Source organism: Nicotiana tabacum, chromosome 21 (assembly GCF_000715075.1).
Source record: "Nicotiana tabacum cultivar K326 chromosome 21, ASM71507v2, whole genome shotgun sequence".
Classification (NCBI taxonomy): domain Eukaryota; kingdom Viridiplantae; phylum Streptophyta; class Magnoliopsida; order Solanales; family Solanaceae; genus Nicotiana; species Nicotiana tabacum.
This window is the reverse complement of record NC_134100.1, coordinates 17,561,859-17,633,947: the sequence shown is the minus strand read 5'-3', so window position 1 is coordinate 17,633,947 and position 72,089 is coordinate 17,561,859. Positions and strand designations below refer to the sequence as shown.

The 72,089-nt window shown below is 37.7% G+C and overlaps 1 protein-coding gene across 1 annotated transcript in view; it reads left to right on the top strand.

The window, feature by feature from the left end:
- Positions 1–1,553, top strand: part of LOC107799065 (pectin acetylesterase 7-like) — a 4,190-nt gene extending 2,637 nt beyond the window's left edge. The window contains exons 10-13 of the mRNA XM_016622136.2: positions 44–121; positions 385–466; positions 560–699; positions 1,313–1,553. Of these exons, the coding sequence (XP_016477622.1) occupies positions 44–121; positions 385–466; positions 560–699; positions 1,313–1,426 (414 nt within the window). The 3' untranslated portion in view covers positions 1,427–1,553. The remainder of the gene's footprint in view (positions 1–43; positions 122–384; positions 467–559; positions 700–1,312) is intronic.
- The last annotated feature ends 70,536 nt before the right edge of the window (positions 1,554–72,089 follow it).

Below are 72,089 nucleotides of genomic sequence, written 5' to 3'. Positions count from 1 at the left end.
GTCTTTTTGCATGTAAAGTAATGTTCCAATTCACTACACGCAGTGCTTCTTCCCGGAGAACATGCAACACAAAATCAAGACACCACTTTATATTGCAATGTCGGCATTTGATAAATTCCAGGTACTTTGATATTTATCAATTGTTATCCTTCTATTTACTATGGTCCGTGACAAAATCAAGAATTCACTTAGGGTAATCAAAATTTAATATATAAACGTTTAAAAGTAATATTTAACCTATATACATCAGTGGCATAACTAGAATAGAAGCTATGAGTTCAATCAATCCCATAAAGTTTAAATTCTAGATCTGCCTCTGATATGCACTGTATTTTTTGGCAAAGTGGAAGCTTTACATTATTTTCTGCATATGCTATTTTGCAGATAAACACTACTATATACGATGGGATAAATATATGCATTGAAGGCGGAAATTGCACTGCAACTGAGAACAAACTCTTCAGAGGTTAGTACTTTTAGTGTAACTTTAATTACTTCTTTTAATTATTAATATTATTCGTTGGTGTATATTCTAATACTTCTGGATTTGATATTTCAGAGTTTAGGTTGGAATTCTTAAATGCTTTGCCCAAAGCAAATAATCCTAAATTAAGAGGAGCTTTCATTGACGCACGCAATCATCATACCCAAGTCCAAGGATGGTGGTCTCCTAAAAATGTCACCACCGTCAAAAATTTGGTACGTAGGATTATATATTTATTTATTTATTTATTTAAAAGGGGAGTCTTGTCGTCACTGGTAAAATTGTTGCTGCGTGAGCTGTTCGAGCTTTGGAAAAAGCCTCTTGCAGATATGCACGGGTAAGATTGCGTATAATACACCCATGTGGTCCGGCCCTTCCCCGGACCTGCACATAGCGAGAGCTTCATGTGATTAGGAGATCACGGGTTCGAGCTGTGGAAATAGCCTTGTGCAGAAATGGGAGAAGGGTAAGGCTGCGTACAATAGGCCCTTGTAGTCTAGCCCTTCCCCGGACCCGCGCATAGCGAGAACTTCATGTGATTAGGAGGTCACGGGTTCGAGTTGTTGAAACAACCTCTTGCAGAAATGGGAGTAGGGTGAGACTGCATATAATAGACCCTTGTGGTCCAGTCCTTCCCCGACCCCGCGCATAGCGAGAGCTTAGATGTCCACTAGGCTGCCCTTTTTATTTATTTATTTATTTATGTTTGGAATTGTATACTTATTAACTTATGGCTATTGCTTAGAACAAGAAATTTAAGGAAAAAAGAAATTAAAGGAAATATAGTAGTTTTATTATGATATTAAATGAAGTGTTTTATATATGCAGAATCTAATGAAGGCATTTGCTGATTGGTACTATGATCGGAACTACACCTATGTGATAGATGAGCGTGACTTGCCAATTTCTGCTATGAATGATATTAAACCTTGCGATACCTAGAAGTGACGATGTGCGGTGTTTAATTAAAATCTATTTATGTCAATGCATGTATTTTAGTGACAACAGCTTCCTGATGTATGCGTTGATTGTTGGTAATATAAATCAATAAAGTTCAATTGTGGTTTAATTCAGTAAAGTCCAAAAAGATGAATGTGAATTTGTTTAGTTCTTTGTTGTCTCGGACTCTCCAGTCCCCTCTTGCTCGGTCGCGATTTTTTACCATCCAAGCAGTGGCGGAAGTAGAATTTTCACTAAGGGGCTCAAAAATACAAAAAGTAAACACACAAAAAATATAAAAAGATTCAATAACTAATATATATATACATAAAATAAAATAAAAACTTTTTAGCGAAGGGACTCGACTAAACCCCCTTCCTCTCACCTAGATCCGCCCTTGCATCTGTTGAATATATTGATAAGAGTTAGAAATATATGTTGCTAGTTATTAATTGATATTGATAAAGATACAAGATCTTTATCCAAGATCTTATTGTATTTAAGGTAGAGTAGAACTCAATATAACCTACAAAGAGTATAACATCTAGGCAGTCATCTGTTTGTGCGTATAATTATACGGTTAATGTACTCATTGTAATATACTGAATGCAAGCCTATTCTCTTCTCCAAAATAACTAATTTTCTACATGGTATCAGAGCTTTAGCTCTCCATTGCGCAACTCTACTCCATAGCTCAAAAATGACAAACTCCTCTTCATCAAGCCAAACACCAACCCCAACAACCACACTCTCAACTACCTCACTTCACCACCTCATTGCCTCATGCCCAATCAAGTTGAAGCCATTAAACTATTTGATTTGGAGCACCCAACTGTTGAAATTGATTCAAGCCATGAAACTGACTAGTTTCATCAAAGAAGGCAAAGCAGAGTCAAGCACTATTGTGACAGTAGGTAGAGGATCAACCACTTCTGAAATTGTAGAAGTGATGAATGCTTGGGAGGAAAAGGATGTCTTGCTGCGAAGTTGGATCTCAGGTACAATGACAGAAGAAAGTATGTACCTGATTGTTGGATGTTTCTCAGCGAAGGAAATGTGGGACAACATTGAGAAAACCTATCTTCAGGCAACAAAAGATAAGGAATTTCAACTCAAACAACAGTTGCAGAACATCAAATTTGGTTCCAGAACAACTGATGAATATTCGAAGGAGTTAAAGAACATCTGTGATGGTTTAGAAGCCATACACAAGCATGTGGACGAAGATAGCAAAGTGATTAACTTTGCTAGAGGATTAGGTCCTAAATATAAAACTTTTAGGACTGTGATGTTAGGAAAGCTCCTTATCCCACTTTGAATTAATTTGTAAATATTATGAGAGGATTTGATATGAGAGAAGATGAAGAGGATAATCAACATACAAACTACAACATGACTTTTCAAGTGTAAAGAGCAAATGGAAATAGAGGCCGCAGAGGTTTCTCACATAGAAGAGGAAATCCGAATTTTTCGTCCACGGGAAGAGGTTTTCGACCTGCTAGTCAAGGAAATTCTCAAGGCGCTCAGGCTGCTCAGAATCAAATACAACAGAAAATGAAGGAGACTGCGGCTTGTCAGATATGTGGAAGGAATAATCATACGGCTCTTAAGTGATTCTACAAGTGGGATTTCTCCTATCAGGCGGTAGAAGACCTTCCTCAAGCCTTGCCACAATGAACCTGCAAAATGAGAAATATCAGGATGATAACATGTATGTTGACTCGGGTGCAAGCACTCACATTACAAACTCCACAGGTAATCTGTCAAGATTCAAAACTTATAAAGAAAAGGACAGAATTGTAGTAGGAAATGGCTTAGAACTTGCTATAACACATGTTGGAAGTACAAAAATGTCTGGATTAAAAAAATAAAATACTTGTAGTACCTAAACTTATGAATAATCTTATCTTAATTAGTAAGGTAACAATGCCTACACAATTGAGTTTTCTGATTTTGATTTTGTTGTAAAGGACAAGAAAACAAGGATGCTGCTGGCCAAAGGATCTAAGAAGAATGAACTGTATGCATTAGAGGATAATAATTTGCAAGCTTTGACAACAATACAAAGTTGGAAGGATTCAGATAGTATATGGCACACAAGACTTGGACATCCAAACCTTAGATCAATAAAAGTTTTAAATAGTTATAAGTGCATTAATGTTAGTAGTTGGAATAACAATCCTACTATTTGTGTTAACTTTTAACTAGGAAAAAGCTATAAATTGTCATTTGATTCAAGAAATAAGATTGAGAAAGAACCTTTGTTGAAAATTCATTGTGACTTATAGGGTCCTACTCCCCTTGAATCATCCCAAAATATGAAGTATTATGTTATTTTGGTTGATGATAATACTAAGTATACCTGGATGATAGACTTTAAATACTCTTGCCTTATGTTTTGATTATCTAACAAACTTACTGTTAAGAACCAGATAGGGAACCTGACCTACTTGATTGCTGCAAGCTTTAACGGATTCCAGCTAAAGGTGAACTGTTATAGCTTCAGAAGCTAGGAACCCATACAAAAACCTGATACTCGTGTGGTTTCCTCATAGCAGTACAGAGTCAATTGGACACAACTGAAAATGAAGTGACTGATGGCACTGTTTCTGCCACACTGCACTGTCCACCCACTCATTCTCTAACCAAATAAAGTACTCACATCATTTCAAGTGATGTGATCAAGATGTACCCACAATGAGCTTTATACAAAACATCACTGGAAGGTTTCTGTTTCTCATTCAAGCATCTTGCAAAATAAGAAGAAATTATTCCTCACACGCTTGAAGAACAAAGTTGAACGCAACTACGAACCAGTTCCAAAAAGATAGCTTGTTGTTGTCCTAGTTGAGTTGTAACCTTGTTGTTGTACTTATTATATCTCCTAAACTACTTACCTAGAAGCGTTTGATTAGGAATTCTCTTGAAAATCCATAAACTCCTTGAGTTTATGTTGTGGCTAGATTTAATCATAAGGAAAAGTTTTTGTAATTGTAGAGTTACAAAGTGGCTTGTGGTGAGAGCATCACAAGTTAGAAAACGCCTATGTAACTAGGAAGTCACAAAATGGCTTGTGGTAAGAGTACCACAAGTTAGTTGAGTAAATCCTTTGCAATAGGAATTATTGTAAAGTGGCTTGTAATAGGTAGATTACAAGTTAGTGAAGTTAAAAGCCTACAGGTGTATGTCGTGGTTTTTTGATCCCCTTGTGTGGGATTTTTCCACGTAAAAATCCTCTGCCTCATTTACATACTATTTTATTAGCATTCTCAGCAGAATCTTGTAGAGGACTAGGTACTCTATAGTTTGGTGGACCCATACGAACTAACAATTGGTATCAGAGTGGGTTCCTCATATCAGGCTAATACCTAGGAAGGATCCTCATGGCGGCTCCACCAAATTTTGAAGAAGGTCATTCCATATACCTACCCCCCAAGTTTAATGGACAATGCTATTTGTGGTGGAAAGCTAGAATGCATGATTTCATAATGGCTGAGGATTGTGAGCTATGGGATATCATTTGCAATGGTCGTTAGGTTTCAATCAAGGTACTAGATGAATTTCCATTTTCAATTGCAAAAACCAGCAAAGAATACACTGAAGCAGATAAAAAAGTTGTGGAGAAGAATTTTTGTGCCAAGAAAATTCTAGTATGTGGAATGGAACCTGAGAGTACAATAGAATCTCTACCTGCGACACTGCAAAGGAAATATGAGAAGCTTTGCAAACAGCTCATGAGGGAACTACACAAGTAAAATAGTCTGAAGATAAACCTAATGCTGGTGATAGTTCCATGATGGCAGTTGAAGGCGAGGAGATTGGATATGACTCAACTTTTGCTTTGATGACTCAATCAAATGATGATGAAGACAATAGAAACAAAGAGGTAAACTTTAGGTATGTTCAGAGAAAGCTGAAATCCTATTCTCCAAAAAAACTCATATGTTTAGCTGATTTTTTAATCACTACCTTTTGTAGTCTTGCGGAGGATAGGGATTATTTGATCTTAGAATTAGAAGAATCTGAACATACTAGAGAAGACTTAGTGGTTGCAGTTACTGACCATAAGAAAATCATTGAAATCCTTAGAAAAGAAAAGAGTGTTCTATTGGCAGAAATTGCAGACCAAAGGGAAACAATAGTAAAACCATGGACTAAGTCAAAACCTGAAAAGTCTAAAAAGGGAAAGGAGATAGCAAGTGAGGAATACATTAGGCTTGAAGATGAGGTGAAAGCTATGAGATTTAGGATGTGTGCTGAAATTGAGAAAAACGAGCTTCTCCAAACCAATCTAGAAAAAGTAAGTGAATGATCTTGAAAAGTCTCTAAAGTGGACCTGTTCCTCATAAGCTACCACTGCCTTGCTTACTGATGATTGTGAAAAAAGGCAGGGAGCAGGGTTCCAAAGGGAGAAAACTCCTTACAACCCTCACTGTAAGTACGTCACTGTCTCTGATAACTCCGCTTGTACCCAATGTGGGAACACTGGGTGCTTCAAGGAAGGTGTCCAGGCCAAGAATCAATCAGTTCAGAAAGACAAAGTGGTTGCTAAAACCGTGACCACAAAAGAGGGACCAGGTTCCACTCACAAAAAATACACATTACCTGCATGGACTAAGAGAGCTCTTATTCATCCTCTTGCTTACTACAAGGGACCCAAACTTGTTTGGGTTCCTAAAACTAACTCCTAATATTTTGTGCAGGAAACAATGAAATGAAGCGGCCAACAATGGCTCATGGACAGTGGGTGTTCGAAACACATGACTGGGAACACCACAGACTTTCTTTCACTATAAGTCCTGTAATGAGGGAGTGTATCCTTTGGCAATGGTAAAAAGGGGTACATTCTTGGAGTTGGAAATTTGGAAAGTCTCTCACTCATTCTATTGAAAATGTGTACTATGTCAATGGGCTTAAGTACAGTGTCCTGAGTGTTTCTCAAATATGTGATAAAGGAAACAAGGTGGAATTCTTGTCCAAAATATGTATAGTCACTGACCTTGTGACCGGTGAAATAGTACTAGTGGCCAAAAGATACAAGAACATCTATGTTGCTGACTTCGAATCTTTACAGAGTGGTGATCTGAGTTGTTTGAAAGCTGTTGACGATGATACTGAACTATGGCATAGAAGACTACACCATGTAAGTTTTTCCCTTTTGAACAAACTAATTCAGAAGGACCTGGTTCATGGTTTGCCTTTGTCACAATTCAAGATGCAAAAAGTCTCTGATGCCCGTGCTAGAGGAAAACATGTGAAGTCCTCCTTTAAGTCTAAAAGAGATGTGAGCACCTCAAAGACGCTTGAGCTTCTGTATATGGATCTGCGTAGACCTATGAGGGTGCAAAGCAGAGGAGGACAAAGATACATTTTCGTAATCGTGGATGACTATTCCAGATTCACATGGACTCTATTTCTCAGGACAAAAGACGAAACTATTGAAGTGGTTGTAGCCTTTGTGAAGAAAATCCAGGTGAAGATGGAGTCTAGAGTTGTATGAATTAGATCAGATCATGGGACAGAATTTGACAATGTCAAATTTGATGAATTCTGTAATGAAAATGGCATCACTCACAACTTCTCAGCTCCCAGAACTCCCCAGCAAAATGGAGTAGTAGAAAGGAAGAACAGAACTCTAGAAGAAATGGCAAGAACAATGCTGATTGACAGTGCAATTGCTAAGAACTTCTATGCTAAAGCTGTCAACACTGCCTGCTACTTAGTGAACAGGTGCATGATCAGATCACTTCTGAACAAGACTCCGTATGAATTGTTGAATGGAAGGAAACCCAAGCTGACTTACCTAAGAATATTTGGATGCAAATGTTATGTTCTCAACAATGGAAATGATCATCTTGGTAAATTTGATGCCAAAAGTGACCAAGGAATATTTCTTGGTTACTCCTCTCAAAGCAAGGCTTATAAGATATATAACAACCGGACTCAATGTGTTAAGAAAAGTGTCCATATTATTTTTGTTGAATCCTATCCATCATTTGAGAAGAGTGCTGAGGAAGATTAAGATGGAGAACCCTTACTCATTCCTGGTGAGGTTATTAATATGACAAACAGAAAGGCAGATATGATGAGTCAAGTAAAGGAGCTAAATGAAGACAACGCTGCCTCATCATCAACAGAACCAAACACTTCAATTACAACCACTGAAGTTGAAGAAAGGGTGGTTGATACAGTTCAGGGAACTCCACTAGCACCTGAGAGAAGGATAGAGGAAAATCAGCCAAACATACCTTCCTCCTCTCAGAATGAACCTCAGTCGTCTAACTGGAGATACCAAAGCTCTCACCCTATAGATAAATCATCACCCCTCTAGATTCCGGAGTACAAACCAGGTCAAGAGTCAGAAATTCACTTGCCTTCTCAGCCTTTCTCTTCCAGATAGAACCCAAAAACATCAAGGAGGCTTTGAAAGATGCAGATTGGATTACAACCATGCAAGACGAGCTGCATTAGTTTGAGAGAAACAATGTGTGGCACCTGGTACCTAGACCCCCAGATCGAACCATTATAGAAACCAGGTGGGTATTCAGAAACAAGCTCGATGAACATGGGGTTACCACAAGGAACAAGGCCAAGCTAGTGGTCCAAGACTACAATCAAGAGGAAGAGATGACTATGATGAAACATTTGCTGTAGTGGCTCGCATGGAAGCTATCAGAATTCTAATCACTTTTGCATCTCATATAGAATTCACCTTGTTCCAAATGGATGTCAAGAGTAAATTTTTGAATGGACTCCTTAAGGAAGAAGTCTTTGTGAAGCAACCCCTAGGGTTTGAATGTCATGAGCACCCTGAATATGTGTTCAAACTGGACAAAGCTCTGTATGGGATAAAGCAGGCTCCTCGAGCTTGGTATGAAAGACTGTCAAAGTTCCTCTTAGAAAATGGTTTTAAAAAAGGGAAAATTGACAACACTCTTTTCTTATAGAAACGAGGAAAGAACCTACTCATTGTTCAGGTTTATGTTGATGATATCATTTTTGGAGCAACAACTGACTCTCTATCTGAAGAATTTGTAAAACTTATGGGAAGTGAATTCTTAAAAAGGTTTGACATGGAAACACCAAAGGTGATAGACACTCCCATTGCAACTGCCACTCGGCTGGACATGGATGAAACTGGATCTCCTGTGAATCAAACAATGTATAGAGGCATTATTGGGTCTCTCATCTATCTCACTGCCAGTCGACCTTATATTGTTTTCAGCGTGGGGCTATGCGCGAGGTTTCAATCAAATCCCAAGGAATCTCACTTGAAGGCTGCCAAAAGAATACTGAGATATCTCAAAGGAACATAGGACCTGGTGCTGTATTATCCATCAGTTGACAGTTTTAATCTGATTGGGTATGCTGATGCAGACTATGTAGGTTATCTTGTGGACATAAAAAGCACTTCTAGAATGGCTCACTTCTTAGGTTTATGTCTTATCTCTTGGGGAACAAGGAAGCAAAATTTAGTGGCTCTGTCAACAGCTGAAGTTGAATATGTAGCTGCAGCATCCTGCTGTGCTCAACTTCTATGGATTAAGCAGCAACTGGAGGATTTTGGGGTACTCACTGAGAGTGTTACCCTTATATGTGACAACACCATTGCACTCAACATGGCCAAGAATCCAGTTCAACATAAAAGGACAAAACATATTGATGTGAGGCATCATTTTCTGAGAGATAATGTGGAGAAAGAGTTGATATGTATGAAGTTCTGCAGCACAGAAGATCAAATTGCAGACATTTTCACCAAGGTACTAAGTAGGGAACAGTTTGAAAGAAACAGAGTAAAGCTGGGACTGTTGAAGCCAAATTAAGAACCTGTTTCCTCTTTGGCTGGCTCTTATCCTTAAGAAATAACTGGCTCAAAGTGTTTTCTGGCCATGTCTAACTCACTTCAATACCGTTGTAGGTAAACACGCATGATGAGCATAGAGGTGATAGATGCAATGCATGAATCATAAAATATGATTGATTCTTTTCAAAACAAAAAAAAAGAAGAAAAAAAAATTCATGAACCAGGTTCGCGTATTAAAGGTTAGTAGTTCTGTGCATCCTTTTAATACACGTCTTTGTTGATACCCAATTTTTTTCTATATATTTTCAATATGCAAAATAACTTCAAAATAGAATATATATGCATATATAAGCATGTCCAAATGTTTTATTATTTTTTCATAATGTTTAAAGGTTTAAATTGATTTGTTTTCTCCCTTTTTATCCATAAAATCCCAACAATTATTTCCAAAATTATTATTTTTGATAATTCATCTATTGGATTTTTATATTTGTGCCAAAATATGATTAAATTAATTTTTACATATTTTTATAATTTTATTTATTATTTTTAAAGCTAAATTGCACATAATTGCAATATTAGCCCTTTTAAGGTTTAATTAGGTTTTATATCCATAAAATTGGGTCTGGTATTTTTAAATTGTTATTTATGTGTTATAAATTATATTAGCCCTTTCAATTTAGTTTTCAGAAACTATTTACTATTTTTATAAATTAAAAAGGGGAAAATGGCTATTTAAATAACAGCCCCTTTTGTATTTCAATTCTAGCCCAAATTGGACCTTAGTTACGCTAGCCCAATTTTAATTTTAACCCTACCCTAACCCTTTTGAACCCTACCCAAACCCGGATCTCTACCTACCCTATTTAATTTAGGTCGTTGATCATTCAGATCAACGACCACCGTTCACCCTTACCTTTTTTAACCCAAACGACCACCCTAACCTAAATCATTCTCACCAACCCGCTTCCCTTGAATCCCCTTCCTCCCCAATTCTCTCCGCAACTTCACTCAAACCCTAGTTGCCGCCACCAAAATCCACCCTAGTTCCCTTTAACCCCTACCGAATCCATGGACTCCCATGGCTGTTTGAGATGTGTACTTGTCTCCTATGACCCCTGGTGGCCCGCTTGTGTGATTTCATGGATAGATCTCGAAGATATCTGGTCCAGTCCTTGCTCAACTCCTATCCACGGCCTCTTTCCGGCCATCCATGGCTATTCGAGTCAGACCCTTGACTTTTCCGGCTAGATCGGTAACTTTTTGAAGTCTTTCTCATCTTTCTGGGTTCTCTGAAACCCTAACTTCAAAGGCTTTCCGATTTTCTTTCAGATATGCCTTAGGTCTGTGTATGTTATGAACCTCTCAAGTGTTTTCCGTAAAGGTTTTCCGATTTTTTTTTTCAAAAAACGACTCTTCATCTTCAACGATTAGGGTTTCTCAACCTCTTTTAAAAGATCTCTTCTCCGATTTTCAGTGTTGTTTTATGATTTTACTATGTTTAAACGATTTGTTCATGTTTTTCTTCTACCTGATTCATCATGTTAAAACCCTAGGTATTTTTGGTTTTATCCAGGTTTTGAAGTTGTCTTTGTTTGTTTGTAAGTATACTTGTTTTGATTAAGTTATTTATGTTTGGATCCTCCTCTTTGTTGACTGATCCAGAGTTCTTATCATTTTAAACTCGACTATTGTTAAAACCCTAATTTCTTAATAGGTTTTCCTCACTCATTACTATGAGTTTAAAGGGTTCTTTACTTGTTTCTGACCTTCTTACCTGTTGGTTTAGTTTTTCACTCTAGTTCTATGTGACTACTTGACTTTGTTAACTACCAAGCTTCGAGTAGGTTCTTTTACTACTGAGTCCTAGCCTACTCCTGCTACTACTGTATGTTTGTGTTGCTTCTTTTGTCAATATGGTTGGCCTTGTATGTTTGATACTCTTGTTCATTCTTCTCTATTTATATGGCAAAGTGCATAATCATGTTTCTTTCTTGATTGATCTTGATTTCCTCAAGTTACGACCGATTGCAAAGGTTTTCTTATTAACCCCTAATTCTACCCGTTTGTTTGAGTTGATTGATTCCTTTCCTTTATTTGTTGTGATGTTGTACCCTGCTGAATCCTTTCCCAATTAAGTATATTTTGTACTTAAGACTCAATTATTTACTCTATACTTTTAATATCCCCTATATGGTCAGAAATCAATCTTTCACAAATTGGTTTTCTTTTCTTAATTATTCCTGTCAGTATCCATTTGAAGAGTAATTCCTTTATTAAAGGAAAGTATTTGTATTAATTGATTCTGATTATGATTATTTCCATGTTTGTGTTAAAACTTTACTTGTTACCTTATTTTCTACTCGTTTTCAAAACTATAAATACCCTACCCTTTCTTCTCTAAAGACACGAACAATTTAGTTCATAACACATACTTAAATACTCAAACTCTCTCTTCTTTTCTCTGCTACTTGTGCTACTGCTTATCTAGCCGGCTGAATGCCAAGGTTAGACTGTGAAATTCTACTCGCTTTACTTTTCTGCATTTTGCTTCTTTGACTAGTATGTCCTATTTTAATTTTAAAGTTCCAACAACAACATGCTTCCTTATTTGTTTCAGCTTCTTTCAATTTTGGTCTACTTCTGCTTGTGGTTCTATTAAGTTACATTACCAGCATGCTGTAATGTTTTCCCTTCCCCTTTAGATTAATGCACTCCCCTGTGTGTATTTAAGGCATACTTTGTCAATCACCTATTGTGTACTTTCTATCTTATGAATCCCAAACCCCTATCCCTTCCACGTGTTTATGTTCTTTTGGCTGGTTTGTGATTATGCAGTATCAGTTATTGTTGTGCATGTCCAAACCAGACCCCTGCTGGAGTCATGTGCTTACAGACAAGTGTCTGTGTTTCCCCTTCCCCTTTAGATTAATGCACCCCCCTGTGGGGCTATTGATTCTGTGTGTGATCCCATCTTAAGGGGGTTTGAGTTTTGTTTACTACTACCACTGCTTTTAATCATCTTTTGCTTAAAAAAAATGGATTTGATAGTCCAGTTTTTTACACAAACTCTTTTTCAAACTACGTTAAGAACTCTCACATATACTCTTAGAATACTAGGTTCTGCCCCTCTAGTGTGAGCCTTGCCTTGGGACCCTTGAGCTCTCTCTGAACTTGGACACATAAGAGTTAACTCTTCCACACTGCTTTTACTCTTAGTTATACAATATAGGTGTGAGGACTACCCGGGATCCCTTGAGGTCCTTAGGGAACTCTCAAACACCTAGACATGAGAAAGATTTTTTTGGAACAACATTGGCATTGAAGTGGTTTATTACATAACTCAAAGAGGAAGTCACAAGCAGGCTCCCTATGGTTGTAACTTCTTATTTTTGCATTTCTTATGTAATTCAATCATTTGGTCTGTAATAATTTGTAAACAACTCTGGGGATGGATAGTGAAAAGGGAAGGGGTGACTATGCATGTTGTAGCTATCAAAAGGGGTAGAAAACATTTTATTAGGTTTATATTCCTACTTGCGCAAAAGAAACCATGCTTAGGACTCATTTCATGCATTAAAAAAATCATGTTCCCTAGGACTTACGCTTACTGTTTTTAGCATATCCATTTCACTATTATATCACTTATAAAACCCTGTGTTAATTATGTTAATAACCGATATTTCTGTGATCATGTTCTTACTGCTATGCACACTTAGAGATCCTGTTTTAGGCTTAAACAACACTAACAAACATATCATTTCTGCATATCCTGGAAATCATGTTTAAACGCTGCAATATTCATGCATATAGAAATCCTTCTTAGATTCTGCATCATTCTGCATCTCTGTACATTAGATACCATGTCTTTAGGATTTCATTTATATTCGCTTAAGCACGCCTAGGCTAACTATGAATGCATAAAAAGGAATAAAACAATTTTACTCAGTTTTTACAATCAACTGGCAATAATTCTATGTACTAAACACCTAGAACAACATGTTTTAGGTAATAAAAATAATCTCCAAACCATCTTAATGATTTGGAACAACTACTGCCTTGTTTTGCGCCTTGGCAAGCCTTAGGTAATAACCTGATTAAAATGGGAACTGCCTTTGTTTAATTATCAACTGCTACAACCAGCAGGTAGGCCTGATTCAGACTTCTTTTTTGTGTTATATAATGAATCTGGTTCTAACTTAAACACTCTGCTTAGGATTTTAAATTCAGACCTTAACTGTGTATAAGTCGTGCTGTCTATGTGCATTATTTGCTGAGGTATAACTGAGCCTTCTATCTGCTTATATGTTTCCTCCTTAATTGCGGTCTTATATGTTTTTTATGTTGCTTTAGCATTTTTACCTTTAAACCTGAGGGTCCGCCTAGAACCTCCTTCTCATAGGAATAAGAGTGTTAAAATTCCTCCGGGACTGATAAGAAGGGACGGGTAGCAGCATAATAAGAGTCGAGACCAATCATCGCTCTAATTACTTTTACGGGGTGGGAAGGGTAGATATGGATATGATGATCGGTGTGCTAATACCACGTGTATCCCCTCTTCTGAGGAGTGTCATATCGGGTATTGCATTGATATGATCCATATTACAAACAAACCTAGGACACCCCTTTTATTTTTGTAAGTACACTTAGATTATAACTCTTTAAAAATCTAGCCTTTCAATAATTGTTTCCAAACACTTGTGCATTTAAACTTAAATCCCCTCTTATTTGAGCCTTACTTATTTATTTGCTAATTTCACAAATTCACAAAAATTGTCTGGCCGGGAACCGCACTAGTGGATCCTGAGGGGTGCCTAACATCTTCCCCTTAGGATAATTTCAAGCCCTTACCCTATCTCTGGTTATCAAACATAGTTGTAGTTGAACCTTATAGGTTCCTAACGCACCTTAAAAACCATTAGGTGGCGACTCTTCAAACACCCAATTCCCAAAAGGATTGAGTCATCACACCCCATGAATGTCGAAATCTGGACTCCTCTCCTCGAAAGGGAAAAAGGGGGTGTGACAGTATGGCGACTCTTCTAGGGATTTTTAGGCTTTTATCATTTCAGATTGTTCTTGTGAATTTGTACCTCCCTATGTGCAATTATTTGTTTAAATTTCTTTAAGCATTTAATTTCTTTTTCAAAAGCAAAACTGACGTATCTTTCTTGTTTCCTTCCTTTACTGCTGCTTTAAATTATAAAACTACTGTATTTATCGCTTTCTTAACGTGCAAATAACTGTAAACATGCTTTTAATTATTGCATAATCATGCTCAACATCATACTCCACTCGTGCCAAACAAATACTATAGCAACCCTTTAATGAGTGGTTGCGCTCTTCCTATATCATTACCCCCTAAATTCAAAAAGGCATATTTGCGGTAAAACTAGTCGATCAGTAGTGCAGTCGATAGTTTCGTGCCTTCCCCCTTGAGTTGTTTGCTCAAGAGTACCGGTCTAAAACCCCATAGAAACCTTACTCTGTTCAAATTGTGCATGCATCATGGTCAAACCTAGTCGGGTCAGTTATGTTGTCCACATAATGATCCTTTAAGATAGCCTTGTCCAAAGTCCACTGGGTTTCCCTAAACCCAAACGAACATCATCACGTTCTGTGCATTTATTTGGAGAACTAAAAATGCTTCATGCTAATTTTTGATATTAAATAGTTGAGTCTGGTGGGGGTAAGGGCCTAACCTTATTTGTCTTGCAGAAATATGAGGCACGAATTCCCCAAATTCGGCGTGGTCACCAATATCCACCCGATATTGCTAAGCTGGTGGAGAGATTTACACTCTAATGACCAAATGCTCATCCGAAAATATCTGGGAAATCTACCATCCCTCCTGGAGATCCAACCTAACAACATGATCATAGAAGCTTCCACATTATTTTGGGATTGTGAAAGGGTCGTGTTTCGCTTTGGGGATATTGAAATGACACCTTTACTAGAGGAGATAGGAGGACTGGCCGGTCTGGCATAGGAAACTCCAGGTTTGCCAATGCCTGAGAACAACAAAGGCAGGGGTTTCCTTAAAATGATGGGTTTGAAGAAGAATACAGAATTGACATACCTGAAGGAACCATACATCCCTTTTGACTACCCGTATGAAAGGTACGGTCACAACAAATCCTACCGTACCTACCCTAGCGCGTTCGCCATCAAATACTTGGGGCACATCCATCGTAGGGTGTTTGAATTCATGTTTTGCTTGTTGGGTCTGATCGTGTTTCCGATGAAGAAAGGGAAAACCCATACCAGGCTGGATATGGTAACTAAGACCTTAATGGAGGGTATTATGGGCAGACATTTAGCATACTGCCCATGATCGTTGCAGACATATACCGAGCCTTGGAAAAGTGTCAACGAGGAGAAAAACACTTCGAAGGCTGCAATTTACTACTTCAACTCTGGCTCATGGAACATCTCCAAAGAGGTGAATACCAACAAGAAATTTAGCGAAGGGACTGGGATGATCACATCGCTTTTCACCACCCAAAGCGAATGAATTACATCCCCGACATGTTCGCTCAGCCTGAGAATGCCAAAGGATGGGTTGAGCTATTTGATAATCTAACTGAAGAACATTTTCAATGGATGTTCGAATGGTTTCCGACCGAGGAGTTCATTGCCCGATCCAGATATACATCTTTCCTGATACTAATTGGTCTAAGGGGAACCTACCCTTACGTCCCCCTCCGAGTTATGAGGCAAGCTGGTAGGAAGCAAGTTATACCCAGGGTCGACAAGATGAGCCATTTTCGAGCTGACTTCCAAAATGATGGTAGTCCCTACTAGTGCAAAGACCAGCATATGTGGCACTGCAAGATCGTAATGGGAAAAGACATCATCGAGCTAGACAAATATCATGCTGGTTGTGGTCCTTTCTATTCGGGTTGGTTGGAAGACAATCATGATGGTCTGGGCTAGGCATGGTTTGTTCGAGGTCATAGAATTATAGATGAAAAGATCGAGGCGCAAGTCAAGTACAACCAGCTGCCCAAAAGGATCCCTGAATACGAGAGCGAACGTCATGAGATATAAGAGTCCAACCAGAAGTTGATTAAGGAATGGAAGGACATGACTGTCAGTGCTAACAAGAGGCTGGGATACTTGGAGCAAGGCATAGTAGAACTGGAAAGAAAATTTCTCAAAAGGGTTGAATATTGTAAAGAGGCTAAAGGGACCGAAGGTGGCCATCTAGCGAGAGCGTACCTGTTGCTAGGACTTCGCGAGTTGGGGAAGCTATTCGACGGAGCCACGGATGCTGGATCTGGGGAAGGTCCTTCTGGGACCAAGTAGATAGGAGTTTACCTTTTTTGGCTTTATTAATGTAATAAGGCCAATGAACATTAGTGACTTTTATTTCTTACTTATTTAGTGTCCATTTGGGATTCATCTGTTTTTTATCAATAAAATGAGGCATTTAGCATTCTAAGTTCTCCAAATCAATTTGTCGCTAGGCCTACCTCGGGCACAATGAGGTTCCCAAATTAGGACATGATTTACATTCCCGCACTATGTGTTTAAATATTGCAATACTTTTTATAATCCTTACTAACATGATTACCTTTTATTTTTATCTTTGTTTTTACTATTCCCTTCCCCAAAGGTTAGTTCGTGCACTCTAAAATCATCATCTTATTTCACAAGATCCAAGGGCTCTCCACCCACTCCTCCTCTTAGTCCTATCAAAGGCAAGAACACAGACAAAATGGAAGATTTAAACAACATCAGGAAGGAGAACGCAACTGAACGGGTTAAGGCCACCGATAGCCAGGGTATTCGGGTTCCAAACGAGAATGTGTCACAACTTGAACATAAGCTGTTGAAATTCCAGGAAAAGCTCGATCAGGTTCGAAATCTAGCAAGCCTGTCATTTTCCCTCAGCACCCCAGATATCAACTTGCCCAACGCTCAAAACCTTACACATCCTCAAAATATCCCTAAACAGCAGAATCATCCCGCTCCTCACCATCACGCTGCTCCACCAAAGAACCAATGTATCACCTTCCATACCCCAAACAACACTCCACTACTCATCCCAGAACCTCAGAACTCCACAAATGACCATTTCCACACACCAGACCACCATAATACTCATATCTACGTGGGATATAAATACACTTGGGAAGAATTCAATAGCTGGTCGCCACCATGGCACGGTCCTTTCTATCCACTAGAGCAGCCAATACTGCATCTGGAGCAGACTTTCCAACATGCCGATATTGTTTATGGGTCATATGAAGAAGAAACACCTGCAGCGGTAAAGAACTTGTTCCTAGAAGACAATGATATGGACTGTTGTGTTGTTCTCGAGGAGGAGGGGGAGGAAAGCCCTTCCATACAGGCTGTGAACAGAGGGGCATATTTTAAGAATTGGACCATCAGGACAACCAAAGCCCGAGGTGCCTCGGGATAGCAAGGCTAAAACAAGCATTATTCATTGTTTTTACTAAATAATTTTCTTTTCGCATTTTCAATTCCCACAATAAGATCTTCAATGTTCAAAATAGTTATTCAACTTATAAAAAGCATTTTGATTTTTCTTATGAATTAATATTTATTGCTATCGTTTTCTTTCCTTACTTTACCAATATAGCATTACTATTACTTATCTTGATGAACCAATGACTGTGACATGCGATAAGACAACACAAAAAACAGACATTGATTCATAGGAAGATGACATACCTGATGAAATTATCAAAGAAGTTGAGAACTTGGAGAACAGGACTAAGTCCAACCTGGACGAGATCGAAATTGTCAACCTGGGAGATGTAGAAAACATCAAGGAAACACGAATCATCGTTCACCTATCGCCATCAAAAAAGAAAGAATACATAGAATTTCTAAAAAAATATGAGGACATATTCGCTGGTCGTATGATGACATGACTGTTCTGAGTACGTCTATTGTGGCTCACAAACTACCAACCGATCCAATGTGTCCACTGGTAAAGCAAGAACTCAGAAAGTTCAAGACTGATATGAGTTTGAAAATCAAGGAAGAAGTCACCAAGCAGGTCAAAGCTAAGGTTCTCAGGGTAGTAGAATACCCGACATGGTTAGCCATATTGTGCTAGTGCCAAAGAAGGATGGAAAGGTTAGAGTCTGCGTCGACTACCGGGATCTCAATCGGTCCAGTCCAAAAGATGACTTCCCTTTGCTGAACATACACATCCTGATTGACAATTGCGCCAAGCATGAGTTGCAGTCATTTGTAGATTGTTTCGCAGGTTATCATCAGATATGGATGGTTGAAGAAGATGCTGAGAAAACAGCTTTCATTATGCCGTGGGGAGTGTACTATTACAAGATGATGCTATTCGGCCTGAAGAATGCAGGAGTCATTTACATGAGGGTCATGACTACCATTTTCCATGATATGATACACAAGGAGATAGAGGTATATATGGACGATGTCATTATCAAATCCAAGAAGGCCACTAACCATATGGGAGATTTGAGGAAGTTCTTCAATAGATTGGGAAGGTACAACCTGAAACTAAACCCCGCGAAGTGCGCATTTGGGGTTCCTGTTGGGAAATTTCTTGGGTTTATTGTGAGTCACCGGGGAATAGAACTGGACCCATCGAAAGTCAAAGCCATTCTGGAACTATCACCGCCAAAGAACAAGAAAGATGTGATGAGTTTCTTAGGAAGGCTTAACTACATCAGCCAATTCATAGCACAGTCTATAGTTATCTATGAGCCAATCTTTAAGATGTTGAAGAAGGACACCGATACCAAATGGACCGATGACTTCCAAAAGGCATTCAATAGAATCAAGGAATAGATGTCAACACCGCTAGTCTTAGTCCCGCCCGAGCCAGGTAGACCCTTATTACTCTACCTTGCGGTGTTAGATGGAGCTTTCGGCTTCGTTCTGGGGCAGCATGATGAAACAGAAAGGAAGGAGCAAGCCATTTATTATCTCAGTAAGAAGTTCACCCCGTACGATGCCCGGTACTCTCTATTGAAATGCACCTATTGTGCTTTGACTTGGGTATATTAGAAGCTGAGACATTACTTCTGCGCCTATACTACATATTTTATATCGAGAATGGATCCTTTGAAGTACATCTTTCAGAAGCCCATGCCCACCAGCAAGCTGGCCAAGTGGAAAATACTGTTGAATGAGTTCGACATTGTCTACATAACTCAAAAAGCGGTCAAGGGACAAGCACTGGCAGGCCACCTCGCTGAGAATCCCATGGATGGATAATACGAACCAGAAACCGGTCAGCATTATCTGGTGTCTGCCAAACTCAGGTTCCTGTGCACCAACAATATGGCCGAGTATGAAGCCTGCATCTTAGGACTCAAAATGGCCATTGACATGAACATTCAAGAGTTTCTAGTGATTGGAGATTCAGACCTACTTATACATCAAGTGCGAGAAGAATGGGAAACCAAGAACTCCAAGATACTCCCGTATCTACATCATGTACAGGAATTGAGAAAGAGGTTCACGAAGATAGAATTCCAGCGTGTTCCCAAAGTCTAGAATGAGTTCGCCGATGCGTTGTCTACCCTGTCATCTATGATACAACATCCAAACAAGAATTTCATTGATCATTCCAGTGAAGATCCATGATCAGCCATCTTACTATGCCCATGTTGAAGAAGAAGCAGACGGAAAGCCTTGGTTTCATGATATCAAGGAATATTTGGCAAAAGGAGAGTACCTAGAGCTTGCAAATCCTACTCAGAAATGCACACTTCGGAGATTGTCCAACAACTTCTTTCATATTGGAGGAATCTTGTATAGGAGGACTCCTGATTTGGGACTACTAAGATGTGTTGACACGAAGGAAGCATCCAAGCTACTAGAGGAAATTCATGTTGGGACCTGCGGTCCACATATGAACGGTTTTGTCTTAGCAAAAAAGATACTTCAGGTTGGTTACTTTTGGATGACTATGGAAACGGACTGCATCCAGCATGTCCGTAGATGCCACCGATGTTAGATACATGCAGACATGATAAAGGTACCTCCAAACGAGCTCAACGTAACAAGCTCCCCATGGTCGTTCGCCGCTAGGAGATGGATGTTATTGGACCAATCGAGCCCGCTGCTTCCAATGGGCACAGGTTTATCTTGGTAGCAATTGACTATTTCACCAAATAGGTTGAAGCAACATCTTACAGAACAGTAACCAAGAAGGTCGTGACAGACTTTGTCCGCGATTGCATTGTTTGTCGATTCGGAATTCCAGAGTCAATCATTACTGATAATGGCTCCAACCTCAACAACGACTTAATGAAAGCTATGTGTGAAACTTTCAAGATCAGACACAAGAATTCCACAGCCTACAAGCCTCAAATGAATGTAGCCATAGAAGCCGCCAACAAGAATATCAAGAAGATATTGAGGAAAATGGTAGAGAAGCATAAATAGTGGCACGAGAAGTTATCATTTGCTCTATTGGGGTATCGCACCACAGTCCGCACATCAACCGGGGCAACCCCCTATATGCTCATTTACGGTAAAGAGGTTGTCATTCCCGCTGAGGTAGAAATTCCTTCCCTAAGGATCATGTAGGAAGCTGAGCTCGACGATGCAGAATGGGTATAGAGTCGTTATGAGCAGCTAGCCCTTATAGACGGAAAGAGAATGAATGCAGTTTGCCATGGTTAACTATATCAGAATAGAATGTCCAGAGCCTTCAACAAGAAAGTCAAACCAAGACAGTTCATACCGGGGCAGCTGGTGTTAAAGAAAATTTTTCCGCATCAAGACAAAGCCAAAGGGAAGTTCTCTCCCAACTGGCAGGTTCCATACATGGTTTGCCGGATTCTGACAGGAGGAGCCCTCATATTTGCAGAAATGGACGGAGAAGTCTGGCCAAAGCCGATTAATTCAGATGCAGTCAAGCGTTACTATGTGTAATCTTTATGCTTCCCTTATATGATGTAAATTGAACTATGCCTGACCTGATTCCCGTTTAAGAGGGGATACATAGGTAGCCCTATGGGTTTGGTCATAATTTAATAAAAATTTCATTTCTCCCGCAATTGGAAACTCGGGCAGAATTTTGAGGAGGACCCTCAAAATTCCGAAGTAACTTCAGGCGATCGCCGCACGAGAAACCTCAGAAACATCAACCCATTAAACTGGGGCAGAATTTTGAGGAGGACCCTCAAAATTTCGTTAGCGGGAGAGGTCGCAATGTCTTAAACTATGTCACAGTCGTCGGTTCATCTAAAAATTATTTTAGTTATACACTTATGTCATATCTTTACAAAATCATGCATGTTTATTATTGAAACCGCTTCGTTTAGCAATGCTACCCCAATGATATAGATGATATAACCGGATCAAAGCCGAACAAGTCAAGCAAAGCCAGCGGGGATACGAACTAACCCTTCCCCTTACAAAACTCACGATTTTTCTTTGGATGTAGGTACTAGGATTGTGAAATCATTAAACATATTGTACTCCCAGAGAACAAACATTGTTCAAGAGTTTGACTCTCCGAACCATCGCACTTGCCAAACATTTGCTATCAGCACACACAAGTAATGCTCCGTAGTCACAATGCTCCCAGTAATCACAATGCCGCAATCTGCTATCAGCTAAGAAAACTCTACTATCATTCGTTATTTTATTTTCTTGCATAAGGCTATCATTCTGCCTTCCGAGACTAAAGGCTATCTCCATCTGCATTCGCATTGCATAAGGCTACCATTCTGCCTTCCAATTTGCATAAGGCTACCATTCTGCCTTCCAATTTGCATAAAGCTACTATTTTGCCTTCCGAGGTTAAGCTCTACCTCCAATTGCATTCATATTGCATAAGGCTACCATTCTGCCTTCCAATTTGCATAAGAATACCATTCTGCCTTTCGAGACTAAACGATGTCTCCATCTGTATTGGCATTGCATAAGGCTGCCATTTTGCCTTCCGAGACTAAATTCTGTCTCCATCTGTATTCTTGCATAAGGCTATCATTATGCCTTCCGAGGTTAAGCTCTACCTCTCTCTGCATTTGCATTTTTGCATAAGGCTATCATTCTACCTTCCGAGGCTAAGCATTGCCTCCAATTTTCTTCAAAATTAAGCACCACCTCAATCATTATTTATTTCGCTTTTCTTACGAGCTAAGTTTTGCCCTTCAATTCACAAGACTAAGCTTTGTCTTGTCTGCATCATGCTACTGCATCTTTCATGGGATGAAACATCACCAACTCATCCAAAAGCGTCATCGTTCGGAGGCACCATCTTCATAGCCCGAGAACACTATGTCATGGCCTGAGGATCTCTTTCAATCTTTTGCATATCATTATTCAAAGGAATCATGGTTCGGAGGCACCATACTCATAGCCAGAGAGAATCATTTCATGGCCTGCGAATCCCTTATCACACGTTTCATGGCCCAAGACATCATGGTCTAAAGGTGTCATCCTCATCGTCCAAAGACAACATTCATGGTCCGACGGGAATTGGCATCATGTTTAAATTTATGCACAACATGCACTTGTATTGTTTCTAATTGCCGGTAAACCAGCGAGCAACGGCCCTCCCGATAGGAGCGATCCTGCTCCAGTTCCCGTATCCATATCAAACCTAACCATTCCTGTAAGCCGCTCACTCACCTGGCCTTAAACATTGCGTCCATTCTTGAATATCTTCATCGGCAATACTCCGCAGGTGAATCCAAACTATATACGGCCTGATTCCCATATAACTAGGAATATATAGGCAACTTAAAAGCCAGGGTGCGGTCTAAACCTCTTCAACTCGTTTCGCTCGGTCAAAATTGGCCATCATATCTTTATCCGACAACTCTTTCATCCTTCCCGAGTAAAGAGGGGCAGCTGTTGATACCCAATTTTTCCCTATATATTTTCAATATGAAAAATAACTTCAAAATAGCATATATATGCATATATAAGCATGTCCAAGTGTTTTATTATTTTTCCACCAAAGTAGCCCTTACTATACAAGGGGGGCGGAGCGCTAAGAAAGAGAAAACGTTATCACTATACGAAATGAAGCAGTTTTTTAAAGGTTTAAATTGATTTATATTCTCCCTTTTTTATCCATAAAATCTCAATAATTGTTTTCAAAATTATTAAATAATTCATCTATTGTATTTTTATATTTATGCCAAAATATGATTAAAGTAATTTTACATATTTTTATAATTTCATTTATTATTTTTAAAGCTAAATTACACATAATTGCAATATTAGCCCTTTTAAGGTTTAATTAGGTTTTATATCCATAAAATTGGGTCTGGTATTTTTAAATTTTTTATATGTTATAAATCATTTAGCCCTTTCAATTTAGTTTTTAGAAACTATTTACTATTTTTATAAATTAAAAAGGGGAAAACTGGCAATTTAAATAACAATCCCTTTTGTATTTCAATTCTAGCCCAAAATGGACCTCAATTCCCCCAGTCCAATTTTAATTTTAACCCGACCCTAACCCTTTTGAACCCTACCCAAACCTCGATCCCTACCTACCTCATTTAATCTATGTCGTTGATCATTTAGATCAACGACCACTGTTCACCCTTACCTTTTTTAACCCAAACGACCACCCTAACCTAAATCATTCTCACCAACCCGCCGCCCTTGAATCCCCTTCCTCCCCAATTTTCTCTGCAACTTCACTCAAACCCTAGCCGCCGCCACCCAAATCCACCCTAATTCCCTTCAACCCCCACCCAATCCATGGTTCTTATCATTTTAAACTCGACTATTGTTAAAACCCTAATTTCTTAATAGGATTTCCTCACTCATTACTATGAGTTTAAAGGGTTCTTTACTTGTTTCTGACCTTCTTACCTGTTGGTTTAGTTTTTCACTCTAGTTCTATGTGACTACTTGACTTTGTTAACTACCATGCTTCGAGTAGGTTCTTTTACTACTGAGTCCTAGCCTACTCCTGCTACTACTGTATGTTTGTGTTGCTTCTTTTGTCAATATGGTTAGCCTTGCATGTTTGATACTCTTGTTCATTCTTCTCTATTTATATGACAAAGTGCAGAATCATGATTCTTTCTTGATTGATCTTGATTTCCTCAAGTTACGACTAATTGCAAAGGTTTTCTTATAAACCCCTAATTCTACCCGTTTGTTTGAGTTGATTGATTCCTTTCCTTTATTTGCTGTGATGTTGTACCCTTGCTGAATCCTTTACCCAATTAAGTATATTTTGTACTTAGACTCAATTATTTACTCTATACTTTTAATATCCCCTATATGGTCAGAAATCAATCTTTCCCAAATTGGTTTTCTTTCCTTAATTATTCCTGTCAGTATACATTTGAACAACAATTCCTTGATTAAAGGAAAGTACTTGTATTAATTGATTCTGATTGTGATTATTTCCTTGTTTGTGTTAAAACTTTACTTGTTACCTTATTTTCTACTCGTTTTCAAAACTATAAATACCCTACCCTCTCTTCTCTAAAAACACAAACAATTTAGTTGAAAACACACACTTAAACACTCAAACTCTCTCTTCTTTCTCTACTACTTATGCTACTGCTTGTTCAGCCGGCTGAGAGCCAAGGGTAGACTGTGGGATTCTACTCACTTTACTTTTCTGCATTTTGCTTCCTTTATTGGTATGTCCTAGTTTAATTTTAAAGCTCCAACAACAACATGCTTCCTTATTTGTTTCGGCTTCTTTCAATTTTGGTCTACTTCTGCTTGTGGTTCTGTAAATTTACATTACGGGCATGCTGTAACGTTTCCCCTTCCCCTTTAGATTAATGCACTCCCCTGCGTATTTAAGGCGTACTTTGTCAATCACTTATTGTGTACTTGCTATCTTATGAATCCCAAACCCCTATCCTTTTATGTTCTTTTGGTTGGTTTGTGATTATGCCAATATCAGCTATTGCTGTGTATGTCCAAACCAGACCCCTACTGGGGTCATGTGCTTACAGACAAGTGTCTATGTTTCCCCTTCCCCTTTAGATTAATGCACCCCTCTGTGGGGCTACTGATTCTGTGTGTCATCCCACCTTAAGGGGGTTTGAGTTTTGTTTACTACTACCACTGCTTTCAATCATCTTTTTCTTTCAAAAAAATGGATTTGACAGTCCAATTTTTTTACACAATCTCTTTTTCAAACTATGTCAAGTACTCTCACATATACTCTTAGAATACTAGGTTCTGCCCCTTTTGTGTGAGCCTTGCCTTGGGACCCTTGAGCTCCCTCTGAACTTGGACACATAAGAGCTGGCCATTCCACACTGCACTTACTCTTGGTTATGCAATCTGGGTGTGAGCACTACTCGGTATCCCTTGAGGTCCTTAAGGAACTCTGACACACCCAGACATGAGAAAGGTGTTTTTGGAACAACATTGGCATTGAAGTGGTTTATTACATAACTCAGAGAGGAAGTCAGAATCAGGCTCCCTATGGTTGTAACTTCTTATTTTTGCATTTTTTATGTAATTCAATCATTCGGTCTATAATAATTTGTAAACAACTCTAGGGATGGATAGTGGAAAGGGAAGAGGTGACTATGCATGCTCTAGCTATCAAAAGGGGTAGAAAACATGTTATTAGGTTTATATTCCTACTTGTGCAAAAGAAACCATGCTTAGGACTCATTTCACGCATTAAAGATCATGTTCCCTAGGACTTACGCTTACTATTTTCAGCATGTCCATTTCACTATCATATCACTTATAAACCCTGCGTTAATTGTGTTAATAACCGGTGTTTCTGTGATCATGTTCTTACTGCTATTCACACTTAGAGATTATGTTTTAGGCTTAACAACACTAACAAACATATAATTTCTGCATATCCTAGAAACCATGTTTAAACGCTGCAATATTCGTGCATATAAGAATCCTGCTTAGATTCTGCATCTCTGTACATTTGATACCATGTCTTTAAGATTTCATTTACATTCTCCTAAGCACGCCTAGGCTAACTATGAATGCATAAAAAGGAATAAAACAATTTTACTCAGTTTTTACAATCAACTAGCAATAATTCTATGTACTGAACGCCTTGAACAACATGTTTTAGGTAATAAAAATAATCTTCAAATCATCTTAATGATTCGGAACAACTACTGCCTTGTTTTGCGCGTAGGCAAACCTTAGGTAATAACCTGATTAAAACGGGAACTGCCTTTGTTTAATTATCAGCTGCTAGAACCAGCAGGAAGGCCTGATTCAGACTTCTTTTCTGAGTTATATAATGAATCTGGTTCTGACTGAAACACCCTGCTTAGGATTTTAAATTTAGACCTTAACTGTGTATAAGTCATGTTGTCTATGTGCATTGTTTGTGGAGGTATAACTGAGCCTTCTATCTGCTTATATGTTTCCCCCTTAATTGCGGTCTTATATGTTTTGTATGTTGCTTTAGCATTTTACCTTTAAACTTGAGGGTCTACCTAGAACCTCTTTCTTATAGGAATAGGAGTCCTAAAATTCCCCCGAGATGATTGGAAGGGACGGGTAGCATCATGCAATAAGAGTCGAGACCAATCATCACTCTAATTACCTTCACGGGGTGGGAAAAGGTAGATATGGGTATGATGACCGGTGCACTAATACCACGTGTATCTCCTTTTCTGAGGAGTGTCATATAGGGTATTGCATTGATGTGATCCATATTACAAACAAACCTAGGAAACCCCTTTTATTTTTATAAGTACGCTTAGATTATAACTCTTTCAAAGTCTAGCCTTTCAATAATTGTTTACAAACACTTGTGCATTTAAACTTAAACCCCTCTTATTTGAGCCTTACTTGTATTTTTGCTAATTGCACAAATTCACAAAAACTGTCTGGCTGGGAACCACACTAGTGGATTATGAGGGGTGCCTAACACCTTCCCTTTAGGATAATTTCAAGCCCTTATCCTATCTCTAGTTATCAAACATAGTTGTAGTTGAACTTTATAGGTGCCCTAACACACCTTAAAAACCGTTAGGTGGCGACTCTTCAAACACCCAATTCCTCAAAGGAAATGAGTCATCACACCCGTTGAATGTTGAACCCGGATTCCGCTCCGCGAAAGGGAAAAAGCGGGGCGCGACAGTCTTAAAAAGGGTACAAAATACAACCACCATGTCATCAACTTTTCAGATCCTGCTGTCACGTCCCTTCAATTCAAAACGTTACATCTCCCTCTGAAACATTGCAATTATCCATGTCCAACAGCCATTTCAGAACCAGTGCTTATTCCTCTCCCTTCATAATTATCCTCTCCTTTTAAAAAACCCTCTCTTCTTCTCTTCTTAACCATAGCTCCTACACTAGAATCACCCAAAAGGGAAGGATCATCACACCACTTCTTCCAATGGCTGAGAAAACTTTCGATCTCTCTGCCTCAGCCGTAACTACCACTGACCCATCTATGGAACCTTTCGTTTTGACTGAGCCTTCCTCACCCTCTATCACTCCTGCTGCTGCAGTCACACCTTTCCCAGTTTCTCAATCTCTTCCTAACTCAGAAACCCTTGAAACTACTGTTCCGTTCTCCCCATCATCTATTGTTCCCACCAGTCAAACCCTAAGTGGAGAACAAGGTCAAAATACTGAGTTCACAAAGGGTTTTGCCATCATTGCCACCGATTCCATGGTTGTGGAAGCACTGGTTGAAGAAGAAAAAGATGTTGTAACTGTGTTTGTAGTATCCGCTGATGGGGTATTGCATGAAATTACATCCCAGAAAAATGAGGCACACGGTGTGGTAGAAGAAGGGGCCATTGTGGCTGTTGAAGGGGATGTAGTAGCAGATACTACTGGGGCATCACATGAGGAACCTGATCCCTCTCCGGAGTACCCAGGTCAAGGCTCTCATCCCCATGACAGTACTATTCCCGCATTCGATGTTGTGCCCCTAGAAATTCAAGCACCTGAAATGCAATCCAGTGATGAAGAAGACCTGGATAATGTGGCTCTTGATGCATTCATAAGTAAACAAATGGTTGTGTCCACCCCTGAGTCTGAAATCAAACGACCTACTACCAGGCTTCAAGTCAAAGTGGTCTACGACTCTGCTCTTCAAAAGAGCAAGAAGAGTAGTAAGAAGAAAAGAAGAAAGTTGGTGAAGGATGGTGTGCCTGTAAGTGAAGTCGAGGTGGAAGAGGGAACTCCAGAGGAACCTGGTTCACTTGTTAAGCGGTCCTCGAAAAAGACAAAGCCTGTTTCAATAGAGAAAGGGTCAACATCTAAGTCTAAGATGAAGGAGGTAGTGAGTGAGTTTTCCATGTCTGATAAGGATGTTCTAGTCAAGTCCAAGGGAAAAGGCAAAGTCAGTGGAGAGAAGTTTGGGAAATGCAAGTCTAAATCTGTTGAAGAACCTAGTTCTGTGAAGAAAATGAGAAGTGAAGTCAGCCTTGGCTCTGAGCGCCTGAGGCATCAAAAAGTTCTACTAGGTCATATGTTTGACTCAGTAATCTCTGAGACTGCCAGAATGTGCCAAATTTCGGATATGGTCGAGTTTTAACAATGGGTGCATCTGTTTCACTTGATGCACCTAAGGTGTATGAGGAGGAGGTACAAAATGTCTTCGCTAGCCTCTTTCCAGTTGATACTGACCATGTCTGTGCTTTGGTCAATGGGATGGACATCGTCTTTGATGTAAAATTGCTTGGAGATATTTTAAAAGTTCCTACAGTTGGGGTGTCGAGTGTACGAGATGTTTGTTAGTATAACTTCAGAAATGCAGTAGTGAAAGACAATGCTAATCAAAAAGGGGACCAGATCTATAAGAAAGCACTACTCCCTGTTTATCAGCTGCTATTTGAATTGGTTAACAAAGTCTTGTTGCCTAGAGCTGAAAGGAAGTCAGTGACTTCTAAGTCTGACCTATTCCTAATGGAGTAACTGGACGGTTTCAATCCTATGAGTCTGCCTGCTATTATGATAAAATACATGCAAAAGGTTGCCACCTTCAAGGACGGTAATCATGGCCTTCCCTGTGGATTCTTGCTTACTCTAGTGTTCAAATTCTTTAAAGTTCCACTAAGAATAGGTAAAATGGGGACTCGAAAGCAAACCTTCTCACAGATAACTTTGGAATAGTGCGAGTGTGTGGAAAAGTATGGAGGGGGTAGGAAGTACATCAACCATTTCTCAGCTTATCAATGCCCAGAATAATGCATCTGAGGAAATTCGTCGGTTGAAGGCCAAGAATGCTATCCTGGAAGGTTAGCAAGCCCGAGGAGTTCCCATGTCGAATCATGAAGTGGCTCGTTTGACATAGGATAATGCTGATCTCAGGGCGCAAGTTGAGAACCTGAAGGCAGAACTGCTCAATGAGCAAAAGTTAGGAAACGCCCGAATAGACCTCGTTTTCCAGGCACTTGCTGCAGCTACCAAGCCTTTTACTCCTAGTTCCGCCTAAGTACCCCTTCAGTGACCACTTTTATGGATATGTTTCTTATGTTTTTTTGTTCTTTATTGATGGTTTGGCGGATGTTTTTTTGTTTTCTTTTTTTGATGGTTGAGATGAAACACTACCGCTCCCGTTAGCAAGTCCAAATGTTGCCTCTCGCCTTTTTCAAAGGCAGAGGCTTATTAAATCGTTATTAATATAAATCCTCATTTTATTATGTCAGTACTCTCTTTTTGTGTTCTATTCTCTATCATGATTGTGTGCACATATGTGGCATGAGTTAGCTTAACCGGACTTCTTTGTGGTGTTATTCTTTTTAATGATGCCAAAAAGGAAAAAATAGGACTCAGGAGGAAACACATGGGAGAACTGGTTCTTAATTCTCTGACCATGTAAACTATTGTTACGATAAGGCATAGTCTCAGGGGCACTGCACTGTCCACCCACTCATTCTCTAACCAAACAAAGTACTCACATCATTTCAAGTGATGTGATCAAGATGTACCCACAATGAGCTTTATACAAAACATCACTGGAAGGTTTCTGTTTCTCATTCAAGCATCTTCCAAAAATAGAAGAAATCATTCCTCACAAGTTTGAAGAACAAGGTTGAACGCAACTACGGACCAGTTCCGAAAATATAGCCTATTGTTGTCCTAGTTGAGTTGTAACCTTGTTGTTGTACTTATTGTATCTCCTAAACTGCTTACCTAGAAGCTTTTGATTAGGAATTCTCTTGAAAATCCATAAACTCCTTGAGTTTATGTTATGACTAGATTTAGTCATAAGGAAAAGTCTTTGTAATTGTAGAGTTACAAAGCTTGTGGTAAGAGCATTACAAGGAGTTAGCTTAGCTAGACTTCTTTGTGTTGTTATTCTTTTTAATGATACCAAAAGGGGGAAAATAGGACTCAAGGGGAAACACATGGGGGAACTGGTTCTTAATGATCTGACCATGTAAACTATTGTTACGATAAGGCATAGTCTCATGGGGAACTCTGTGTTCTCCTGAGTTCCTTGATACTTTGAAACTAGTTCTTACTGCCCAAATTCCATCCTATAAATGTTAAGTTTGTCATCATCAAAAAGAGAGAAATTGATAGACTTTAAATACTCTTGCCTTATGTTTTGATGATCTAACAAACTTACTGTTAAGAACCATATAGGGAACCTGACCTACTTGGATTGCTGCAAGCTTTAACGGATTCCAGCTAAAGGTGAACTGCGACAACTTCAGGAGCTAGGAACCCACACAAGAACCTAATACTCGTGTGGTTTCTTCATAGCAGTATAGAGTCAATTGGACACAACTGGAAATGAAGTGACTGACGACACTGTTTCTGCCGCACTGCACTGTCCGCCTACTCTTTCTCTAACCAAACAAAGTACTCACATCATTTCAAGTGATGTGATCAGGATATACCTACAATGAGCTTTATACAAAACATCACTGGAAGGTTTCTATTTCTCATTCAAGCATCTTGCAATAACAGAAGAAATCATTCCTCACAAGTTTGAAGAACAAGGTTGAATGCAACTATGGACCAGTTCCAAAAAGATAGCATGTTGTTGTCCTAGTTGAGTTGTAACCTTGTTGTTGTACTTATTGTATCTCCTAAACTGCTTACCTATAAGCGTTTGATTAGGAATTCTCTTGAAAATCCGTAAACTCCTTGAGTTTATGTTGTGACTAGATTTAGTCATAAGGAAAAGTCCTTATAATTGTAGAGTTACAAAGTGGCTTGTGGTGAGAGCATCACAAGTTATAAAAAGCCTTTGTAACTAGGAAGTCGCAAAGTGGCTTGTGGTAAGAGTACCACAAGTTGGTTGAGTAAATCCTTTGCAATAGGAATTATTGTAAAGTGGCTTGTAATAGGTAGATTACAAGTTAGTGAAGTTAAAAGACTACAGGTATAGGTTGTGGTTTTTTGATCCCCTTGTGTGGGATTTTTCCACGTAAAAATCCTCTGCCTCATTTACATATTGTTTTATTAGCATTCTCAGTAGAATCTTGTAGATGACCAGGTACTCTACAGTTTGGTGGACCCATACAAACTAACACTGGATTTATCCCTTAAGAACCAAGTCTGAATTCTTCGAAACATTTCTTATGTTACAAAAAATGGCAGAAAACCAATTCTTAAGGAACATAAAGATTTCCCAATGTGATGGTGGAGGAGAATTTTGTAATACTAATTTTATTAAACATTTGGACACTTGTGGTATTGTGAAGCACATTTCATGTCCAAATACACCTGACAAAATGGCATTGCAGAAAGAAAGCACAGACACATAGTATAGACTGGTTCGAAAATGTTATTTCATGCCAAGTTACCTCTATTTATTTGGGTTGAAGCCTTTTTAAATGCAGTCTATCTGATAAACAGATTGCTATCCTCTGTGTTCAAAATGCAAACACCATTCTTCAAATTATTTGGTAAACATCCAGACTATCATAGTTTGAAGGTATTTGGTTGTAGATGCTTTCCATATTTGAAAGACAAAAATAAGTTTTCGCCCAAGACATATCCTTGTGTGTTCATTGGTTATGACAGTCTTCAAAAGGGGTATAGGTGTTATAATCCAGCTAGCAAGAGAGTTTATGTGTCCAGACATGTTGTCTTTGATGAACAAACACTGCCCTATGCTTAGATGGACAAACAAGGAGGCATCACAACTAATTCCAGTCATATGGCAACATATTTTGAGTTTTCTCTACGACTTATAACTCTAATGTTTCTCCAAATTTAGATGTCGTAGGGACACCATCTCGGCTTTCAAGGGAAGTGTTGATAATCAGGCAACACATTCTTCACCTTCAATTGCAGATATAAATCTTGAACATGTAGATGTCATTCAGACTCAAGATAATGAAAATGATGAGCATGGTGATGTTCAAGAACAAGATGGTGATAATCAAGAACAAGAAGGTAATGCATTTCGAAATGAAGATTATGATGATGTTTTAGTAAAAGAACAAGATGGTAATGCTGAGACCAGTTCTGGTCCTAGGGAAGAACTTAGGATGTTTTCTGTGGAAGCTCTACAAGGCATTCAACTTGATGTGGATCTCTCACATTTCTTTTAGAATCAATCAACTCAGGGTGATACAATTCCCCAACAGGATCAATCAAATGAAGAAAAAGGTCATCATATGGTAACCAAATACAAAGCAAAAACACTGCCAATTTCCTATATCTCACTATATGCAGTAGAAGGAGGTGTTGTAGAACCAAAATTTGTAAATTAAGCACTGTCTATACCTTACTGGAGAGTAGCAATGCAAGAAAAATTAGATTCACTTAATAGAAATAAAAACCGGGACACTTGTTCCCAAGAATGCAGGTATGAATGTAGTAGACTCTAAATGGGTGTTTAGAACAAAGATAAAACCAGATGGAGATATAAAAAAAATACAAAGCTAGACTAATTGTAAAGGGATATTTTTAACTTGAAGGAGTGATTTTGAGGAAACTTTTAGTCTAGTTGTTAAAACCACCACAATAAGAGTTATTTTGTCAATTGTCGTGTCACTATATTGGACTATAAGACAACTAGATGTAAAGAATGCATTTTTTCATGGTTCCTTACAAGAGGAAGTTTATATGTCCCAACCTTCAGGATTCATTGATCCTAAATATCCAGATCATGTCTGCCTACTAAAGAAAGCATTATACGGATTGAACAGGCACCTAGAGCCTAGTTTGAGAAGTTAAATCTGTATCTTCTTCACCTTGGTTTTAAGTGCAGTCACGCAGATTTTTCTCTATTTATTCTACACTACAAAAAGGGTACAATACTTCTACTTCTTTATGTAGATGATATCATTGTAACAGAAAATAACTCTATGCTTATCTCTGAGATAATTCAGCAGCTTGGAAGAGAGTTTGCTATGAAGGATCTTGGTTCCTTGAATTTTTTCTTAGGCATTGAAGTTACATACTTCACATGCAGTATTCATCTAAACCAAAGCAAATATGCAACTGACTTGTTGAAGAAAACTGATATGCTATATGCCAGGGAAATGAGGACACCCTTAGCTCAAAAACATGGACTGTAGGAAGCAGTTGGGAATCTAATTGATCCATCACTCTAGAGAAGCATTGTTGGCAGTCTACAGTATCTTATACTTACTAGACCAGATATAACACATGCAGTAAATCTGTCTAGTCAATTTATGCAGAAGACCAATGAAGTACATTTACAGGGAGTTAAAAGGATACTTAGATATATCAAGGGTACATTGGACTATGGTCTGAGATTCATACAACAATCACCTCTCATATTATATGGTTTTTCAGATGTAGATTTAGATCTAAAAATTTAAAATTGAAATTAGGAACAGGTAAAAAGACAGATGATCAAACACAACTCACTTTAGAAGAAAATATAGGAAAAATGAAAGATGAGTTGTACAAAAGAGACGAGCATATAAGAATTTTAAAGGAGGATCTAAGCAAGGTCAAGCATGAGCTAGACAAAACATGTAAATGGAAAAGGTTTTCCAATGCACTTTCATAGCTACATGAACACCATAGTAGCAACAATAGAGGACTTGGATTTGGGACTCCTGCACCTAAGTGGTATCTCAAAAGTAAGTACCTCACACTTCTTGAGAATAAAATTTGCACACAATGTCGTAAAACTGAACACTATAAAAGTGAATGCGCTGTGAAAGAAAAGGCAAGTCAAAAGAACAAAAAATTTGTTCAAGGGAAATATAGGCTGCCACGTTGGGCTAAAAAGAATTTGATTCATCCTTTTGCCTATAGAAAGGGACCCAAACTAGTTTGAGTTCCTAAGACTAACCCCTGATTTTCTTTTGTCGATCTAAGTGAAGGAGAGCAACCAAATATGGTACATGGATAGTGGCTGCTCAAAGCGTATGACAGGAAGCAAGAACTAGTTCCTTTCACTTGAGGACCTTAAAGGAGGTAATGTCTCCTTCTGAAATGGGAAGAAAGGTGATATCATTGGGCTTGGCAAGGTAGGTAAGACTGATTCTCGCTCTATTGAGAATTTCTACCTGATTATTGGACTGAAATACAGTCTAATAAGTGTATCACAATTGTGTGATAGAGGTAACATGGTTGTATTTACCTCCACCAAATGCTTTGTGATTAATCTTATCACTGACAAAATTATTTTGCAGGGAAAAAGAATGAACAATATATATATATATATTGTGGATCTGTTCACACTCTCATATAATGAACTCACATGCTTAAGTGTGTTGGATAATGATCCCCTCTTTTGGCATAAAAGACTTGGACATACCAGTCTAAGTAGGAATGCCTAATATTAAGTTCAAGGAAGATAAAATTTGTGAGTCTTGTGCAAGGGGGAAGCAGGTAAGATCCTCTTTCAAAAGCAAGAAAATGGTAAGTACCACCAGAACGATGGAACTGGTCCATATGGATCTTTGTGGACCAATGAGAACTTTGAGTAGAGGTAGTGAGAGATATTTTATGGTGCTTGTTAATGATTAGTCTAGGTTTACTTGTACAGGGTTTCTAACATCTAAAGATGAAGCACTTGACATGTTCACTTCTTTTGTTAGAAAAACTCAAAAACAACTAGGTAATCAACTTGCATCAATTAGGTCTGATTATGGTACTGAATTTGAAGATGCTAGATTTGTTGAATTTTGTGATGAGCATGGCATATAACATAATTTTTCTATCCTTAGAACTCCACAACAAGATAGGGTAGTTGAAATAAAGAATAGGACATTGGAAGAAATGGCTGGACTATGCTTCTTTTTAGTAAACTGCCACATAGTTTCTTGGCAGAAGTTGTGAACACTGCATGTTACATAATAAATAGGTGCATGACTATACCTCTTATTGAGAAGACTCTCTATGAGTTACTTAAAGGGAGAAAGCCAAATATATCCCATCTTAGGGCATTTAGATTCAAGTACTTTGTGCTTAATAAAGGTAAAAACTCCCTAGGTAAGTTTGATCCCAGAAGTGATGAGGGAGTATTCTTGGGATATTCTTCACATGGTAAAGCTTATAAGATCTATAACAAAAGAACTATATGTGTAGAAGAAAGTGTACATGAGAATAAAATCTGCACACAATGTCGTAAAACTGAACACTATAAAAGTGAATGCGTTGCGAAAGAAAAGGCAAGTCAAAAGAACAAAGAATTTGTTCAAGGGAAAAATAGGCTGCCATGTTGGGCTAAAAAGAATTTGATTCATCCTTTTGCCTATAGAAAGGGACCCAAACTAGTTTGAGTTCCTAAGACTAACCCCTGATTTTCTTTTGTAGTTTTAAGTGAAGGAGTGCAACCAAATATGGTACATGGATAGTGGCTGCTCAAAGCATATGACAGGAAGCAAGAACTAGTTCCTTTCACTTGAGGACCTTAAAGGAGGTAATGTCTCCTTCCGAAATGGGAAGAAAGGTGAGATCATTAGGGTTGACAAGGTAGGTAAGACTGATTCTCGCTCTATTGAGAATGTCTACCTGATTAATAGACTGAAATACAGTCTAATAAGTGTATCACAATTGTGTGGTAGAGGTAATATGGTTGCATTCACATCTACAAAATGCTTTGTGATTAATCTTATCTTAGATAATGAACTCACATGCTTAAGGCTGACAAGATTATTTTGCAGGTAAAAAGAGTGAACAATATATATATTGTGGATCTGTCCACACTCTCAGATAATGAACTCACATGCTTAAGTGTGTTGGATAATGATCCTCTATTTTGGCATATAAAACTTGGACATACTAGTCTAAGTAGGAATGCCTAATATTAAGTTCAAGGAAGATAAAATTTGTGAGGCTTGTGCAAGGGGGAAGCAGGTAAGATCCTATTTTAAAATCAAGAAAATGGTAAGTACCACCAGAAAGATGGAACTGGTCCATATGGATCTTTGTGGACCAATGAGAACTATGAGTAGAGGTAGTAAGAGATATGTTATGGTGCGTGTTAATGATTACTCTAGGTTTACTTGTACACGGTTTCTAACATCTAAATATGAAGCACTTGACATGTTCACTTCTTTTGTTAGAAAAACTCAAAAACAACTAGGCAATCAACTTGCATCAATTAGGTCTGATCATGGTACTGAATTTGAAAATGCTAGATTTGTTGAATTTTGTGATGAGAATGGCATATACCATAATTTTTCTATCCTTAGAACTCTACAACAAGATAGGGTAGTTGAAAGAAAGAATAGGACATTGGAAGAAATGGCTGGACTATGCTTCTTTTTAGTAAACTGCCACATAGTTTATGGGCAGAAGCTGTGAACACTGCATGTTACATCATAAATAGGTGCATGACTAGACCTCTTATTGAGAAGACTCCCTATGAGTTACTTAAAGGGAGAAAGCCAAATATATCCCATCTTAGGGCATTTGGATGCAAGTACTTTGTGCTTAATAATGGTAAAAACTCCCTAGGTAAGTTTGATCCCAGAAATAATGAGGGAGTATTCTTGGGATATTCTTCATATGGTAAATCTTATAAGATCTATAACAAAAGAACTATATGTGTAGAAGAAAGTGCACATGTAGTTTTTGATGAAACTAACATTCTTTCTAAGAGACAGGAACATGAAGATGCAGCAATTGGACTGGTAAGAAACTTAAATGAAACCACAGTCCAGACTGAAGCTGCACCAAAGGAAGGAACAGGAGATGGAACAAGTCCTTCTATCCAGGGCAACCTGACAGGGGAAACTAACAAAGAAGAACTTCTCAAACCTTAAAGGAACCTGTCCATGAACCGGTTCCTTAGCAACAAAACATTAAAGGAACATCTAAGGGAAACCAGCTGGTTGTGAAACCTTATAAGTACCAAAGTTTCATCCCACTGATAACACAATTGCTGATCCAACCTCTGGAATCAAAACCAGATCTTCTTTGAAGAATATTTGCACTTTTGATGCTTTTCTATCTCTTATTGAACCTTAGAATGTTGTTGAGGCTTTGCATGATACAGACTAGGTGAATGCAATGCAGGATGAACTTAACCAATTTGAGAGAAGTCAGGTTTGGCATCTGGTATCAAGACCCAAGGACATATCAGTAATTGGCACCAAATGGTTCTTCAGAAATAAACTTGATGAAGATGGAACAGTTATAAGAAATAAGACAAGGTTGGTAGTTCAAGGGTATAGTCAAGAGGAGAGCATACACTATGATGAGACGTTTGTTCCATTTGCAATATTAGAAGCTATTAGACTCCTTATAGACTTTGCTGCTTACATGGAATCCACTCTCCATCAGATGGATGTCAAGAGTGACTTCCTCAATGGCTATCTAAAGGAAGAAGTGTTTGTTAAGTAACCTACGAGCTTTGAAAGCAAGGAATGTCATGATCATGTGTACAAGCTTGACATGGCACTTTATGAGATCAAGCAGGCGCCACGAGCATGATATGAAAGATTATCAAAATTCCTGCTTGAGCATGGATACAAGAGAGGTAAAATTGACAACACTTTATTCTTGAAGAAAAAAGGTAAAGATCTCTTGGTAGTTCAGATATACGTTGATGATATAATCTTTTGAGCAACTACTGATAAGCTAAGTAAAGAATTTGCTAAACAAATGTGGAATGAATTTGAAATGAATATGATAGGTGAGCTTAATTTCTTTTTAGGCCTACAAATTAAATAAAACTCAAATAGAACTATGATCCATCAGTGTAAATATGTGAAAGAGTTGCTTAAAAGGTTTAAAATGTAAGATTTAAAAGAAATCAATACTCCTATAGCAACAACTATAAAATTGGATATAGATGAACCTGGTTCATCTATTGATCAGAAGTTGTATAGGGGAATGATTTGTTCTCTTTTATATCTCACTGCTAGCAGACCTGACATTGTTTTCAGTGTAGGCCATTATGCTCAATTTCAAGCAAATCCAAAGAAGTCTCACTTGAATGCGGTCAAGATAATCTTGAGATACTTGAAAGGCACCACTGACATTTGTCTTTGCTATCCAAAAGGTAGTAACTTCAACTTAGTGGGATACGCTGATGCTGATTATGTAGATTTTCTTGTGGATAGAAATAGAACCTCAGGTATGGCACATTTTTTTGGCTCATGTCTGGTGTCTTGGGCTACCAAAAAGCAAAATTCCATTGCCCTATCTACTACTAAAGTTGAGTATGTTGATGCTGCCTCATGTTGTGCTTAATTGTTCTAAATCAAATAGTAATTAATGGATTTTGGAATTGATATAGGTTGTATCCCTATATTCTGTGATAACACTAGTGCTATTAGTATGACCAAGAACTCGATTCATCATAAGAGAACTAAGCACATAAATGTTAGGCATCATTTTTTGACGGACAACTATCAGAAGGGGTTGATTACTGTGAAATTTTGTGCTACTGACAAGCGAATAGCTGACATCTTCACAAAAGTTCTAAGTAGAGATCACTTTGAAAGGAACATATTAGAAATAGGGATGATTAAGATCACCTAAAAGGAACCAGTTCTAACTTAAAATTTTGGTTAAAAAATTGTGAATTTTTGTACATAATTAGATTAGATTTTTCTTAGTCTCATACTTTCATAAGTACTCTTGTGCCATGTGCTAATATGACTCATTAATTTCTAATGATAATATCTTTATTTTTTTGGAAAATTCAGACCTACACAAGAGATTTTTCAGTGAAGAACCTGGTTCATCAAGATTATACGTATTCTCCACTCTGCATAACTTGAAATAATTATATTTGGATCATGATTAAGAGAAGAGTCCCATTCAATCTCAAACCCCATTGTACTTATCCGTTACAAAAATGGACCAGTTTCGTTCAAAACGGGAGTCCAAACCGCATTAAGTGCCTAGATCCTAGGGAACCTCTCCAACGTCTTTCCAAAATAGAAATGCAGTTTGTTTAGACCTCTGAAAAGGCTGCCGTTACTCAATTGAACTCCTCCACTTTTATATTGATTAGGATTTACTTATTTCTTCACTTCTAAATCTTCAAACCGTTAAAAATCTCTCTAACTTCTCTCATCTTCCAAACACACTCAAACTTTCTTGTCTTGCTCCCAAGCACAGAAATGGCCAACACCTCTGATAATCCCTAATCACCACCCAAGGAAACCTTACCCACACCATCTGATACACCTTCAACTACTCCCATATCTAAGAAAGAAGGGGTAAAAATGATGGCTCGCGAGGTTGTTACTGGTGGAAAGCAAATCAAGAACATAAATGAAAAATTGAAGTCATGTAAGGAGGAAGAACCCCAGAAATCTGATGAGTGATTCAAGACTGCAACTGAGGGGGAAGAAATGATTTCTTCTGAGTTTGAACATGTAACGTCTGGCTCCTAAGCTAATCCTAAAACTATTTATGATGTTGCTACGAATATGGAGAATATGTTTGTTCTAGTAGGATCTATGGCAGGTGTTGAAACTACTGAGTCTGCAAATGTGGGTGGTAAAAATAAAAAGAGAAAAGAAAAAAAAAAGAGGGTTCTCAAAGTATTGTGAGAGGAATGGGAAAAGGAGTGACTGAATCTTCACCCATTCCTGTTGGCCTAACTAAAGATTCAGGTGCTATGGTAGTCTGGTGTGAAGAATCTGATCGAGAAAAGCAGAGTGTGAGAGAAACAGGGGGAAGTAGGCCTGAAAAAGCTACTGAGGGGTTGGTTAGACTAGGAAAGAATGTTGAAGAACCTGTTCCATCTAAACAGGAAACACTCGTAGACCTACTAAAAAGGATGAGTAACAGTTACAATCCCAAGAAAAAAAGAAGTTGAGGAGTGAAAATCCCTGGCACTACTAGGGTAAACAAGAAGAGAAAGGCTGCCTCTTCTATCCCTATAAAGACTCCTCCCACAAGAGGAAGAGCTACAAGGAGTCAGAATAAGCAGAATGAGGCTGAACAGGAAAATGCCTTAGAGGAAAGTAAGAGAAAGGCGGCTGCCAAGGGAAAGAAGAAGGTGGTTGAGCCTGTTGAAATTGATGAGATGGACCTGGTCCTTCGGTATGAAGATGAGATAGAAGAAGTGGAAACTGTGACTCCAAAAGCTAAGAAATCCAAAACTTCCACAAAGAAGTTTGTTTCAAGGACAAAGACTGATAAACCATCTATATTAGCTAAAAGAACCAGGTTTACATTGAAATCAGGAAAAGTGAAAATTGTGGAGGAAGAAGAATAGAGTGAATAATAATAATAATAATAATAATAATAATAATAATAATAATAATAATAATAATAATAATAATTACAATCCGATGTTGAGAAGGACAAGATGAGTAAGTTTGGGAAGAGAACCATCTTAAAGGGTAGACTCTTCAGGGATTTAGAGAAGGAAGGAATGTTACTACTGTTGGAGAAGTTACAATTGCAAGGTTTGAAGGACATGGTCCTTCAGATGGATGGAAGACTAGCCAAAACTGAGATTGTGGAGTTCAAGGCAAACTGTGAGATCAAAGATGGTAGGGTCACCAGTGTGGTCAAGGGGATGACAGTGACTTTTGATGGGAATGGGCTGGTTATTCCTTAACAAGGAGACACTATCTACCTAGGAGCAAACTGCATTTCATGATCTTCAAGAAAGCAACATACGGTAACTAGGTCTACTGTAGAAGCTGAATATAGAGCATTAGCTTCCACTGCAGTTAAGCTAACACGGATCACCTATATCCTACATGATATTGGCATGTACTTGAAAACACCCCCAACACTATTCTGTGAAAATTTCAGTGCTCTTTACGTGACTGCAAATCCTGTCATGCATGCTAGGACTAAGTATGTAGAACTTGATTATTATTTTGTGAGAGAAAAGGCGGTACAAGGTCAACTTGTTACTCAGTTTGTGCGATCCAAAGATCAACTAGATGACATCCATACAAAGGCCCTTCCTAAGGATCAATACATTGCTTTTCGAGGCAAGCTAGGAGTAGTGAGAACACCCCTCACTAGCTTGAAGGGAAGTGTTGAAGATATCGATAAGAGTTAGAAATATATGTTCCTATCTAGTTAGCTATTAATTGATATTGACAAAGACAATGTCTTTATCCAAGTTCTTATTGTATTTGAGGTAGAGTAGAACTCAATGTATCCTACGAAGAATATAACACCTAGGCAGTCATCTGTTTGTGCGTATAAATATATGCTTAATGTACTCACTATAATATAATGAATACAAGCCTATTCTCTTCTCAAAAATAACTAAGTTTCTACAGCGTCCAAGTTGTCGTCAAGGTCGCCGGAGCTCTACAGTCTTATTACCTGATCATTGAATTATGTAGTACATACTTGAACACTGAAATAAGAGAACACTTCTCTCTTGTCACTTTAAAATTCTTGCTTTCATCTTTTATATTGTCACCTTTTGAGCTTAATAGTTTAGCAGTAATTACGATATTATGTTTAAGAAGTCTTGACATATCTCTCTGGTCGTTGATTATCGTTTATAAACCTAATTGTATATAATAACACATCGCTGTATCTCCTTTCTTCAATCATTTTTGTGAGTTAAACAGTATTTAAGTCATCTCTCATCCTATTTCATGGTATGCCTATTTCATTAACGTCCATCAATGTCCTTATTCGTCTTTGAAATGACAAATATTCTCAAAATATAAAGTTTAATGTAACACGAGTGAACAGACATCCAATAGTTGCCATATTTTTGTGCAATTAGCCACAAAATTCTGATGGATTATCAAAAAATTTCGCATTGTGATTTGAAGATTGTGATGATCGCCAGGATTTCTGGTGCTTCAAATTTTGACCATCGTGCTTTAAAATTCTGACTAGCATACGTTAAAATTCTAATGCATGCGGAGCTATTTTTTCGAAACTTTTCTCAACGGGATCAAACTATAAACAGCGGTTTAGAAAACGTCCATCCAACATTATTTTCAGTTTTTCAACATTGGTTTGCTGATTCAGGGATAAGATATTTGTTCTCAAGTATTTTGATGAAATTTTAGCTTCTTATTGTTTTCCCTCCTTTTTCCTTCATTCAAGATGATCTACTTGAATTAAGAATCTTCTATGATTGGTTACAATTTTTGGCCATGTAAAAGGTGCAAAACTTTAATTTGGCCATCTACAGTTTGTTTGGATAGTTGTTACCCATCGTTTTATAATGTATTGTATTGTATTATATTGTATTGTATTATATTATGTTATATTATATTATATTATATTATATCGTTTTATGAATATAACGTTTGGATAGATTATATTGCTTGCTTGTTGTTAAATAATATTTTACTGTTTGTTTTACTGTATTGTAATATACTGTAACTGATAAATTTACTAAAATACTCTTAATTGCTTAAATATATTAAATTTATCAATAATTACTCATAAAATAAAATAAAAAAATCTTTTTCTACTAATTTATCACCAAATATGTCATTAACTATCATTAGAAAAAACAATAAAAAACTATAATAAAGAAAGGAACGAGAATTGATAGAACAAAGGAACAAAGAATTGGAGTTAAAATCACATTAGGAAAAAAAATGAAACAAAATGAAGGCAAAACCACCTTTTACGTTGGAGAAGCGGTAGAAGTTGTGGAAAAAAAAGGGATTAAGTCAAAGTAGGTTATAGATTGGAGATTTGGAGTTAAAATAAAAAACGGTAAAAGGTAAAATAGAATTATGAAGTAATAAGTTAGGGCATAATTGAAAAGAAAAATAGGAAACAATCCCATTACACCAAATTCGGTTGTTTAAAAAACTTTCCAATAAATTTAACATTACAATACAACCAATAATTAACTAAACAATCAAAACAAACATTGTTTTGTGATAACAATACAATACGATTCAATGGGTAACAACCATCCAAACAAGCTGTTAGATTCTATGATTATTTTAAAAATTTCACGGCGAGACTATCAAAAATATAATATTATCATAATATTTTCTTTGTGCTACAGACCATAAAACCATTGGAAAATTTGAGGTTTTGTGACCAATGTCTTATCCACGATATTTGTTCAGAATTATGAATTTCTGACGGATTTAGCCGTCCAAAATAGACCTTTTTCTTGAAATATTTAACTCGGTAAGATAGGTTTTTAAATCATATTTTTCCAGTAGTTCTTTAATAAAATTTCCACCCTGTATTACTGTTTTCAATTAATTATTCCAGTTGTCAACAAATGAAGATATGTATTCTCTTCTTCTCCTTTTTTCTTTCTTTTCGTGGAGAGCGGGAAGGGTAGTAAAAGGTATATATATTAAATCTTTGTCACCCTTAGCGAAATTCTTGAGGTTTTTAAGTTTGTTCCTTTATGAAATATACTGCTTTTTGAAAATATTCGAAAGCCAAATAATTAAAGAATGTAGTGATAATGCAATCATTTAAACAGTATAGTTATTCATATTCTTCTTTTTCTCCCCCTATTTTCGGGAATACTTTCAAAATATTCATCATTGGAGGGGACCATTTTATTAAATCTTATTACAAGACAAGACATCTTTATCTCTTTTTGGGATTTATCACTTCCTTTTTTCGATTTTATGAAATTCATCACTAGGTTGCTTTTTCATTTGTTTTCGTATAGAAGTGAACGTAAAACAAAAGGTCTATTGAGCGGAAATTCTATTTTAAGTGTTTTTATTTTTCCTTATTTGCTGTGTAGTCTTTCACTAGACAAATCATTCTGCCAACTAAGCAAATACAGAAAAAAATAACTCAAGAAAAAGGAGTCTAGACTTCTATTTAGTTTGTATAAGGCCTTTTTGAACTAATTTTCTCCGAATTTATGTCCATTTTTAAAACACTGTTGTCTAACTTCAATCTAGTGCTAGAGCAAAATGGATAGTTTGAATTTACTTTACTTCAACTAGTTTTAAATTTGTGGTATCGAATAAGCTAAGTCATTAAGAAAACAAATTTTTAGTAGATACTCTTAAATGAATTCTATTGATATGAATCTAAATTAGTCAGGTTAGTGAGTTTCAAATACCCCACGATTGAACACAAAAAAAAACCCATGATGCATTGAATGAGAAAAACATATTGACATAAAATTTGCATAAACATTTGGATAGTAATCTAAATCACTACAATAATAATCTACATTTCAACAAGTGCAGGCATCTGATCTCACAATTATTGAATAATTATACTACAAGGGATTGTTACGCAAATAGCCGATAAGATTTTATTTTTTTTCTAGCCGGTATGCATAGATTATACATTATATATATAGACACACATACACATTATATTTATTTATTTGGTGCGACACTATTCATCAACACCAAATTTGATTTATTATTATTTTATTCATCTTTTTATTTTTTTGGACTTTTAATTTATCATATATTGTGTATATAATTAATTTTTATATTAAGATCTTTATAATTTTAATTTTATATCCTATTTTTTTGATATATTAATTTTTGTATATATTATATTTATATAAAATTATAAGTTAATTTTATTATTATAATTGTATAAAAAGAAATATAACCATTATTTAAAAATAAAAAATGCAAATGTAAGATATCTAATGTTGCTAAAGATAGAATTATATATGGTGAATACGGAAAAAAAATTATATAAGTGGTGAATGTGAATTATATATGATGAATATGGAAAAAAAAAAGATAGAATTTGTTTGAAGGAAATAAAAAATGAAATTTGAATAAAAGATAATAATATAATATAGAAGAGAGTGAAGAAATATTCTTTTTTGGTGTAAAAAATGGTGTAATGGTTGGAGTAAATTTGGTGTTACACCATTTTGGTGTTACACTATTTTAGTGTAAAATTTGGTGTGAAATTTAGTGTTAGGGTTGGAGATGGTATAAGGCAACAAAATCCTTGTTGTATTATTTACCACTGTAATCTAACAACCATTATATTATTATTAATAGCGTAAGAATTATTAGATTATTATTTATTGTATAACAATATTTGTGCTATGATTTTTAGATATTTAGCTCACGAATCGAATGTGTTGCATGTAATTATCATATGATGATTTTTCGCAATCTTATACCACCACTTGCATCGTGGTTGCATGAGACACGGAATCTCATTATTACGAGAATATTTTTTAATGGTTAAAAATAGGATACATAAAACGACATCTTTTCTAAGAAAAATGACTATAGTATTATAGATACACTGCAACCTAGATTTGGTATATTGCATAGAGGGAGTCTGGAGTAGCAAAAATTCTATTGCATATTTGGATGGAATATATACTCGATTCATTCAGAACAGAAAAGTGAAGACTCTTCTAGGTACCATGTACCTTAGACTCTTAGGTTAGCTAGGTATCAGTAGAATTTTTAATGCAAGTAATAGTAAGTATTGTCTCCTCACAATTGCATTCCTCAAAGTTGCAGATTAATTATAATATATGTCACCTGGTACTGATTTGAGCTAGGTGTGGTTTTATTTGTTTATATTTAGTTTTATTTTGGAAAAAGTTAGCTGAATAAGGATTTGGTTCCTAATTATCATTTATCTATAAGCATATTAGTTGGGACTATCACTATCCAACGGGACGGGACGAGACAAGACGGGACGGGACGAAATTAACGGGACGGGACAACATTTAAGCGGGATGGGACGGGATAAACGGGACAAAACGGTCGTCCCATCCCGTCCCGCTAACAAACGGGACGGGACGGGACGGGACGGGACGGGACGGAACGGGACGGGACGGGACGGGACGGAACGGAATGGGACGGGACGGGTTCATGGGCCTTAAGTGTATTTTTTTTAAAAAGTCTAGTTTTTTGAAAATTACTATGTTTTTAAAGTTTGTAACGGCTAGATTTTTGAACTATTTAATAAACTTAAATGTTATTATGTTAAAACGAAAATTAGAAAACTAAGTAAAAAATTATAAAATATTAAAACAAAAGACTTGTAATGAAATATTCTAGTAAAGGTAAATTTATAATAAAGTTATAATTTATTTAATATAATTTCAAAGTATTAACTATTAAGTAACTAAGACAATTCATAAAAACAATTCAACGCTTAGAGTCTTTTATTTTATTAATGGAACTTTCAAATCTCAAATACAAATATAATTCTTTTGAAGAGCACCTAATCCACGCAGCCACATTCTAGGAAGGGTTTTGTTTGAACTAAGCCTCTTAGTAGCCAATTTCAAATTATCATACTAATATTTGTAAGCTCCTATATAACCTCTTTGTAACTTATCAATAATATCTCTCGAAGATTGTTCTGGAATTGGCAGTGTTGAATATTGATTGATGTTCTATGAGCTCCATGTCGTCATCGGTCCCAGTGCTAAGTATCTCATTGTATTTTTCTTGTTCCCTAGTGTTTAATTTTTCAAAACCAAGATTTCTTCTTTCTGCATTATCCAATCTCTGAATAATACGGAAATCTCTAGGTTGTCCTCTGCTAATGAATGTCTATGATCTCCGATTTGAAATATTGTTGCGCTAAAAGCATTCTCCGGTGCTAAGAATCAAATTCATCATCAATAGAGGAATCAAAACATATTATATCATCAATATCTTCCCATAAGAATTTCTACTCTAAACTTAGAAGTAGAAGGAGCAGTTTCACCACTTGTTATTTCTATAAATTTATATTTATCAAACATTGATCTAGATTCTAAAATAAGAATATATGTTAGCTTGCAAGTCTTCGAGAGATGGTAGTTCATATTCTTGAATTGCTAAATTTTGATAAATTTTATGAACAAGTCCCTTTGCACCTCTTAAATTTAAATATGGATTAAGTATTGTAGAAATTAAATAAACTTGGGGAATAGAGAAAAAATACTTTTAAAATTTTGCGATCATTTCATTAATGGTCGGTGCATAAATTGGATTTGTTTTATACTAACCAAATACAACAGAAATTCCACAAATTTACCATAAAAACCCGCGGGACAGCTGGGACAGGCAGGATGGGATGGGATGGGACGAGATGTGACGTGATAAACGGGACGAAATGATCGTCCCGTCCCATCCCGTGTCCCGTTTAACATTAGCCCATCCCGTTTAACTTGGGGCGGGACGGGACGGGATCGGGACGGGATGCGGGATGGGATGGGCCGACCCGTATCGTTGGACAGCCTTGGTTGGGACATTGTTTACACTCCATGTTTTCGTACGTGGAGGTATGCCACAAGTAAATTGATATAAGATCGGAAATAAAATGTTACGTCTCGCATTTTCGTATGCTGAAGTTTCATCGTAAGTTAATCGACGTGAGTTCGGGAATGAGATTTATTTTGGGATTATAAGTATCACGCTATTTCAAACAAGGAATAAGTAAATTCGTGCATGTGAGAGGGTAAGCAAATCGAAAAAATGAGTTTCGACGAAGTTGGGCATTTTGGAATAAAAAACGACCCGAGCTAAAATACCCGGTATTTATGGACTAGTACCATACAAGGTACCATACCATATGACCGTGATAGTATGATGTATAAGGTATATTAAAAATGAATAGTATTTTAAGTAATTTGAGATAATTCTTAATTATGCGAATAATTGGTTAATTACCGGTTAACGGGACATTACCTAGTTAATTAATAATTAAGAGATAAGACTAAAATTCCCCCTCCCCAAATGTGGCAGCAAGAAAGCTAACCAAACAAATGACTAAGTATCACAATGGCTCAGGTGGCTATGTAGGATATCAAAACTTTAACCTGAAAAGTCAGTACTACAAGTTTGGTTTTTATATATATTTCTTCCTAATTCAAATTATATCAAGAACATAAGCTAAAATCAATTAAAAAAAAACTTCCAACGAAATTCTTGCAACCAAACAATTCCAACGAGAATTGTTAGAACCGTAGCAACCTTTGCGGTTCTGAAGGTATACGGTGCAATCCTTTTCAAGAATATTATACGGATTTTTCCCTACTCCAGGTATGTTAAGGCTATCTCTTTTTTCTTTTGGCATGATCCATACAATACAAATAAAACGAGCAAATGCACAACTTTCATAAATGAATCTATTCATAGAAGTATTAGAAGTGCCTAAGTTCTTGAATTTCCTATGTCTTATTATTCCATTATCTGTTCAAGGGTCTTAGAAAATACATAAATTGTTTTTATGATATTAATCAAAGGCAAAATGGTCTTATGACACTCCGAAAGATTTTGTTGATGTACTTCTTATGCGTTGCATTCATTTATACATGTACATTGACCCATGACTAGATGGTGTTATATATGTATATATATATATATATATATATATATATATATATATATATATATATATATATATATGGGATATGGGAAAAGGTTACGATGTTATATATGCACTACCACCTGATCAGCTGGTATACGTTGATGATTTGCCCACAGTGGCTGAGATGATATGAAGGGATGTCCTCAGAGGCTTGATGATGTTATGAACGTATATACTCATGCATGGTGTGATATTAGACGCATATGCATGGCATTTTAAATAATAAAGGATTCACAGAGCTATTCAAACTTACATGTCGAGTCTTTTACTCCATATTTCTCTCATGTCTATTATCTTCTGATTTTCATTCCTTACATACTCGGTACATTATTTGTCCTGACGTCCTTTTTGCCTGGGGACGCTACATTTGATGTCGCAGGTCTCGATAGACAGGTCGAGAGTCCTCCAAGTAGGAGATCAGCTCAGCGGAAGATGCTGGTGTACTCCATTTGCCTCGAAGTTGCTTGTTTGATCAGTATGATTTAGATGTGTATTGTTTGGTATGGTAGGGTTCTGTCCTGACCTTTATGACAATTATGTATCCTTAGAGGCTTGTAGACAGATGTCATGTATGTAAAAGATTGTATGGCCTTGTCGGCCTATGTTCAGTATACGAGTGGTTATTTTGGTCTTAGAGGCCCATATGTCTTATGTATATGTTCGTATTACATATTTTATTCTACCTATTTCATGACAACCTCTCCAGTTCAATTATCTATGATAGTATGATACGAAAAGATACATTATGTCGGTACTCGGTTGAGTAAGGTACTGGGTGCCCATCGCGGCTCATCGGTTTGGGTCGTGACAAAAGTAGTATCAAAGCAGTTCTGTCCTAGGGAGTGTACAAGCTATGTCTACTAAGGTCTTGTTTATGGGTGTGTCGTGCACCATACTTATAAGTAGGAGGCTACAGTTCATTTAGGACTGTTACTCTTTCTTCTTACTCTAGATCGTGTGGTAGAGCTTAGTTGTAAGAACTCAATTTCCTAAACTCTATCTTATTCATAATACAATGATATACATTCAGAAAGACGGTCGGTAAGAGATATAGCTGTGAAAGCGTCGAAGTCAGATGAACTCGATTTTGCCTCATGCTTATGATAAGTAAATGTGAGGTCTTCATCAGACCATGCGTGTACTAAACAGTGACAGATGTACGTACAATCGACCACAACGATCTCAGTTATTCCTATGAGAGCTAACATATATAGTTTAAGAGAAGGACGAGTTATTAGGATTTGACTGGGGTTAGAGTAACCCAAAATATTGGATGGATTGGTAAAGTTAGTTGACATTTCTGAAGGATAGTGCAAACGTGGTGATGGATCTCCTTATGAGACACCTAGATGGTGCATTCTAAAATAGTACAGCTAGATATGAGTGCTACAAAATAGGTACTGGAAACCTGGAAAGGATAAATATTATCTTAGTATGACTCCTGTCCCTAGTAGAGAAAGAATGCTAGGCAACCCGAAGAGCCAGTAGATGGAGCAAAGGGGAGCTAAAAGCAAAGGAGTATCTTGTTGAAGTTTTCAGAATAAAGTGATAGACAGAAATATCAGCAGGAAATATGAATAGAGCTAATGAAGCATTAAGAGTAAGATGTGATACATGGATGACAACAGTAGGTCAAAAAGATGACAGCATTACAGATTTTATAGTCAAGTAAAGGAAAAGACGAGAGGTGACAAGCCTTGAGACAACAAAAGAATATAGGCCATAAAGTCATATCCCTAGTTCAAGAAATAAGTTTGTGATTCCAACACAACTACCAGAAGGAGAAGTTAGACCCCAGAATAATAGAAATCAGTATGGGCTGGTGAACGAGATAAACTGAACACGGATTAGGGACTGAGTTATTATATAATAGTCAGCATCATGAGAGTTTCAGATTTCGTTACGGCGATAATAGAATGGACAATAGAAGTAGATTCTTGAGAAATTCGGAAAATGGTCATTCAGGAAGACACTTCCCTAAAGCAAGAAATGTGAGGAAAGTTAAGCTTAAGGGACTATGTGAGCCAGTTACACTAAGTTCCACCCTCGCGAGTAAGGAATTTCATTATCCTTGGTACAGAAGGATTACCGCAAGGCAAGTAAGGGTCATCGATAATGTGAGAAGACGCCAATGATAAAGAGGCAAAACATCTATACATAGATCATCATAACGCTAAATCTTAGTACTTCCCTAAAGGGGGGAATATGGAGTGATGTGGCATTAAGTCGAAATTAAGTGGTTGTAGTAACTATGGAATAATAAAGGAAGAATGCGATAAGACTGAGAAAGGGATAAGATTGCACTTATCCAAATCCTACAGGTATGTTGCAATTCCAAAACATTATGCAAACACGATGTTAAGAAAAGGAAGTAAAGGTTCCTGCTCGAGATGTTATTGATAAATAAGGAGCTAGTGCGAGACGTAAGTTAAGGCAAAGGAAATAACCCCAAGAAAGATAACGCAAAATATTGCTATGAGAATGGACGAACAAGTAGAGCAGTTGATTTAGGAAGATCTAGTTATGGCTAGACAAGAAGGTACAGACAAATTAACAAATCATGCAAGATAAACAAAGTGAAATCCAATATAGTGAATTCAGCCTCGCAGTAATGTCATTATAATACTTGACAAATATTCTGAGGGTCCTCCCTAAGTACTACAATAAAAGACTAGATGAGGAAGTAAGGAAGAAGGCTTCAACCTAATCTCAGTGACCTAAAGAGGAAATGGTCTTATGACAACAGTCTCACCACAACGTTATATGCACTCCATAAAAAAGTGGCACCTACCGTGGCTGATGAACGGGAAGTAAAATCAGAAGTGATATTCAAGATCATATGAGTTGTATGGAATTCCTATATGTGTGGCACTAAGATAAGGTAAGTATGCACGCAACAAGGGGCAAAAGGACCAGGAATTCTTTTTGCTTACGTTTGAAGAAAGCTGAGATGGAATGAAAGGAATTATTTGATCAATGATCTAGATCTAGTTACGTTATGAATGCACTTAAGATTTCGTAATATTATCCATGCAGCATATATGTTGACAATCATACAGCCATAGAAGACTCTGATATAAGTAAAAGAAAGAATTGAGTTCAGGTTATAGACAAAGGATTGAATTGTTAGAAGATTGCATCCTGGATATTCCATAGCGTCCATGAAAGGATAAAGTAATACCATGAGCCGCAAATCGGAAGATAGCTAAGCTTACATAAAGGTTGATCAGAGGGAAGAGGGAACTAAAGAGTTACATCAACTAAGTAATCATGAGTCTGATTATTTGACTTAGAAAATTAGGAACATCGTGATCGAGAACATTGCAGGATCTCCCTTAAAATCAGAGGTACAAGAGAGATACTACAACAACCATAGTCTATAACGGCTCGGCAATAAAGCCAGTTAAAAAAAAGTAACAGTCTCATAAAAAGTCAGCATGAAGCTCCCACCGGATTGTAGTGTTATAATAGAGCTTCAAGTTGTGGTATGAATCATACCTATGTGGAAGAGAGGTTATGAAAGAGATAGAAGATATGATGCGAGATTTTAAGTAAGTAAGGTAAAGGTGAACAACGTACGAGATACTCAAATGCAGAAGGTTGTGAATAGTCCATACTTCAGATAGAAGGCTAGAAGCACGAGGATTCAATAATCGGGAATGGTAGCGGCATCATCAGTGGCATGTCTTCTAGCCTATGGTTTCTAAGTACTGATAAGTTTAGTTAAGAGAGTAGAGAAGAGTTAGAGACGATGTGATGTCTCGCTTGACGTTCCAGAATAACATAAGGAAATTTACGGTGCAAGCAAGTTAGAGCAAGGTTGCGAGTAGTATAACTGGATATGTATAGGTCGCAAGCTAAAGTATGGTAGAGCGACAAAGTTTTAAGAAGACATGAGTAAGGATAAGGAAAGGAAAGTGAAAAGATGACGAGAATGGATAAGTCCTCGGGATTAAGTCCATGAAAACAAGAGATTTAATTGTTTATCTAACTTATAGAAAGTTCAGTATAGCCTGAATGAACTCAAAGGAGTCTAAGACTAATAGCATTTAGAAGGAATGGAATGTTGCCCTGTTAATGGAATGAGGGTGTAATTGTGATAAGTAAAGGATGATGTTTGGGCCTTCGATTGAGTAATGATTTGAAAAAAAGAGAGGGCGATTTCATAAGTTGCACAGGATTAAAATACCCATGTAAGGTGAATCACATTGGGATGCTATGAAATACGATTATTGAAGTACAGTATCACCCCTAAGAGTATCGAAAAAAATTACTTCAAATATTCCTCGATGCAATATAAGCCCTAGTGGTAATGTGTTACTAAGAAGCTTCAAGTTATTAATGAAAGATTATAGATCAACATTGAGGTGAATCGACAATGAAAGATACAAATTATGAGATGAGATTAGGCCATCAGCTTTAAGATGAACAGTAATTAAGAAGCATTAAAAGACTTAGCTTTATGCATATAGGATAAGCAACGAGAGTAAACTGGAGTTTGGTCGCAGACCTCAGTAACGATAAATCGAAGTAAGAGTTATGGTATAGTATGACCTACTTAGAGGTAGTAAAGCTAATGACACCAAAGGGACAGCTTGACGTAATTTGATATATGTTCACAAAGTGAGGCCTACAGATTGGCTAAGAGATGGAGGAAAGAGAACAGAAGAGTCAAGAGCACATACAAAGTTAGAGTCGTAAAGGCTGCATGATAGAAGGTAGCAACAATTACGAGATTAAAAGGATTACGAATACAAGTCGTGGTGTGAGAAAGAGGCTTAAAGGAGGGAATGCTCTGACCTTTGGGATTCATTCATAGAACAATCTCCTAGATGGAAAGACGAGTACTAAAAGTATTCGCAAGACCTATGGGTTATGAGAATGATAAGTGCAACAGTCAACATTCGAGAATGAATGTTCCAAAGGGAGGGATGATGTTACACCCATTTGTTCTTCGAACATTTTGTTAACTGGGAGTTGGTATGTGGCTCCTGCATTTTTAGCCCGAAGGGCACTACATTGCAACAATAAGTTCCAAACTTAGTGATAAACGAGGTTTTTTCTTGATCCTCTGGGTTCATCTGAATTTGATTGTACCCGAAGTAGGCATCAAAAAAGGTTAGAATCTCATTGCCAGCCATGGCATCGATCATACGATCGATGTTGGGCAATGGAAAAGAGTCTTTAGGCCATGCTTTGTTCAAATCCTTGTTATTTACACACATTCTAAGCTTTTTTCCTTTCTTAGGAACTACAACTACATTGGCTAACCATTCGGGGTATTTTACCTCCCGAATAGGCCCTATTTTAAGAAGTTTGGTTACCTCATCCTTTATGAACGCGTGCTTTACCTCGTACTAGGGCCTCCTTTTTTGCTTGACCAATTTGAATCTCGGGTCGAGGCTTAGCCGGTGTGTTGTTATTTCCGGTGGAATTCCTATCATATCTAAATGGGACCATGAAAAGCAGTCCATATTATCAATAAGAAATTGAACGAGATTTTTCCTAAGTTTGGGGGTTAATCCCGTTCCTAGGTATACCTTTCTCTCGGGCATGTATTCGATTAGTATGACATGCACCAGTTCCTTGACCGTTAACTTGGTTGCATCGGACTCTTCAGGAACAACGAAAGCTCGAGGGGTAAGGAAATCCTCTTCTTCGTTTTTGATTACCTGTTCTTTCGGCTCGATCGGGTCTAGGATCGGTGATTGCTATTTGGCCGCCTGCTTTCCTTCAGTGTTCAACTTTTTTCGAGATCGAAGGTTCTGGTATCGGTGTCACTTCATCAACTGCAAATATTTCCTTTGTAGCGCGTTGCTCTTCGTAAACCATTTTCACACCTTCCTCTGTTGTGAATTTCATCATCTGATGAAGAGTTGAAGGTACTGCCCTCATGTTATATATCCATAGTCTCCTGAGGAGTGCATTGTACCTCATGTCGCCTTTGATGATATGGAATTTTGTATCTCGTATGGTTCCAGCTACATTTACTGGTAGGATTATCTCCTCTTTGTTGTTTCACTTGCCATGTTGAAGCCATTTAGGACCCGGATGCAGGTACAATCTGATCTTGTAGGCCGAGTTGCTCTATGACCCTCAATCTGATTATGTTTGCTGAGCTACCTGGATCTACTAGAACACGTTTTACATGAATTTTATTTAAAAGAATAGAAATTACCAGGACGTCATTGTGCGACTAAGATATGCCTTCTGCTTCCTCATCGTAGAAAGACAGGTCATCCTCGGGCACATAGATCCGAGTCTATTTTTCTCTAGTGGTCGACAACTTGGTGCATTTGAATACATGTCTTTGTAGGACATCGTCATCGCCGATGATCATGTGGATCATATGTCGTGGTTCTTCCTGCTCGTTTTTTCTACTTGCATCTATCTCTCTAAAGTGATTCTTAGCTCGATCAATAAGAAATTCTCGAAGGTGACCCTCGTTGAACAACCGAGCTGCCTCCTCCCTTAGCTGCCTACAGTCTTCGGTATGATGGCCATATGTTCCATGATACTTACACATCAAGTTTGGATTCCTTTGAGAAGGATCGGTTCGTATGGGCCTGGGCCACCTGGTGTCTTTGATTCTTCCAATAGCTGACACGATCCCTGTTGCATCTATACTGAAATTATACTCTAACAGTCAAGGTGCCTCTACGGGATTGGTGTGTTTATCGAACCCGCTCTTACTCATGAGTCCCCTAGTGTTTTGACCTCGATCGTTTCTCCGATCATTCCGAGGAGCGTTACGACCCGAGCCGTTGTTTCTCCTATCGACATATGGCTGATACCATTCTTTGTTGAATCTTGATTCCCTATTTGTATCCCTCGGGGACTTAGCCGCTAGCCTGTTAGGATGAACTGAGCCCGACGGGGCTCCCAACTGGTCGTCCTCGACCCTAATCTTTGACTGGTAGCGGTTATGTACGTCCGACCATGTTATAGTTGGATACTCGATCAGAATTTGCTTTAACTAACGAGATGCAATCGAACTCCTTTCATTCAAACCCTGCATAAAAGCTTGGACTTCCCAATCATCCGAGACCGGTGGTAATTTCATGTGTTCCATCTGAAACCTAGACACGAACTCCCTCAACATCTCATCGTTCCTTTATTTTATCTTGAAGACGTCTGATTTCCTCATTGCCACCTTTATGGCCCCGACATGTGCTTTCACGAAGGCTTCTACTAACATAGCAAACGAATCAATAGAGTTCGGAGGCAAGTTGTGATACCAAATCATAGCTCCTTTCGACAGTGTTTCTCCAAACTTTTTCAACAAAACTGATTCAATTTCATCGGCATTCAAGTCATTTCCTTTGATCCCGCAAGTGTATGAAGTAATATGCAAGTTAGGGTCAGTTGTCCCATTGTATTTGGGTATATTGGACATGTAAAATTTCTTGGGAATGAGCATCGGAGCCACACTCTGAGGGAATGGTTTTTGTATGAACTTTTTGGCATCTAAACCTTTCAAGACCGGAGGTGCCCCCATTATTTGATCAACACGGGAGTTATAAGTCTCCACCTTTTTGTCATTGTCTTCAATCTTCTTTTCCCCGGACACGATCCTCTTGATGAGCTTTTCAAGCATCCTCATGATGGTGATGTCAGTCCCCGAGTCATTTCCGTTTGACCTTTCTGGCACTGGTTCAGCACGCCGAGTATTTTCTGGTTCAACTATACTTGGAGTCTTATTCTAACTTTGAAGTTGACCAATGGCGATCTGTTCAGCTTGCAGCATCTCGAATATCACTTGGAGGCTGATTCCCCCATCTCCTATTCCTTATGTTCCTTGACCCCCAGATCGGGCTTTCCTGTGTATACTCCCTCCAGGGTCTGTGCCTAAATCCATGTTTAGAGCTATGTGTGAACTAACATCAACTTGTTCTATATTTGGAACTTCCCCAGGGTTTATTAGTGGTACACCGACTCCTATATTATTATTTTCTCCAAGACCTTCGTTGTCATGAACAAGTGCGTTTTGTGAGCTAGACATGTTTCAGCCTGAGAATCAAAAATTCTTGACAAGAAAAAGTGTAAAATAACGTGTGTTATGAGAATCAGTAATGAAATAATCACTATTATCCTTAGCCCCACAGTGCACGCCAAACTGTTTACCTCGAAAATACGAGTAACAATTAAATTTGATTTGTGATTTTAAAGATATGTGATCTAGTTCAATACCAATTAATAATTAAGAACTATGAAGTGTAAATGAAAGAAACAAGTGAATCAAACCAGTGTTACTCAAGCAGTACAGACCTCGAGCTTAGTGACCTCGAGGTGAACTAAGAACAATAAAGATAAAGGACAATTCTGCTGAACAATGAGCGAAAAAGTAAGATAGTATATTCTTTGCCAAAGATTGGATGATCTTTACAAATGATTAGGGTTCCCTTAATATATGAGGGAGCCTTAAATAAGGTACATTTTCATTTATAGTAAATAATCTTATTGTGACAGTTGTATAACTGCCTGGTACGGATTTGTACTAATTCGTACAAATCTATTCCGGAATTTATGCCATGATCTTGGGGACATGGCGAGAATCTTGTCCTTCTATAACAAACTCACAACGACACTATCTCGGAGTCGGTCATACTTGGCTCCGATATTCCTCGAACATTTAGGTCTTCGAGCCTCTTATATTGCCTTCGAGCCCAGGCTTGATCTTTATCGAATTTCTACCCTCCGTGCGACATCTCAAGCCTACTAAATTGGGACACCTGATTTCACCGTACACAAACATATTACTGTTGACGAATCTTTCTGGCCATAAATTATTGACTGCTTGGAATTACATGCTTTGTTACAACTTTTGTTTTTTATATCAAAGCCAATTATCTTTTATTGCCAATCACAATATAACAAAAACAGCAGCAACGTAATTTTAATCTTGGCAGTTTTAAGAATTTTGAAGAATTTTAGAGAAGGTCATCTTTGTTATTTGGTTGTATTAAATGACCTAATAGTTTTACATTTTATTCCGAAATTATTATCTTTATCTTTGACAACAAACAAGCCCTAAGATGAGAGGTGGGTAGCTCATGCATGGGTAGAGCTAAAGGGGTCTGCGATAATAGGAAAAACTTTCTAACTATTGAAAAAAATTCTATTTTGTTGAAAACAAAATTCTATTTTCCTACCCTAACCTTCCCAGAAAACTTATGCTGCCCTAATAGGAAAAAAATCTATTTTGCTACTATTTATGAACTGCTAAATATATGAACAACTTCCATCAACAACAACAAGAAGTCTAGTGTAATCTCATAGTGGGGTCTGCGATATGAATAACTACCATCAACTGCATTAATAAGCTTCGCCTGAAAATTGACAAATAGTCACCCTTTTAACCAGTATTAATTTGTGTGCCACTAAAAGGGGGCCAGGATCTACTTACTCAATTCATTCACTTTCTAAACTAAGATTTGAATGTGACTTCCAACCTTCTCATTTTTTCAGCTTTGAGGCTTACAAGTAACAAGTATGTGTATAGTATGAAAAATAGCCCCTACACATTATCATGAGCATTCAACACATTTACAAAATGAGTTTGATTATTATGTACTGATAATTAATATATAAAAAATTATATTATCTAATCACTTAAAAGATAATTACATTTTTTAACTTTATAGTTTCATCATCATGATGGAGGAGTTAAGGCATAACTCCAACTAATATATATATATATATCAAAAATAATAATTACACGGATGAGGATATAGGCCTTGGCCTCCAAGACAGTATGATAGGTGACAACACTCATCCTATGATACACAATTGAACAAAAATATTTTGCTTGGATGAGAAGGAAGTTGTGCATCCTAGGGTAATTTGTAGCAACACTCAAGGATTCTATGTACAAAAAGGTGAGAGAAAGAACCTTGTTGCTAGGTGTTGTCATTGATAACGAACTTGTTTTTCTTCTGTCTGAATCTGAAGTTAGGGACCTTGTCAACTTCTAACTTCATTGAGGCTCTAACATTCAAAGGTAATGATACAGCCTCATTGAGGATAGAATCAGTTCTGGATATTTCACCCAGGTTAGCAAGCTTGTCAGCAGAGTTGTTTCCTTCTCTCAAAGTGTGACAAAAGAGAAAGTTAGCATCTTTGGTCATGTTTTGAATTTTCTCAATAGTATCATTGAATCTCCAGGGAGGTTTCCTGATCCTTTTGATCAAGTTAAGGATAATCATCGAGTCAGATTCAACTATTACATTTGTAAAGCCCTTTGTAATACACATTTTGATGCCTCGCAACATGGCTTTAGCTTCCGTAATATTACAGCTACAATCACCATAGAATTCTGCAAAAGCCTCAATTAACATGCCATGGTGATCTCGGATAAGATCATCACTACCTGCCGAACCTGGATTACCTTTGCTACAACCATCAACATTAAGTTTAACCTAGCCTATTGGAGGTTTTTGCCAATAAATAACCTGCCAATGAATAGCAGGGGGGACCTTCTCAATTCTGTTGTAGGTGTCCTGCCACAGGTTATAGGGTTGCAGATCTGGGAACCTCATATGGATAAGCATATTTATTATTTTGATCACTTGTTGGATAATGAAATAATGGAACATGCGCTTTTCCTTAAACCTAGCAGATCGTCTGTTCTTCCAAATTTGCCAGCAAATGATTGAGCGTAGGCATTGAAGAACTGTTTTATGGACTTCATTTTTGGACTTAGTCAACCATCACCTCAAAATTCTATGTCTTACCTAGCCTTGGACCAATCTGATACCACAAGAGTTATAGAAGAAGGACCAGACTAGATTGGCAATATGACTATCACTGAGCATATGGTTAGTGGATTCCTCATAATGGTCATTAGGGAAGCGGTTACATATAGAGGCAATATTCACCCCAAATCTTTTAATAGCAAAGTCAGTTGCTACCTTATCCATTAGCACTCTCATCATGAAAAAGGAAGTTTTAAAAGAAAGTTTTTTATGTCAAATAGTCATACATGTAAGAGTAGTTCCTTTCTTTGTTCTTAGAGTGTGCCATGCAGATTTGCAAGAAATATCCCCTAAAGGATCCGGGGTTTATATGGGTCTGTCTTCTTTTTCAATATTGAAGGTTATGTCTTTGATATAATTGAAGGATCCTCATCAATTTACTCTGATTCCAAGTATCCTGAAGATAGAAATCCCTTACCATAGTTATTTTAGGAGTCTTGCTACTAAGTTCCAAGTGAGCTATAGGCCCAAGTTCAGTCCAAGAATCCCACCAGAAAGAGATTTCCCCTCTTCCAAGACTCCATGAGATATTAGGTTCCACCTTTTCTTTGATGTCCATCATTCTTCTCCAAGTATGAGATTTGCATTGAACTTTCCTTATTGCAACAAGATGGAACATTTTACAATACTTAGCTTCGAGAAAATATTTGAAAAGAGATTTTTGAGTTCTGAATTTCCACCATATCTTAGCAGAGAAGGCATCACATGTGTCTTTAAGAGATCTGAAGCTAGCTCTCCCTTCCTCGACTGGAAAGAACATGTCTTTCCAAGCAATCCAGTGCTTATTGTATTTGTTACCATCCATACCCTCAAAAAACGTTAGAGATGATCTTTTCAATCTGGTAGAAAGTCGCCTTGGGAGGATGTACCACTGATATAATATGAAGTGGAATAGCCTGTAAAACAGATTTAATAAGAACAACTTTGCCACCATATGTTAGAATTTACCTTGCCATCCTTGGAGTCTTTTGGCTATGTTAGCCACCATTTTGTTAAAATAAATAACTTTTTTCCTTCCTATGTAGATAGAACATCCAAGATATTGCATTGAAAAGTGGCAGTGATTGTATCCAGTAATCTGCTTGATTTGGTTGATTCTTATATCATCATCTTGGAAGTTGACATAAAAATCAGATTTGGCTTTATTTACTAATTGTTCCGAGATCTTCTCATAAGTCTCCATCTTTTCCATCATGATCTTCAAGGATTCAGGTTCAGCCGAGGAAAATAAATTGTGTTGTCAGCATAACATAAATGAGATATAATAGGACCATGACTATCTATCGAGAATGGGATAAAATAATAATTATTTAAGGACTACATTAATCTTAAGAAAAGTTTAGCCCCAATAAGAAGAAGAGAGGGAGATAAAGAATCCTTTTGTCTTAACCCCCTAATAGAATTGAAAAACCCATGTCTACTCCCATTGATATTTACAGAGCACCAAATATTAGATATAAGTCTCCAGATCATATCAATCCAAGTCTCATTAAATCCAAAATGTCTCATAATATTTCAAAGGTATTCCCATGAGACTCTATCATATGCTTTAGCCATATCCACTTTTAACACCACATTCCCATGGGTGGAAGGTTTTGTAATATTATGGACCATATCCTAAGTCATCATGATATTTTCAATGATGGATCTTCCTTTGATAAAACATGTTTGATAAGGACAAATAAGCTTGTTCATGAAGGGACTTAGTCTTTGGTTCACTAGACTCAATATGATTTTGCATGAGAAATTGCCAAGGCTAATGGGCCTTAGTTCATTGAAAGCTTGAAGATTATCCACTTTAGGGATGAGGATTAGGCAGGTGTGGGTCATGGCCTTTGGAATTTGGTTACTTGTAAAGAAATCATTAGTCATCAGTAAAAGATCATCCTTAATAATATCCCAACAAGAATGATAAAATTTTCCAAAAAGACCATCTGGTTCAGGGGCACTGGATGGACTCATGGAGAATACAACAACTTTCAATTCCTCTATAGTAGGTATGGCTGTAAGACCTGCATTATTCATGTCATTAATTACTTTAGGAATAAAATTAAGGATAGAAAAATTGAAATCCGTATGTTCTCTAGTAAATTGTTTCCGAAAGAAGGATATAACTTCATTTGCAATATGATCATCTCCTTCAAACCAGGTGCCATCACTTAGCCTGATCTTTTTAAGAGATAACCTCTTTTTTCTACCCTTGACAATGGAGTGAAAGAATTTAGAGTTCACTTCCCCCTCCACAAACCATTTGATCCCAGATTTTTGCTTCCATATAGACTCTTCAGATTTATAGGCCCTGATAAGAAGAGCATTTATATGGTTAAGCTCAGCTCTGTTGATATCAGTATTGTTTGTAATGGTCTTGTGTTCCAGATCATCTATCTTCTTCTCCAGATCCTTCACATTGTCAAAAATATTACCAATAAAGGTCTTGTATCAATGGGATAGGCATCTGCACATATTTTTTAGCTTCAAATGGAATTTCCACATAGGGGAGCCATGAACCTCTATATCCCAAGCTTGTTTTACCACCCCTTTAAATCCATTTTTCGTTAGTCCAGAAATCCAAAAATCTGAAGTATTTGATAGTGGGCTGGGAAGTGTTCTTAGCAATGGTGAGGAGGGGTGAGTGGTCCGATCCTGTTCTAATCAAATGATTGACATTAGTAGAGTCATAGTTGTTCATCAAGTCTTAGTTAACCAACACCCTATCAAGTCTTTCCAGAATCTACTATTAGGAGCCTACCCATTGCACCAGGTAAATTGTGAGCATCAGACGCCTATGTTAATAAGATCACAATCCATGATAAATTGTATCATAGGCATGCTTTTGGACATTCTGTGAAGGTTACCACCCTATTTCTCACTTGGATCAATAATACAATTGAAGTCACCTGCAATATACCAAGGGAGCTTATAATTCTGAGAGATATCCCTTACGTTATTCCATATATGTTCTCTCAAGCCTGCATCACACTTTGCATAAACTGAAGTAACAAGGATGTTTGTTCCCATCCATTCAATGATACCATCAACCTATTGATCTGATTCCTCCACGACATTACAGTTCAGATCATTATTCCAGAAGATCCATATTTGACTATTGATATTGGCATGAGCATTATCATAGCCCAACATAGATCTGAACTTATCAAGATGATCTGCATTGTGAAAAGGTTCACTAATAGAAATGAAAGGAATATTTTGGAGCCGGATAATCTCTTTAGTCTATCAAAAGCACCACTAGAGCTGGTGCTTCTAATATTCCAATATAAAGACTTAAACATCATAATCAGTTGGAGAGGTTTTGTTCATGTGGTGTAACCACAGTTTGTTGATAGGTGAGTCTTCCACCTCTTCCTCTTGGTTTGTTACTGCCCCTCTTGAAATTCTTTCTGCCTCTTCCTCTACCTCTAGGAGATAGGTGAGTTCTTTCAATAATCTTATTAATTTCAGAACTTACATTTACCTCCACTAAAGCATTGGAGTTGAAAGTTTCAATTAGTTGGGTAGCATAATCATCAGTAGTGTGGTTCAATGGTTGATCCTCATTCTGAAAGCATTCACTATCAACACTTTCGAAATCATCAGTTTCTTCAGTGCTCATATCATCCTCATAGTCACCATCTTCTTCGCTATCCTCTTCCTTATCATCCTTAAAAGATGATTCTGCCATGTGAATTTTGTTGGAAATGTACATGTCTTCACTCTATTTATCCTCTTCCAAGCTGGTACTACTAATAAGTTTAAGATACGTGTTATGAGCATCTCCTGGATCAATTACATGGTTTTTTTGTTTTTGTTGTGTTCTAATCCATTTCTGTTGTTGGCTTCCACCTCAATGAGTTTGGTGGTGTTCTCACCATTGGTAGTATTCTCCTGAAAAGAGTGTCTACTGTTTTGATCATTATCGATGGGAGTACTGTTGTCTTCTTTGTTGCTAGTGTTCTGATCCGATGGTTTGTGTATTGTATCTGTTTTCTTGCAGCTTGGTTGGCCTTTTTCTATGGTTGTATTTTGGAGTTGAGATTCATTGCTATTGATGTCTTGTTTTTTTTTTAACTCCGAACCTTTTCTTCTTGTTGATATTTTGTCCATTCCTCTGGTTGTTGTTTTGATTGGTTTCTTCATCCATTTTGTTTTTACCTTTGCCTGGTACTTCTTCCATCATGGGAGTCTTCTACACCTTGACTGGCAAAGATAATTACATTTAACTGCTTATAATAAGCGAAAATAAGGCAAACAACCTTATACAAAAGATTAAATTACTCTACTATTATTAAAAATTAAATTTTAATGTATATATAAGTTAAATCCTTTGAAAATGCGAACAAACTTTGACTGCGTATTAGGGGTTGATCTACAAGGCCAAGTTCTGCCACAGAAACATCAATTTAATTGTCAATTAGTTTAAGATTGACTGATTTGATTGATGCTTTTAGCGGAAGAGAAACAAATTAAGTAATCTGATTCTTAAGAGGAACTAATTACCTAAGCAATCTGATTACTAAATTTTTTAGATTTGACTAGTAATAGGGCCACAAAGGTATTGTTGCTCTGCTTTTGCAGTCTTAATTAATTAACCAGGTTTCAAAAAAATTGACTCTTAATAAAATGTGTAGATTACGTGTAAAATGTCTAAGTAACATGTACTAATACCTAAATTTGCCATTAATTAGCTTTTGGGGCTGAAAATTTTGACAGAAAGATATGCATCACATAGTTGTCGTACGAGCTTAAGTTTGTACATTGCCAATACTGTAGGATTATTTACACATCATATATATTAAACTGAGTATACCACAAAGTAACTTTTCATATATTAGTGTAATATGAAAAATAGTGTAATAGTCTATTATATTTACTGAAATAGCATTTATAATATAAAAGTTATATAAAAGTCAAAGCATATAACATAAACACCTTCTCTTTTTTTTTTTTTTTTACTTTCAATTGAAAAGGATGATATACCATAACCAGCCTACGATATCAATCTATCATAATGAAACCAAAGAAATCGTAAGGAACATGCATTATATCGTTGCTTTTGACTATTGTTTAATCTTTAATTGTTAGTGAATTCATGTTGTAGGGGTGGCAAACGGGAAAAAAAGGAAATAAGTAAGTTGATCAAGGGAAATAAAGCTTTATCTATTGATTAAAAATAAGAAATTTTAATCTCTCTCATCATAGCTCAGGAAGATTGAGTTAGTCAATTGTAGCGGTGGCAAACCGGCAGATCAGATCGGATATGGACGGAGCCAAAATGGATAAAATATCCGATTCAACCCATATTTAATATAGATAAAAAATGGGTTAATCGACGGATAATATGGATATTCATTTTATTCATGACTTCTTGAATATGATGTTAGGTTTAGAATTTTAATAATGATCAATAATCAAAAGAGCCGTGACTAATGACATCTCACCTTGTACAGATTTGCAACGGCATTGATAAATGAAAGGAAAGAAAAAATTATGAGAAAATCAGAGGAAGCCAATGGCTGTACTTCGAACTCTGCATCAAACAGAAAGAGAATCAATCAATCAAAGGAAAAGGAAGGAAAGTCAATCAATCAGACTTGCTAAAGATTCTCAAGTATGCACGAAAGGAAAGAGAGTCAATCAAGGATAGAGAGCAAATCAAAGGGCAATCTGCTGAAGCTCTAATCAAGGATATTGTAGGAACCAAATTTTTAAACTAAGAATAAATCTTGCCACACTTCTCAAACTAGGTTGATGAGGCTACCCTTGGGTCTCACTCTTAGAAATCTATGCCTCACAAGGAAAGACCTCCAATCATTGCTGTTGTGCGATCCTGGAAAAAAAAAAGAAATCCGAAGACACATTGAGCCATATAAAAGAAGAAGTAGAAGGACAAAGAAGATCACGCAACTTCACATCTGTTTCTACACCTTTATAGTTCTTAGTATAAACACGGTATTCTTGAGTCTACATGTCATGACCCAAAATTTCCACCCTCGGGACTGTGATGACGCCTAACATTTTACTTGCTAGGCAAGCTAACATTAGAGATTCATTAAGCCAATTCTCATACATTTTAATAGCTAACAGTAATTAAGCCATAACGAGTTAAAATGAAAGAGGAAATTCATAACAGCCTCAATATATATATGTACTACAACCCAGATCTGGAGTCACAATTCACGAACTTCTAGAATTTCACTACAAATAAATGTCTGAAAGAAATACAACTATTTTCGAAATGGAAGAAACGGTAAAATAAGATGTCTAGAAGGGGACTCCAAGATCTGTGGATGCTAGCAGATCTACTTTGGATCTCCTATAGGATGGATCCAGCAGCAAACCTCACGATCAGCTCGTGCCAGTACCAAAATCTGCACAGGAAGAGCAGAGTGCAGTATCAGTACAACCTACCCCATGTACTGGTAAGTGTCGAGTCTAACCTCGCCGAAGTAGTGACGAGGCTAAGACAAGACACCCACAAATAATCTTGTGCAGTAAAACAATATATATACCAATAACAGCAGTAAAAGAAACAAGACAAGTGATAATGAGAGAGGGACATACTGAGAGGATCGCAAGATAAAAGATCACAGCAGTAATAAGAGCTTTGATAAACCGATATACTTTGAACATATAGGGACAAGTAACCACAGTAAAAGAAAATGCATGGCATCACCTTTCATGTTTTTACTCTCAAGCTCACCATATGAATCAATAGAAACGGCACGACATCGCCCTTCATGCATTAACTCTCTTATAACATGGTACGACATCACCCTTCGTGCATTAACACTCACAATAAGATACGAGATCACCCTTCGTGCATTAACACTCTCCCTCACTAAAACAATGAACAATAACAATAGGGAGATAGAAATAACAAGAACACGTCTTACTTCAATCTTTGGTTCCACAATACCAACCACAGCTATGAGTCAATACTCAATCAGTACCAAAATCTGTAAATATGATAGAAGTGATCAACATAACGATAAACTAGTCTAAGCATGAATAATGATTAAGGAAAGCAACAAATACAAGAATAAGACTCACTCGCATGCTATGACTCGACAACAATGCATAGGTACTTGTCACCTCATCGATACGTTGTATCCAACATTCAAACACACAACAAATAGGCAAATTAGACCTAATCCCTTATCCTAGGTTAATCACAACACTTACCGCGCTCCAACAGCTAAACTCAAAGATCAATCACGACTTTTCCTCTCAAACGAGCCTCCGAACCGATAGAATCTAACATATTACCAACGAAATGATTCAAATTAAGCCTTAGGAACTACCCACGATTGTAAAGAATTCAATTTAGGCCATTATTTAAAAAGTCAACAAAAGTCAACATCTGGGCCTGCTTGGTCCAAACCCGAAATTCAGACCAAAATTCGATTACCCATTTACCCCCGAGCCCAGATATATAATTGGTTTTAGAATCCAGCCTCAATTTGAGGTCTAAATCCCCAATTTCTGAAATCCCTAGTTTCTACCCAAAAATTCCCAATTCCACCATTAAAATATTAGATTTTAGGTTGATATCATGTGAAATGTAGTGAAAGATAGAAATAAACTAGTTTAGAATCACTTACAAATGATTGGGGGAAGAAAAGTTCTTTAAAAAATCGCCTCTTGTGGTTTAGGTTTTGAAAATTTGAAGAATGAGAGAAAAATCCTGTCTAAGTCATTTTTACACAACTACAGATGTCGCAAATGCGACCTGGGCTTCGCAAATGCGAGCAAAGTATCGCAAATGCAAACATTTTGTTCTCAAATACGGTACTGGAGGATCGCAAATGCGACCTCTTTCTTCACAAATGCCAAGAACCCTTCCCCCAGACCAACTTCGCAAATGCGAGGCTCGCATTTGCGAGCCAGATCTCGCAAATGCGAGATCTGCAGGTCTGATGTACACCCGCTATGATTTCTAAGTTTAATTAACTCTGTATCCTATCTGAAACTCATCTGAGCCCTCGGGGATCCAAACCAATCATACGCACAAGTCTAAAAACATAATAAGAACTTACTCGTGCGATCAAATAGCCCAAATAACACGTAGAAATACGAATTGAACACCAAACTGAATAAAATTTTCAAGAAAACTTTTAAACTTCCAATTTCTCAATTGGACGTCCGAATGATGTCAAACCAACTCCGTTTTTCACCAAATTTCATAGACAAGTCATAAATATTATATTGGACCTGTACCAGGCTCCGAAACCGAAATACGGACCCGGTATCAATAAGGCCAAACATTATTCAATTCCTAAAAAATATTAAATTTTCAGACTTATAATTTTTTATCAAAAATTCATAACTCGAGCTAGGGACCTTCGAATTCGATTCCGAGCATACGCCCAGGTCCCATATTTCAATACGGACCCACTAAGATTGTCAAAATATGGGTCCGGGGCCATTTACTCAAAATATTGACCGAAGTTAACTAATATTAACTTTTAAGGCAAAAATTCTTATTTTTTTCAGTTTTAGCATATAAGCCTTCCGGGTCAATACTCGGACTGCGCATGTAGATCGAGGAAGGTTAAAATGAGGTTCTAAAGGCTTCGAAACACAAAATTTAGTTCTAATACATAAGATGACCTATTATGTCATCATATTCTCTACCTCTAAAACAACCATTCTTCCTTGAACGGACATAGAAAAGTACCTGGGCTGGTGAAAAGGTGGTGGGTATCTAATCCGCATGTCCGACTCCGTCTCCAAGGTAGCTGCCTTAGCGGGCTGACCTCTCCACTGCACTCGAACTGAAGGATACCTCTTCGATCTCAACTGACGAACTTGTCGGGCTATAATAGCCACTGGTTCCTTCTCATCGGTCAAATCCTTGACCAACTGGACAATGCTGAAGTTTAACACGTGGGATGGATCGCCGTGATACTTTCGGAGCATGGACACATGGAACACCGGATAAACTACTGATAAACCAAGTGGTAATGCAAGTCTGTAGGCCACCTCTCCCACTCGCTCAAGAATCTTAAAAGGCCCAATATACCTAGAGCTCAACTTGCCCTTCTTTCCAAACCTCATTACACCCTTTATAGGTGATACCCAGAGCAACACTCTCTCTCTGTCCATGAATGCAACATCACGGACCTTACGGTCGACATAACTCTTCTGCCTAGACTGAGCTGTGCGAAGTCGATCATGAATAATCTTGACCTTATCCAAGTCATTCTGTACTAACTCTGTACCCAGCAACCAAGCCTCCCCCGGCTCAAGCCATCCGACTGGCGATCGGCACCGCCTACCATATAATGCCTCATAAGGAACATTTGAATGCTCGACTAATAACTGTTATTGTAGGCAAACTCCACTAGTGAAAAGAACTGATCCCACAAACCTCCGAAGTCTATAACACAAGCATAGAGCATATCCTCTAATATCTTAATAGTGTGCTCGGACTGCCCATCTGTTTGAAGATGAAATGATGTGCTCAGCTCAACTCGTGTGCCCAAATCATGCTGCAATACCCTCCAGAAATGCGAGGTGAATTGCGTACCTCGATCAGAAATGATAGACACGGACAAACACTGAAGATGGACGATCTCGCGATATAAATTTCTACCAACCGCTCTGAAGAATAAGCAACTACCATAGGAATGAAATGCGCTGACTTAGTCAGTCTTTCCACAATGACCCAAACTGCATCAAACTTCTTCTGAGTTTGTGGGAGTCAAACAATAAAATCCATAGTGATACGCTCCCACTTCCACTCAGGAATCTCTAACTTGTGAAGCAAACCACAGGTCTTTAATGTTCACACTTTACCTGCTGAAAATTTGGACATCGAGACACATATGCAACTATATATTTCTTCATTTTCCTCCACCAATAATGCTCCCGTAAGTCATGATAAATCTTGGCGACGCCCTGATGAATAGAATATCGGGAACTATGGGCCTCCTCAAGAATCAACTCACGAAGTCCATCTAGATTAGGCACACAAATACGACCCTACATCCTCAAAACTCCATCATCTCCAACAGTAACTTGCTTGGCACCACCGTGCAGTACTGTGTCCCTAAGGACAAGCAAATGAGGGTCATCATACTGTTGATCTATGATACACTCAAACAAAGAAGACCGAGCGACTGTACAAGCTAGAACACGACATGGCTCAAAAGAATCCAACATCATGAGTTGATTGGCCAAGGCCTGAACATCTAATGCAAGCGGTCTCTCGCCGACAGGAATGTACGCAAGGCTACCCATACTAGCTGACTTCCTACTCAAAGCATCGGCCACCACATTGGCCTTCCCGAGATGATACAAGATGGTGATATCATAGTCTTTCAATAGCTCCAACCACCCGCTCTGCCTCAAATTGAGCTCCTTCTGCTTGAACAAGTACTGCAAGCTCTGATGATCTGTGAATACCTCACACGGCATGCCGTAAAGATAGTGCCTCCAAATCTTCAGTGCATGAACAATGGCTACCAGCTCTAGGTCATGAACGGGGTAATTCTTTCCGTGAACCTTGAGCTATCGTGGAGCACATGCAATTACCTTGCCACCCTGCATCAATACCGCACCAAGTCCAATACGAGATGCATCACAATATACCGTATAAGATCCTGAATATTTTGGCAACACCAACACCAGCACCGTAGTCAAAGCAGTCTTGAGCTTCTGAAAGCTCACCTCACACTCATTTGACTATCTGAACGGGGCACCCTTCTGGGTTAACTGGGTTAACGAGCCTGCCATATATGAGAACCCCTCTACAAACCAGTGGTAATAACCTCCCAAACCTAAGAAATTACGGATCTCAATGGCTGAAGTAGGTCTAGGCCAGTTATGAACTACCTTAATCTTCTTAGGATCCACTTGAATTCCTTCTGTTGATACAATGTTCCCCAAGAAGGCGACGAAATCCAACCAAAACTCGCACTTTGAAAACATAGCATATAATTAGCTATCTCTCAGAGTCTGAAGTTACGATCCGAAAATGCTGCTCGTGCTCTTCTTGGATACGGCAGTAGATCAAGATATCACCAATGAGCACAATCACAAAGGAATCCAGATAAGGCTTGACCACCCGGTTCATTAAATCTATAAATGGTGCTGGGGCATTTGTCATCCCAAATGACATCACTAGAAACTTGTGTTGCCTATACCGAGTCTGAAAAGCCGTCTTAGGGACATTAGATTCCCTAATCCTCAACTAATGGTAGTCAGACCTCAAGTAGATCTTTGAAAACATCTGGCATCCTGAAGCTGATCAAATAAGTCATCAATCCTCGTCAATGGATACTTGTTCTTGATTGTGACTTTGTTCAACTAAAAATAGTCTATGCACATCCTTACTGACCCATCTTTCTTATTCACAAACAACACAGGCACACCCTAGGGCAAGACACTAGGTCTAATGAAGCCTTTATCAAGAAAATCTTGCAACTGTTCTTTCAATTCTTTCAATTCTGGCAGGGTCATATGGTATGGCAGAATAGAAATGGGCTGAGTGCCCGAAACCAAGTCAATACAGAAGTCAATATCCCTATCGGGTGGCATCTCCAGCAGGTCTGCAGGAAATACTTCTGGAAACTCTCGAACAACTAGTATAGAATCTATGGAAGGAACCCCTGCACTAGAATCACGGACATAAGCCAAATAAGCTAGATACCCCTTCTCAACCATACACCGAGCCTTTAAATAAGATATAATCCTGCTGGTAGAATGACCAGGAGTCCCTCTCCACTCTAATCAAGGCAACCCCGGCAAGGCTAAGAACACCGTCTTGGCATGGCAATCCAATATTGAGTGATAAGGTGACAACCAATCCATACCCAAGATAACATCAAAGTCTACCATATCAAAAAGCAAAAGGCCCACACTAGTCTCAAGACTCCCAATGGTAACCACACACGAACGATAAACGTAGTCTACTACAATAGCATCTCCCATTGATATGAACACACACATAGGGGGCACTCAAAGAATCACGGGGTACAACCAAACATGAAGCAAAATAGTAGGACACATACGAATATGTAGAACCCAGATCAAATAGAACTGAAGCATCTCTACTACAAACTAAAAAAGTAACTGTGATAACGGTGTCAGAAGACTCAGCCTCAGGCTTGAATGGAAAAACATAACATCTGGGCTGGGCCCCACCACTCTAGACTGCATCTCTAGGATGGGCCCTAGTTTGCTGGCCTCCACCTCTAGGAGCCTGACCTCCACCTCTAATGACCTGACCACCACCTCTAGCTGCCTAACCCCTACCTCTAGCTGACTGAGCGAGCGGTGCAGCACCCGGTGCCGGGTCCATGGAACAAGAACCCTGATGCTGAGAACTACTCGAGGCTCAAGGGTAAAATAACAATGTGCCTCGGATCACCACAAGTATAACAAGACCTCAGCTGCTGTGACTGATGACCCTGAAACTTACCATGTCGGCCTGAGTAACCACCTTGAAAACTCTAGAGGGGAGGTGTACTAATAGGATTTGGTTGTGCATTGTAGGCTAGCTGGTCGGAATAATGCATGTGAGGGCCACGACCACCTAAAGAACCATGGCATGCCTAGCGTGCTAAATGAAATGGCCTTGGATGATGGCCTC